Source organism: Triticum aestivum, chromosome 2B (assembly GCF_018294505.1).
Source record: "Triticum aestivum cultivar Chinese Spring chromosome 2B, IWGSC CS RefSeq v2.1, whole genome shotgun sequence".
In the NCBI taxonomy this organism is placed as follows: domain Eukaryota; kingdom Viridiplantae; phylum Streptophyta; class Magnoliopsida; order Poales; family Poaceae; genus Triticum; species Triticum aestivum.
Window position 1 is genome coordinate 193,201,196 of NC_057798.1, and position 72,089 is coordinate 193,273,284.

The 72,089-nt window shown below is 45.1% G+C and overlaps 1 protein-coding gene and 1 long non-coding RNA gene across 2 annotated transcripts; both read left to right on the plus strand.

Annotated features, from left to right (window-relative positions):
- Positions 1–41,297: 41,297 nt before the first annotated feature.
- Positions 41,298–47,390, plus strand: LOC123044300 (uncharacterized). The gene is made up of 12 exons (XM_044467009.1): positions 41,298–41,375; positions 41,974–42,065; positions 42,150–42,314; positions 42,411–42,628; positions 42,879–43,442; positions 43,526–44,724; positions 45,574–45,662; positions 45,767–45,823; positions 45,947–46,014; positions 46,127–46,230; positions 46,316–46,386; positions 47,064–47,390. Exons 3-12 carry the CDS (start codon positions 42,201–42,203, stop codon positions 47,169–47,171), a joined length of 2,592 nt encoding a protein of 863 aa, XP_044322944.1. The 5' UTR covers positions 41,298–41,375; positions 41,974–42,065; positions 42,150–42,200; the 3' UTR covers positions 47,172–47,390.
- A 689-nt stretch (positions 47,391–48,079) lies between these two features.
- Positions 48,080–55,986, plus strand: LOC123044301 (uncharacterized). Its single transcript, XR_006419964.1, has 3 exons — positions 48,080–52,646; positions 53,008–53,472; positions 53,626–55,986. It is a non-coding gene; the product is annotated as an uncharacterized lncRNA (long non-coding RNA).
- The last annotated feature ends 16,103 nt before the right edge of the window (positions 55,987–72,089 follow it).

Genomic DNA, 72,089 nt, shown 5'->3' on the forward strand with positions numbered 1-72,089 from the left:
GACTAGATAATCTCATAATTATTCGCTTTTCTATCAATTGCTTGACAGTAATTTGTTCACCCACCGTAATACTTATGCTATCTTGAGAGAAGCCACTAGTGAAACCTATGGCCCCTGGGTCTATCTTTTATCATATAAGCTTTCAATCTACTTTTATTTGCATCTTTACTTTTTGCATCTATATTATAAAATACCAAAAATATATTTATCTTATCATACTATCTCTATCAGATCTCACTTTCGCAAGTGGCCGTGAAGCGATTGACAACCCCTTTATTGCGTTGGTTGCGAGTTCTTTGTTTGTTTGTGTAGGTGCATGGGACTTTTGTGGAGCCTCCTACTGGATTGATACCTTGGTTCTCAAAAACTGAGGGAAATACTTACGCTACTATTGCTGCATCACCCTTTCCTCTTCAAGGAAAACCAATGCAAGATCAAGACGTAGCAAGAAGGATTTCTAGCGCCCTTGCCGGGAGGTCTTCGCTCAAGTCAAGACATACCAAGTACCCATCACAAACTCATCTCCCTCGCATTTACATTATTTGCCATTTGCCTCTCGTTTTCCTCTCCCCCACTTCACCCTTGCCATTTTATTTGCCCTCTCTTTCCCAATCTCTCTCTCTGTTTTTCGCTTGCCCTTTTTCTGTTTGCTTGTGTGTTGGATTACTTGTTGCCATGGCGCAAGATAATACCAAATTGTGTGATTTCTCCAATACCAATAATAATGATTTCCTTAGTACTCCGATTGCTCCTCTTAATGATGTTGAGTCTTGTGAAATCAATACTGCTTTGCTGAATCTTGTTATGAAAGATCAATTCGCCGGCCTTCCTAGTGAAGATGTCGCTACTCATCTAAGCAACTTTGTTGATTTGTGTGATATGCAAAAGAAGAAAGATACGGATAATGATATTGTTAAATTGAAGTTATTTCCGTTTTCACTTAGAGATCGTGCTAAAGTTTGGTTTTCGTCTTTGCCTAAAAATAGTATTGATTCTTGGAACAAGTGCAAAGATGCTTTTATCTGTAAGTATTTTCCTCCCGCTAAGATTATCACTCTTAGGAACGATATTATGAATTTTAAACAACTTGATCATGAGCATGTTGCCCAATCTTGGGAAAGAATGAAATTGATGATTCGCAATTGCCCTACTCATGGTTTGAATTTATGGATGATCATACAAAATTTTTATGCCGGTTTGAACTTTGCTTCTAGAAATATTTTAGATTCGGCTGCGGGAGGCACTTTTATGGAAATCACGTTAGGAGATGCTACAAAACTTCTTGATAATATTATGGCTAATTATTCTCAATGGCACACCGAAAGATCTTCTAGTAAAAAAGTGCATGCTATAGAAGAAATAAATGTTTTGAGTGGAAAGATGGATGGACTTATGAAGTTGTTTTCTACTAAAAATACTCCTCTTGATCCCAATGATATTCCTTTGTCTACTTTGATTGAGAGTAATAATGAATCTATGGATGTGAATTTTGTTGGTAGGAATAGTTTTGGAAACAATGTTATAGAGGAAACTTTAATTCTAGACCGTTCCCTAGCAATTCCTCTAATAATTATGGAAATTCCTACAATAATTCATATGGTAATTTAATAGGATGCCCTCTGATTTTGAGAATAGTGTGAAAGAATTTATGATTGCTCAAAAGAATTTTAATGCTTTGCTTGAAGAAAAATTGCTCAAAGTTGATGATTTGGCTAGGAACGTTGATAGACTTTCGCTTGATGTTGATTCTCTTAAACTTAGATCTTGTCCTCCTAAGCATGATATCAATGAGTCTCTCAAAGCAATTATAATTTCCATTGATGAGTGCAAGGAAAGAACCGCTAGATTGCGTGCTAAGAAAGATTGCTTTATAAAGGCGTGTTCTTCTAGTTTCCATGAAAATAATGATGAAGATCTTAAAGTTATTGATGTGTCTCCTATTAGATCTTTGTTTTGCAATATGAATCTTGATAATAATGGGACTGGAGATGAGTCAGCTTTAGTTAGAAGGCGTCCCAAGAATTCGGAGTTTTTAGATCTTGATGCTAAATTTGGTAAAAGTGGGATTGGAGAGGTATTGACTTTAAATAGCATTGAACCCACTATCTCGGATTTCAAGGAATTTGATTATGATAATTGTTCTTTAGAAGGTTGTATTTCCTTGTTGCAATCAATTGTTAATTTTCCTCATGATTATAGTCAAAATAAAGCTTTTACCAAACATATCGTTGATGCCTTGATGCGATCTTATGAAGAAAAACTTAATTTGGAAGTTTCTATACCTAGAAAACTTAATGATGAGTGGCAACCTACTATAAAGATTAAAATTAAAGATCGTGAGTGTTTTGCTTTATGTGATTTGGGTGCTAGTGTTTCCACGATTCCGAAAACTTTATGTGATATTCTAGGTTTCCATGATCTTGATGATTACTCTTTAAATTTGCACCTTGTGGATTCCACCATTAGAAAGCTAATGGGAAGGATCAATGATGTTTTCATTGTTGCAAATAGAAATTTGGTGCCCTTAGATTTTATCGTTCTTGATATAGATTGCAATCTTTCTTGCCCTATTATTCTTGGTAGACCTTTCCTTAGAACTATTGGCGCGATTATTAATATGAAGGAAGGGAATATTAGATTCCAATTTCCATTAAAGAAAGGCATGGAGCACTATCCAAGAAAGAAAGTCAAATTACTTTATGAATCTATCATGCGGGCTACTTATAAATTTAGTGCCAAAGATGGCACTACTTAGATCTATCTTCAGTTTTATGCCTAGCTAGGGGCGTTAAACAATAGCGCTAGTTGGGAGGCAACCCAATTTTATTTGTGTTTTTTGTTTTTGTTTCTGTTTAGTAATAATTTTTGCATCTACTTTCTGTTTAGATGTGTTTTTATGTTTTAATTAGTGTTTGTGCCAAGTAGAACCTATAGGGTAACCTATGATGATAGTTGATTTGATTCTGGTGAAAAACAGAAACTTTGCACGCACGAAATTAGTTTTGTTAAATCACAGAAACGTTATTTTGTTGATTATTTTTGCTGCTGATCAATAGATAAATTTTACAGGACTTCCTATTTTGGTAGGATTTTTAAACTTCCAGAAGTTTGCGTTAGTTACACATTGCTACAGACTGTTCTGTTTTTGACAAATTCTGTTTTTCGTGTGTTGTTTGCTTATTTTGATGCATCTATGGCTGGTATTAAGTGGTATGAACCATAGAGAACTTGGAGTACAGTAGGTTTAACACCAAAACAAATAAAGAATGATATCATTACAGTACCTTATGTGGTGGTTTTGTTTTCTTTCACTAACGGAGCTTATGAGATTTCCTGTTGAGTTTTGTGTTGTGAAGTTTTCAAGTTTTGGGTAAAGCTTTGATGGACTATGGAATAAGGAGTGGCAAAAGCCTAAGCTTGGGGATGCCCATGGCACCCCAAGATATTCAAGAATAGCCAAAAGCTAAGCTTGGGGATGCCCCGGGAAGGCATCCCCTCTTTCATCTTCATTCATTGGTAACTTTACTTGGAGCTATGTTTTTATTCGCCACATGATATGTGTTTTGCTTGGAGTGTCGTGTATTATATTTGTCTTTGCTTTTTAGTTTACCACAATCATCCTTGCTGTACACACCTTTTGGGAGAAGCCCACTTGAATGAAATTTGCTAGAATACTCTATGTGCTTCACTTATATCTTTTGAGCTTGATAGTTTTTGCTCTAGTGCTTCACTTATATCTTTTAGAGCACGACGGTGGCTTAATTTTGTAGAAATTGCTAGTCTCTCATGCTTCACTTATATTATTTTCAGAGTCTTTTAGAATAGCATGGTATTTGCTATGGTTATAAAATTGGTCCTAGAATGGTAGGCATCCAAGTTGGGTATAATAAAAACTTTCATAGGAAGTGAATTGGATGCTATGATCAATTTGATACTTGATAATTGTTTTGAGATATGGAGGTAGTGTGATATTAAAGTCATGCTAGTTGGGTGATTATGAATTTAAAGAATGCTTGTGTTGAAGTTAGCAAGTCCCGTAGCATGCACGTATGGTTAAAGTTATGTAACAAATTTGAAACATGAAGTGTACCTGGCTTGTGCATCCTTATGAGTGGCGGTCGGGGACGAGCGATGGTCTTTTACTACCAATCTATACCTCTAGGAGCATGCGCGTAGTGCTTGATTTTTGACGACTTCTAAATTTTTCCAATAAGTATATGATTTCTTTTGACTAATGTTGAGTCCATGGATCATACGCACTTTTACCTTTCCATCATTGATAGCCTCTTCGGTACCATGCATTGCCCTTTCTCACCTTGAGAGTTGGTGCAAACTTCGCCGGTGCATCCAAACCTCGTGATACGATATGCTCTATCACACATAAACCTCCTTATATCTTCCTCAAAACAGCCACCATACCTACCTATTATGGCATTTCCATAGCCACTCCGCGATATATTGCCATGCAACTTTCCACCGTTCCGTTCATCATCATCATGACATACATTACTTTTGTCATATTGCCATTGCATGATCATGCAGTTGACATCGTATTTGTGGCAAAGCCACCATGCATAATTTTTCATACATGTCACTCTTGATTCATTGCACCATCCCGGTACACCGTCGGAGGCATTCATATAGATTCATATCTTGTTCTAGTTTCGAGTTGTAATTCTTATGTTGTAATCAATAAAAGTGTGATGATCATCATTATTAGAGCATTGCCCAAAAAGAAAAAAAAAGAAGAAAGCAAAAGAAAAAGGCCCAAAAAAAGAAAGCAAAGAAAAACAGAAAAAAAAGAAAATAAATAAAAAGGGCAATGTTACTATCTCTTTTTCCACACTTGTGCTTCAAAGTAGCACCTTGTTCTTCATGTAGTGAGTATCATATCTTGTGCTTCAAAGTAGCACCATGTTTTTCATATAGTGAGTCTCATATGTTGTCACTTTCATATACTAGTGGGAATTTTTCATTATAGAACTTGGCTTGTATATTCCTACGATGGGCTTCCTCAAATGCCTTGGGTCTTCATGAGCAAGCAAGTTGGATGCACACCCACTAGTTTTCTTTTGTTGAGCATTCATGTATAGCTCTAGTGCATCTGTTGCATGGCAATCTCTACTCCTCATGTTGACATCAATTGATGGGCATCTCCATAGCCCGTTGATTATCCTCATCAATGTGAGACTTTCCCTTTCTTTTGTCTTCTCCACACAATCCCCATCATTATATTCTATTCCACCCATAGTGCTATATCCATGGCTCACGCTCATGTATTGCGTGAAGGTTGAAAAGGTTTGAGATTATTTAAGCACGAAACAATTGCTTGGCTTGTCATCGGGGGTGTAGAATTTTGGAACATCTTTGTGTGACGAAAATGAAGCATAGCTAACTATATGATTTTGTAGGGATGAACTTTCTTTAGCCATGTTATTTTGAGAAGACATGATTGCTTTGATTAGTATGCTTGAAGGAAAACCAACGCATGCTCAAGATGTAGCACATCACCCTTGAGGTGAATATTGTTGGAGGCGAAACTATTGGCCCCTATCTTTCTATGTGTCTGGTTGAAAGTTTTTGCTCAAGTGTATGCGGTGAGTGTTAGAAATCATAGAAGACTATATGATGGTTGAGTATGTGGAATTGCCAAAAGGCTCCGATACGTGCCCCTGATAACCCACAAGTATAGGGGATCGCAACAGTTTTCAAGGGTAGAGTATTCAACCCAAATTTATTGATTCGGCACAAGGGGAGCCAAAGAATATTCTCAAGTATTAGCAGTTGAGTTGTCAATTCAACCACACCTGAAAGACTTAATATATGCAACAAAGAATTTAGTAGCAAAGTAGCATGGAAGTAACGGTAACGGTGGCAAAAGTAGCATTAGCAATTTCGTAGCAATCTTAACAGTGGCAACGGAGAAGTAACTTAGCAAAGATCAATATGAAATGAGCTCATAGGCAATGGATCAATGATGGATAATTATGTTAGATGTAATTCATCATGCAACAGTTATAACATAGGGTGGCACAGAACTAGCTCCAGTTCATCAATGTAATGTAGGCATGTATTCCGAATATAGTCATACGTGCTTATGGAAAAGAACTTGCATGACATCTTTTGTCCTACCCTCCCGTGGCAGTGGGGTCCTATTGGAAACTAAGTGATATTAAGGCCTCCTTTTAATAGAGTACCAGACCAAAGCATTAGCACTTAGTGAATACATGAACTCCTCAGACTACGGTCATCACCGAGAAGTGTCCCGACTATTGTCACTCTGGGGTTTGCCGGATCATAACACGTAGTAGGTGACTATAACTTGCAAGATAGGATCAAGAACACTCATATATTCATGAAAACATAATATGTTCAAACCTGAAATCATGGCACTCGGGCCCTAGTGACAATCATTAAGCATGGCAAAGTCATATATAGCAACATCAATCTTAGAACATAATGGATACTAGGGAACAAAACTATCTTGATTACAAGGTATATCTCATCCAACCCATCACCGTCCAGCAAGCCTATGATGGGATTACTCACGCACAATGGTGAGCATCATGAAATTGGTGATGGAGGATGGTTGATGATTATGATGGCGATGGATTCCCCTCTCCGGAGCCCCGAACGGACTCCAGATCAGCCCTCCCGAGGAAGAACAGGGCTTGGCAGCGGCTCCGTATAGTAAAACACAATGAATCTGTCGTGGGAACGAACACCTATGGGGCAGGGCCCCTTTCGGTCCGGCAGGGGGCGGAGGCCGCACGAAGAGCGGATTGGGGCGAAGCACACGAGCGGTTTACCCAGCTTCGGAGCTCTCCGGAGAGATAATACTCCTACTGCTGCTTTGTGGTTTGTATTGTGTTCTTGCTCGGGAGCGCTGAGTGCTACAGTACACTTCGGCTGCTAACGAGACCGAGCGTGAGTGCTTTCTGGTTTCGAACCCCCCTCTACGTTGCGCATGGGCCTCCTTTTATATGCTCAAGGGGTCACCGACAGGTGGCAACGCATGCAAGGGTAAAAATGGAAAAGAGCTGCGGTTGGTACACCTACTTGTACAGTGCATCATACCTAACCCTGACGGCAGGGGACAAAGGCATTAAATGCCCGTCTGCGGCGCCCAAACAGTGCAGAAAAGTGACCGTTAGGGGCGCCACCGCTTGCCACAATGGCCATCTTGTCATCTCCGCTTGCCACCTCGCACCGCTGGCTGCACAGCCTCTTGCCACGCGCCTGGAAGGTCCCAGGGCGACACGTTGGTGGATGCGCTGGAGCGCGGGTACAGGTTGGTAGCCTGCCGCGGCAAGCGCCTTGCCGCGGTTGTTGTCTTGTCGCGTCCAGAAGCTTGTCGCTCACCGGGCCTTGCCGGGACGCGAGGCGCGTCGCGGCAAGTTCCTTGAAATGCCTTGGTTGGCCTTCCCGGCAAGCTCCTCTGGCCGGGGCGTTGGCCTTCCCGGCAAGCTCCTCTTGTCGGGGCCTTGTCTTTGGCTTGAACACTTTGTTCTTGAATGGCTCCAAAGGAACCACGGAGGACCTTGGAGGTCACCCGGCAAGCCTTGCCGCGGGGTCTGCGACCGCCCATGCACAAGTTCGGGATACTAGGGTACCCCTACTCTAGTACACCGACAGGAGCCCCCGGGCCTGGGCCACACACGGTGCCGAGCGCTGTTGGGCCAGGCCCAAAACAGGGCACAGGCACGCGCGGCCTGGGTTACACTGTATCTTACCCCGTATCCATCGCGCCCTCCCTTAACGGCACGCGTCGAATGCGGCGTCGTGGGAGAGATCGTGGGTGGTTCTTTATTCGGAAAAAGCGTAACGTTCGCCTCCTCCCTCTTTATAAGCAGGGGAAACAGGGGCAGTTCCCCCATCTCGCCAGTTGCTGTCCCGATCTCAGAAATCTCTGCCGCTCCCCCCTTCTTCCAAAGCCGAAAGAGAGCAGCGCTCCTCCCCCCATCGCCACCGTCGCCACCAATGCCGTCGATCTCCCCCACCACCTCCACCATGGCTCCGAAAGCCGGGAAGGGCATGAAGTCGGCCGAGGCGCTGCGGCTCGAGGCGCTGCGAAAGGAGCGGGCAACTTCCCCCCCCCCCCCGAGCTCGCCGCGAAGGAGCTGAGGGAGTGGTACTACCTCTTCTGGTCGACGGAGACGCGAGCGCATCCGCGCATGAAGGTACTCTCCGCCGCCGCTTCGAAACGGGCTCCAAACGGATACCCCTTCTTTGCACTGTTCTTCTACTGCGGGCTCTGCCCGCCTTTCTCTGAGTTCTTCTGCGATATCATGAATACCTACGGGTTCCACCTCCTTGACTTCACCCCCAATGTTGTTCTGACCATGGCAGTTTTCGCACATCTCTGTGAAAACTTTGTCGGGGTCCACCCAAACGTAGCTCTTTTCCGCCACTTCTTCATGCCCAGAGTTGAGAGAGGAGAGCCTCTATCCGGCGGGATCGCCTGGATCTCGAGGGCCGACAAGAAGGAAGCTTATCTGGAGGGGGAGCTCCGCAGCAAATGGGAGGAGTGGAGAGCTGATTGGTGCTGGGTCGTCGAAGAGAACCCGCAGCCATTCACCGCCCAGCGCCAAGCCCCAGTGGTGCGCGGCAGCGATTGGAGCAGTATGGCCCTGGAAGACGAGAGACTGAAGATCGCCGTCACCCGGATTCTGCGCCTAAGGCTTGCCGGGCTCACTGTAGGCGCCATAGGCGCAGATTTTCTTCGCCGCCGCATCGCCCCCCTGCAAGAGAGGAGGAGACCCGCCTAGGAATTCGGGGGTCCGGCGGACATCATGAGGCTGCGCCCGGGCCTCAACTTTAACTTCACCGTCCTAGAGCTGGAAGCGATGCTCAAGGAGCTGTTCAAACACGACCCTCAACACCCCGAATGGTCCAGGTTGCCGACGGGTGTCGTTTGCAACAATTCCTCGCTCGACCGCATCCGTGCAATGATGCCGTTGTGCGACTCGCATGGAATTGTCCCCACTTGGCAGGAGCCTGCAGACGACGTCGTGCAGGCATTCTTTGACGGCTTGGTGGAGGTGGCGGTCCGCGCCGATGAACAGAAGAGCCTCACCCGCGACACCACTGATGAGGAGATGCAGCGCATCGCCACCAGGGCAGAAAAGGCGGCGGCAGCCGCTGCCGTGGGTGAGTTTGGGTTCACCGTGGAGGAGGTAGAGGCAGCAGAGGCGGCAAGCCTTGCCGAGCGGGAGTGGCTTGACGGCGAGGAAGAGCTTGCCGGGCCTGACGCCGAGTCGAGCGAACCCACCGAGGGTGCGAGCGGCCCGCCATCTCCAGGCAGCTTGCCGCAAATGGAGCCCCCAGCGCAGCCCCAAGCTCCACCAAGAAGGTGTCTCCGCAAGGCCGGGGATGCAGCAGGGCGGCAGACGAGTCAGCAGCCATCGCGCCGCGCAACACGCTCCACCGCGACAAGCACTGTTGCCGCGGGAGCGCCTCATGCCGCTGCGGCAACTTGAGCGGGGTCGTCTCGGACCACCGCCGCTGCCCCCGCCAAGCGGCCAAGGGAACCTACTCCTCCGCCTCGTCGCGCCGAAGGTGGGCCGGACTTCGACCTCTCCGCACTCAGCTCCGACGAGGAGGAAGAAGAGTAAGATTCTTTGTTGTACTTGTATCTGATCTGCTTTACTCTGAACTTATTCCTTTTCAGGACCCTGGCCCAGAGAGCGGCAAAGAGAGCCAAGGCTCCGGTGATTGTCATCGAGGAAGAGCCCACCGCGACAACAGGGGGAGCGCCCGAGACCATCTTGCCGGACCCGGCAACTACTCCCCGAAGCAGCCCCCAGCGCAGCCCCCAGCGTAAGTATATAGTTTACTTCCCGCTGTTAGGCGCGCATGGGTGTTCTTTCCATTGCTGGTATCTGACTGTTGGTTTGTGTAGGAGCAGAGCAGCCTCGCCAGGAGCACCTGGAAGCCGCCCCCAACGTGTCATCTGCTTCGACTACGGCGCCAAGGGAGGATTCCCCGGCAAGGGAGCGTTCTCCGGCAAGGGAGAAGTCCCCGACAAGGGAGGAGTCTCCGGCAAGGGAGGAGTCTCCGGCAAGGGGCAGCACCAGCGACCCCCCGTTGGCGGAGCCCATGACTATAGATCCCAGTACAGGTAATCCCCTTGCTTGAAACTTCCCTTGGGTTCTTCTTCTGATTTTCTTTTTTGGATATTTGCTTGACTTTTCTTTCTTCTCCGGTCGTCAGATCCATCTGCCACGGAGCTGATGGAGACCAAGGTCGGCGGCGAGGAGAATGCGCGCGGCGACACCGACGACGTCGCCGCCACCGAAGAAGAAGCCGGCGCTGATGATCCCGCCGGTGAAGAGGCCGCCAAAGCCGCTGGCGCAGAAGCTGGCGAGGGGTCCGGCGATCGCACTGACGACCCTGAGGCCACAGGAGCGCAAGGTGCTATGCCGACCGCCGATCCCTCCGCCGCTGACGCAGCGCCAGGCTCCGAAGAGCCCCAGCCCGACGCCTATTTGAAGGCCGGTGATGGTGTCTTCATCAAGCTCCCCTAGGCTTCAAGCTCCAGGGCGCCGATCGAAGGAGAAACTTTTGACGGGGAGGTGCTCGCCTCCGCTGGGCTGACGCTAGTTGACGCGCCGAGTAGCAGCAGCGGCGAGTCTGAGGAGGAGGAGCTGCTGCGGAAGCTAGTGTCGCTCTATCGCGCCCGACAAGCCAAGGTGGAATCCTGGGAAGCGCTTGTCGCACAGGCGGGAGCGGACATCGAGAAGCGCGCGGAGGAGCTCCGGAGTCGCAACCAGGAAGCTCTCCGGTCCTTGGCAGAGGAGCGGAATCAACTCGCCGAGGAGCGGAAAGCTTTCCTCCTCGAGAAGGCCGAAGCCGAAGAGCAACAGCAGCTTGCCGCCGAGGAGCTGTTTGCGCGGGAAGGCGAGTTGGCGCAGCGGAAGGTTAATCTTGACAGCCACGAGGAGGAGCTCACCGCGCGCGAGCAAACATTTGGCGGGGCTCTCAAGGAAGCAAAGGACGCGGCCGCAGCTGCCGAGGCCGCCAAGAAGGAGCTGGAGACGAAGGTGGCGCAGCTGGAGGCCGATCTCAAGACGAGCGGCGAGGAGCTTGTCGCGCTCAAGCGTGAGCGCGAGAAGGATGCCTATGCTCATGGCGAGCTGCAGGGTCGTCTCATCGAGAAGGGCAAGGAGCTTAGCACCGCCAAGGACTCCAACGTAGATCTTGAGCTGAAGCTGGCTACATTGACCCAGACGCTGGACAGCGCCAAGGAGCGGGAGGTGGCCTTGAAGGAGGAGATCAAGGCCAACGAAGCGCTGCTGACGAGGGCCGCCGAAACCCAGAACACCTTTAGGGAGACGGTGGAGCTCTAGACAGAGGGCCTCGTGAACATTGATGCAGTCATTGACGAGGAGCTGGCGCAGCTGGGGATGGAGGACTTTGGGTATCCTTCCGACGAGAACCTCCAACCCAGCGCCAAGCTCACTTTGTTCTTCAAGGGCGTGGCGACGGCCCTCCATCGACTCTGGGAAAGGATCCCAAAGCAGCTGGCCGACGAGTCGCGCACGATCTGCGCGAGGGTTCTGCAAAAGGTGTTGGTGAAGGTGGCCTTCCGCAGCCCAGGCCTCAACTTCACCAACGTCCTCAAGAAGATGCCTCCGGATGCTGATCTGGAAGCGCTCAAGGCCCTTGTCGCACCCATTGTGGACAAGGTGAATGAGGTTAAGAGGGTTGATGGCGATCGCGTAGATTAGGCCGCCCGTTTCCTCCTTTTCTTGTCGCTGTTGGTCATGTTACGAGAACAATTTATTAGAGCTGCGACAAGTTATCTTGTAATATAACTTTATTTTGGGTATCGACTGCTATGTTATTTCCTTTACTTGATTCCTTCCTTTGTATGTTTTTGCCCTACGCTTTTAGGGAACTTGCCGGCATAGGCACCTTAGCCGCGAGCGCTGAGTGCGGAATGTCAGCAGCCTGCTGGAGGTGCCGCTACCGACAAGAAACCTTGTCGCAACTAGTCGCAGCTCACTTAAGTTGTCGAGCGGACTTGAAACAAAGTAAGGGCGCAACTAGCTACGAGTTGGTTCCTCCGCACACAGGTTTTCCATACAAAGCATGGTCGTTCAAGGAAGATAACTTTAAAATTTTTAAAACTGATTGCTCAAACTTTGGCAACTTAGCTTTTCTGTCGTTTGCTTCCCGGTAAGGCAAAACTTTCTTGAATGACGCCTGGTCCACACCATTATCTTCATCTTCCCCCCCGACAAACTTGTGGGCGAGGGAACCTTTCTTTGAGAAAAAGAAAGAAGAGAAAATAAAGATATGGAGCCATATGGCTCGTTATTGCTTACCGGGGGTAGGTGCTGCACAAAGTGTCAGATAATACGTGCAAAAAATAGAAAGCATGAAATTGACAAGATGTGCGGGGCACATGAGCTTTATTTATGCACGGGGTCTGCGCCCGGCTCTGTACAAAGGGTTACATGCAACAGCGGCAAGACTTGTACAAAAGGTGGTTGCCGGAACAGGTTCCGGCAACCGCACCTTGCGGGTAAAACTTACAAAGATGCTCAATGTTCCAGGAGTTGCTCACCGGAAAGCCATCTTCGGTCTCAAGGCGGACAGCGCCAGGCCTAGTGACTCGTTTCACCCGGTAAGGGCCTTCCCACTTCGGCGTCAACTTGTTGGAATTCTTGGCGGACTGAACGCGCCGAAGAACAAGGTCGCCTTCCTCGAGACTTCTGGCATTAACTTTGCGGCTATGGTAGCGGCGCAAAGCTTGCTGGTAGCGAGCAGCTCGTACAGCAGCCTGAAGACGGTCTTCTTCAAGGAGCAGCGCGTCATCTTGTCACAGCTGCTCTTGCTCAAGCTCATCGTAAGCGAGCACTCGAGGCGACCCGTATACGAGTTCCGTGGGGAGAACTGCCTCTGCTCCATAGACTAGAGCGAAAGGTGTCTGGCCAGTGGCTCGATTTGGCGTCGTCCTGATCGACCAAAGAACCACCGGCAGCTCCTCGATCCAGTTCTTTCCGCACTTGTGCAGCCTGTCGAAAGTCCTGGTCTTGAGCCCGCGCAGCACTTCAGCATTTGCCCTCTCCGCTTGACCGTTGCTTCTCGGGTGAGCAACAGAAGCGAAGCAGACCTTGGCGCCAAGATCTTGGACGTACTGCATGAAGGTGCGGCTCGTGAATTGCGTGCCGTTGTCGGTGATGATCCTGTTAGGGACCCCGAAACGGCAAACAATCGACCTGAAGAACTTGACTGCTGACTGTGCTGTCACCTTCCTCACTGCTTCCACTTCCGGCCACTTTGTGAACTTGTCGATTGCAACGTACAAGTACTCAAAGCCCCCGACAGCTCGGGGAAAGGGGCCAAGGATGTCGAGCCCCCAGACCGAAAATGGCCAGGATAAAGGGATCGTCTGGAGAGCTTGAGCTGGCTGGTGTATCTGCTTGGAATGGAACTGGCACGCTTCACACTTGGTTACTTGTGCAGTTGCATCCTGGAGGGCTGTCGGCCAAAAGAAACCTTGCCGGAATGCTTTGCCGGCAAGTGCTCTTGCGCCAATGTGGTGACCACATATGCCTCCATGTATCTCCGCCAACAGCTCTTGTCCGTCTTCCCGGGGAATACACTTCAATTTCACACCGTTGAGTCTTCTTATGTACAGTGTGTCGTCGACAAACTGGTACATACTTGACTGCCAGGCTACTCTTTCCGCTTCTTCTTGCTCTTCGGGAAGTTCTCCTGTCTGAAGGAAATGGACAACCTGCTGTGCCCATGCTGGAGCTTGTGGCTCGACAACAAGGACTAATGGCACATATGCTGCTGTGGGAACATCCGCTTCTACGGCAAGAACCTGCGGCTCAGCCGGAGCTTGACGTTCCCCGGCAAGCTTGCCGGAGCAAAACTTGTCGGGAGCGTCTGCTTCAACGGAACAAACTCTAGGGCTTGTCGGAGCAGACTGCTCCTCAGCACCCTTGGTGTTGATCTTGGGGGCCTTCTTGGCGGCGGCTTCGAGAAGCTCTGCCGGAAAATAGTCACCAGAAATCAACTTCCTCTTCTTGCTCTGTCCAGTTGATGGTGTTACGGATGGTTGAGTCAGCTTGAGCACAAAGATCCCTGGTTCCACAGGTAACTTAAGTGCGGCGCACTTTGACAGGCCATCGGCAATGTCGTTCTGAGCTCTCGGAACATGTTCCATCTGTAGGCCGTCAAAGTGCTCTTCTAACTTTCTCACTTCGTCAACGTAATCCTCCATCAATGAACTCTGATAATTCTTGTTCACTTGGCGGACGACAAGCTGCGAGTCACCCCTGACAATGAGCTTCTTGATCCTAAGGTCTGTCGCGATCCTGAGACCGGCAAGCAAACCTTCATACTCCGCGGTATTGTTTGTTGCTTGCTCCTTGGGAAAGTGCATCTGGACTACGTACTTGAGGTGCTCTCCGGTGGGTGCGACAAGCAGCACGCCCGCACCGGCGCCTTGCAGCGAGAAGGCACCATCAAAGTACATCAGCCACTCTTTGCTTGCTTCCTTGACGGGGATGCTCGTTTCTGGAATTTCTTCATCTGGTGTTGGCGTCCACTCTGCTATGAATTCTGCCAATGCTCTGCTTTGGATAGTTGAAGTGCTCTCAAACTTGAGGCCAAAGCTTGACAGTTCCAGTGCCCACTCGACAATCCTGCCTGTTGCTTCTGGATTCTGCAGTATCCTCTTCAGCGGAAACGAGTGACAACTGTGATCTCATGTGCTTGGAAGTAATGGCGCAGCTTTCTCGAGGCCATGAGAAGGCCGAAAAGCAATTTCTGCACACCAGAGTACCTCGACCTAGCCCCCTGCAGAAGGGAACTGACAAAGTAAACTGGGCGCTGCACCATTTTCTTCTGCACCTCCTCATGCGCCTGCGCAGATCCACCCTTGTCGGGACCAGAGCTTGTCGGCGAAGCCCCCTGCTTGTCGCTGGATGCATCTGCCATGGTTGCTGGCTCATCATCCGCCTCCCTCTCCGCTACTAACGCAGCACTAACCACTTGATTGGTTGCCGCTATATACAGCAGCAACTTCTCTTGTGGCTTAGGTGCGATAAGTGTTGGAGTGGAGGACAGGTATCTCTTCAAGTCCTGCAGCGCAGCCTCCGCTTCCGAAGTCCATTTCATTGGACCTGCCTTTTTCAATATTTTGAAAAATGGCAGGGCGCGCTCAGCAGACTTAGAGATAAACCTGCTGAGAGCAGCCACGCAACCGGCAAGTCTTCGTACATCCTTGACGCGCTTTGGTGCTTCAATCTGCTCAATGGCCTTGATCTTGTCGGGATTGGCTTCAATTCCCCGCTGAGACACGAAGAACCCGAGAAGCTTGCCGGAGGGGACTCCAAACACACACTTCTCGGGGTTAAGCTTGAGGTTGATCTTGCGCAGATTTGTGAAGGTTTCATCTAAATCTTGAATCAGAGTTGCCTTGTCCTTGCTCTTGACCACTATGTCATCCATGTAGGCTTCTACATTTCTGTGTATTTGTGGCTCAAAAGCGTCATGGACTACTCTTGCAAATGTTGAACCAGCATTCTTTAATCCGAAAGGCATCCGTACAAAACAGTATGTGCCACATGGAGTGATGAATGCGGTCTTCTCCTCATCCTCTTCTGCCATGAAGATCTGATGGTATCCTGAGTATGCGTCAAGAAATGAAAGCAAGTCACATCCAGCCGTGGAGTCAACAATCTGGTCAATGCGCGGCAAGGGAAATGGGTCTTTGGGACAAGCTTTATTAACATCGGTAAAGTCGATACAAAGCCTCCATTTCCCGTTTGCCTTGCGCACGACTACAGGATTGGCCAACCACGTAGGATGGAGCACTCCTCTGACAAGGCCTGCTGCTTCCAACTTCTTGATTTCTTCTGCGATGAATTCTTGGCGCTCCACTGCTTGTTTCCTGACTTTCTGCTTGACGGGCCGCGCATGAGGACAAACGGCAAGATGGTGCTCGATTACTTTCCTGGGAACACCGGGGATGTCAGACGGTTGCCATGCAAACACGTCGACGTTCGCCCGCAGGAAAGCAACGAGCGCGCTTTCCTATTTAGGGTCGAGCGTGGCACTGATGGTGAAGGTACCACCAGTGCCGTCCTCCTTGGCGGACACCTTCTTGGTCTCTGGTGAAGCTGTCATCGTCTTCTTACACTTGCCGGTGGAGCTCGATGGTGCGTCCTCGACGGTAGCGCAGCACTCCGAAGAGGTGCGCTTGCCGGAGTGGGCATCAGAGCTCTTGCCGGACTTGGTCTTCTTCTTCCCCCCGGGAGCTTCAGCGGCAAGTGTCTTGCGATCTGCTGCGGCTGCTGCATCCCGGTAGATCTTGTCGGCGCAGATAAGAGCATCCTTCTTGTCGTCGGGGACAGAGATGACACTTATCGGGTCGGGCATCTTCAGCATGTTATATGCATAGTGAGAGGCTGCCATGAACTTGGCGAGTGCTGGACGGCCGAGTATGCCATTGTAGGGCAATGGAAAGTCGGCAACGTCAAAAGTGACCCTCTCAGTCCTGAAGTTCAACTCGCTGCCAAATGTTACCGGCAACGTGATCTTCCCTTTCGGCTTGCTCCTTCCCGGATTGATTCCTTGGAATGTGCCGGTCTCTTCGAGCTCGCTGTCAGGGATCTGGAGTTTCTAGAGTACCGCGGAGGAGATCAGGTTCAAGCCGGCCCCGCCATCAACTAGCATCTTAGTGACCTTGAGGTTGCGGATAGTTGGTGAAACCAACATCGGCAAGCACCCGACCGCAGTTATGCGATCAGGGTGATCCTCAATATCAAAGATGATAGGCGTGCTGGACCATGTCAGAGGCTTGCGTGACTCGACGAGTGGTTCTGCCGCATTGACTTCCCTCACCCATTGCTTGAGCTGGCGGTGTGAAGTATGCAGAGAAGCACCGTCGTCAACGCACAGGACCTCTGTGGTTTTCTGGAACTCCTGCTCATCGGCCTCGTCATCATCCATATCTTCATCTTTGTCGTCATCTTCATCCTTGTCGCGGCCGCGGGGAGGTCTATCTCCTTGCCGCTGCTTCGCCTTGCTGCGGCGTCCTCCTCGGCCGGGACGTTTCTTGCTGGATCCTCCAGTACCTTCTTAGGCCTTCTCCTTGTCGCATCGCTCGTACTCAGCCTTTTGCTGCTCGACAAGCTGCTCGACCTTCTTGCAGCTCTGGAGATCATGGCCCTTAGTGCGGTGGATCTTGCAGTACTGCTTGCCGGAGCCGTCCTGCTTGTCGGCGGCCGCCACAGCTTCAGCTTCCTTGGCGCCGCCTCCGTTGCCGGACTGCTCAACGACTAGCACATCTTTACCTTTTTTCTTCCTGTTGTTCCGCCGCCGGTTTTTCCTTGCCGGGGCGGCATCTTCACTGTCAGATCCTCCTGCTCCTGCATTCTCTCCAGGGAGTTTCCTCCCTTCCTCAGCACGCGCACACTTGTCGGCCAGGGCATATAGCTCACTGACGTCCCTGATCTTGCACATCGCCATCTCCTCCCACATCCTGCGGTTTCGCACGTTCTGATGGAACGCGCTGATGACCGCGGCAGGGTGGACATCTGGGATGTTGCGCTGTACTTGGCTGAATCTCTGGATGTACTTGCGCAGGGGCTCTCCTTCCTTTTGGGCGAGCAGATGAAGATCGCTCTCTTGGCCATGAGGCTTGTGGCCGCCTGTAAAGGCGCCGACAAACTGATGGCATAGATCTGCCCAGGAGGATATGGAGTTGTCCGGCAAGTGCATGAGCCAGGACCTGACATTGGGCTTGAGCACCAGCGGGAAGTAGTTGGCAAGGATCTTGTGGTCACGCCCCCCGGCAGCTTGCACCGCGATGGTGTAGATGCTGAGGAACTCCGACGGATGCAACTTGCCGTCATACTTCTCTGGTACGTCTGGCTTGAAATTCTTCGTACTCGGCCACTGGACTTGCCGCAGCTCACGAGTGAACGCAGGGCAACCTACCGTGTACGGCAAGTCGCCTGGTTCCCCTGGCGCATGCATGTCGACGGTGGGCCCAGCGCGCTGGTCTGATTGACGCCGCACTTCTCTTCGGCACTCGATGCGAGTATGAGCGTCTTCTTGCTATCGTTCGTGAAGAACTTGGCGCTGATCGCGACGAGCTCGCGGATCCGACGATGCGGTGGAGTCGCTGTCGGGGTTGACCCGGCGAGTCGGCGATCTTGGCCTTCGGGGTGGAGAGTGCACGGTGGTTGCACCCCCACCGGTCTTGTCGCCACCGGCTTGTGCCTGGCAATCTTGCCGCGGCTGCGATGTACCCGGCTTCCGTGGAGTGTCGCCGTTGGCGAAGCCGATGAGACTCTGAATGGTGGCCCTCCAATCGTCGATCTTGTCTGCCATTGGAGGGTAATCCAGGAGCAGTTGAGCTCGTGCCAAAGCTTCTGCTGGAGTTTTGGGTGGCGGTGGCGAACGGTGCGAGGAGCGGGATATGCTCGAACTTCTAACTGTGTTAGAAGGAGCAGCATCTTGTCCAGGCGACCGTGCTGCGCTCGTGCCAGCATTTTGGCGTGCATGCTGGTCTTGAGCACCCCGAGATCCACCATCTTGGCCTTGGCCCAACGAATGTATGGTACCGCGAGTACCATGATGCTGTCGGTCCCGCGCCTCCTGAGATGGGCGCGGTGCATGTACGGACGCCAAGGTTTGTGCGGCCTTGTCCTTGGACCTGGCAGCACCATGAGCTCCCTCGTCGATGCCCATTCCTCCGCCGGCGTCTACCCCACCACCTGCTTGCTTCGGTGGTGGTGGGTTCGACGCGGACGGAGCAGCCACCTCCGAAGCCTTCTTCTTCGGTGGCATGTCGATGAAGATGACGAAGATCTAGCTCGCGTGAACGCCGGATCAGGTTCACACAACCTCGACGCCCCCTACCTGGCGCGCCAAAGATGTCGTGGGAACGAACACCTATGGGGCAGGGCCCCTTTCGGTCCGGCGGGGGGCGGAGGCCGCACGAAGAGCGGATCGGGGCGAAGCACACGAGCGGTTTACCCAGCTTCGGAGCTCTCCGGAGAGATAATACTCCTACTGCTGCTTTGTGGTTTGTATTGTGTTCTTGCTCGGGAGCGCTGAGTGCTACAGTACACTTCGGCTGCTAAAGAGACCGAGCGTGAGTGCTTTCTGGTTGCGAACCCCCCTCTACGTTGCGCATGGGCCTCCTTTTATATGCTCAAGGGGTCACCGACAGGTGGCAATGCATGCAAGGGTAAAAATGGAAAAGAGGTGCGGTTGGTACACCTACTTGTACAGTGCATCATACCTAACCCTGACGGCAGGGGATAAAGGCATTAAATGCCCGTCTGCGTCACCCAAACGATGCAGAAAAGTGACCGTTAGGGGCGCCACCGCTTGCCACGATGGCCATCTTGTCATCTCCGCTTGCCACCTCGCACCGCTGGCTGCACAGCTTCTTGCCACACGCGCCTGGGAAGGTCCCAGGGCGACACGTTGGTGGATGCGCTGGAGCACGGGTACAGGGTGGTAGCCTGCCGCGGCAAGCGCCTTGCCGCGGTCGTTGTCTTGTCGCGTCCGGAAGCTTGTCGCTCACCGGGCCTTGTCGGGACGCGAGGTGCATCGCGGCAAGTTCCTTGAAATGCCTTGGTTGGCCTTCCCGGCAAGCTCCTCTTGCCGGGGCGTTGGCCTTCCCGGCAAGCTCCTCTTGCCGGGGCCTTGTCTTTGGCTTGAACACTTTGTTCTTGAATGGCTCCAAAGGAACCACGGAGGACCTTGGCGGTCACCCGGCAAGCCTTGCCGCGGGGTGCTGCGACCGCCCGTGCACAAGTTCGGGATACTAGGGTACCCCTACTCTAGTACACCGACAGAATCCTTCTCTTTGATTTTTCTCTCTCTGAACGTGAATATGTAGAATTGGAGTTGAGGTCGGTGGAGGTCCAGGGGACCCACGAGGCAGGGGGCGCGCCCTAGGGGGGGCGCCCTGCACCCTCGTGGACAGGGTGTGGGCCCCCTTCTGTTGATTATTTTGCTAATATTTTTATTAGTTCCAAAATGTGACTCCGTGGAGTTTCAGGTCATTTCGAGAACTTTTATTTCTGCACAAAAATAACACCATGGCAATTCTGCTGAAAACAGCGTCAGTCCGGGTTAGTTCCATTCAAATCATGCAAGTTAGAGTTCAAAACAAGGGCAAAAGTGTTTGGAAAATTAGATATGTTGGAGACGTATCAACTCCCCCAATCTTAAACCTTTGCTTGTCCTCAAGCAATTCAGTTGACAAACTGAAAGTGATAAAGAAAAACTTTTACAAACTCTGTTTGATCTCGTTGTTGCAAATATGTAAAGCCGGCATTCAAGTTTTCAGCAAAGATTATGAACTAACCACATTCACAATAACATTTAGGTCTCACATTTACTCATATCAATGGCATAATCAACTAGCGAGCAATAGTAATAAATCTCGGATGACAACACTTGCCCAAAACAATCATAATATGATATAACAAGATGGTATCTCGCTAGCCCTTTCTGAGACCATAAAACATAAATGCAGAGCACCCCTAAAGATCAAGGACTGGCTAGACACTGTAATTCATGGCAAAAGAGATCCAGTCACAGTCATACTCAATGTGAATTAATAGCAATGCATGCAAATGACGACGGTGCTCTCCAACTGGTGCCTTTTAATAAGAGGATGATGACTCAACATAAAAGTAAATAGATAAGCCCTTCGCAGAGGGAAGCAGGGATTTGCAGAGGTGCTAGAGCTCGAGTTTTGAAACAGAGATAAATAATATTTTGAGCGGCATACTTTAATTATCAACATAACAACCAAGAGATCTCATATCTTGCATGCTACATACATTATAGGCGGTTCCCAAATAGAATGGTAAAGTTTATACTCCTCCACCACCAACGAGCACATTCCATGGCTGGTCCAAAACAATGGGTACAGTCTAACTAACAACAATCCTGGGGAGTTTTGTTTGCAACTAGTTTGATATGATTTGATCATGGGACTGGGCATCCCGGTTACCGGCCATTTTCTCGTGAATGATGAGTGGAGTCCACTCATCGTGAGAATAACCCACCTAGCATGGAAGATATAGACAGCCCTAGTTGATACATGAGCTATTCGAGCATACAAAACATAATTTCATTTGAAGGTTTAGAGTTTGGCACATGCAAATTTACTTGGAACGGCGGGTAAATACTGCATATAGGAAGGTATGGTGGACTCATATGGAATAACTTTGGGGTTTATGGAAGTGGATGCACAAACAGTATTCCCACTTAGTACAAGTGAAGGCTAGAAAGAGACTGGGAAGCGACCAACTAGAGAGCGACAACAGTTATGAACATGCATTAAGATTAACCAACAATGAGTGCAAGCATGAGTAGGATATAAATCACCATGAACATAAATATCGTGGAGGCTATGTTGATTTTGTTTCAACTACATGCGTGAACATGTGTCAAGTCAAGCCACTCAAATCATTCAAAGGAGGATACCACCCTATCATACCACATCACAACCATTTTAATAGCATGTTGGCATGCAAGGTAAACCATTATAAACTCCTAGCTAATTAAGCATGGCATGAATAACTATAATATCTAATTGTCATTGCAAACATGTTTCATTCATAATGAGCTGAATCAGGAACGATGAACTAATCATATTTAGAAAAACAAGATAGGTCGAGTTCATACCAGCTTTTCTCATCTCAATCATTCCATCATATATCGTCATTGTTGCCTTTCGCTTGCATGACCGAATGGTGTGGATAATAATAATAGTGCACATGCATTGGACTAAGATGGAATCTGCAAGCATTTAATTCAAAGGAGAAGACAAGGTAATATGGGCTCTTGGTTAGATCAACAATAATGCATATGAGAGCCACTCATCATTTTCATCGTGGTCTTCTCCTCTCGACCCCCAAAGAAAAGAAAAGAATTTCAAAGAAACAGAAAAACTATTTACACGAGAAAGCTCCCAACAAGCAAAAGAAGAACGAGAAATCTTTTTTTGGGTTTTCTTTTAATACTACCACTACAAGCATGGAAAGTAAACTAGCTAGAAGCTACAACTATTTTTTTGGTTTTTCTCAAAGTTTTTCAAACACACAAGAAGAAAGCAAGAAAAGAAAATAAACTAGCATGGATAGTACAATGAAAAAGTATGAACACTGACAACTAGAATGAGTGTGTGAACATGAATGTAATGTCTATGAGAAATATGTACTCCCCAAAGCTTAGGCTTTTGGCCTAAGTTGGTCTACGCCCATGGATCAAAGTGGTCCTCTCCGGTGTACTGAGGAGGGTCCTCGGGGTGCCACTGGTTAGCAAGCTCCTCCGGATCCCACTCATAAATAGACTCCCGATATGGATCAAGAGCTGGCTCAGGCTCTGGATCTAGGACTCGTGTCAGCTCCCTGTATGCATAAATGTTCTCGGGCGTGATGAGGTACATGCCTGAATGTATGTTAAACAAAGAGGGTGCAGGCAAGGTAATAGTCTCACAAGTAGTTTTACTAAATACCAAGTTATACTTAAGTCTCTTCTTCTTATCTTTAACAATAAAATCATGTGCTACCATACTCTTATAGTCTAAGAAAATAGTGGGCAGCACCTTTTCCTCTTTCTCGTAATGCCTAATAGGTATCTCAAAGTGTATAGAAAGGCGTGAAATAAAGATACCTCAAAAAATGGGGGCCTTTGAATGGTTCAGACTCAACCATTTAGCAGCCATAGCGCCTAAACTGAAGGCTGTATCACGAAGTAAAGCATGGCGCAAAATAGCAAGGTCAGGAGCACTAAGGCCCCCACTGTTCCCGCGACCAATTAAACATTTACTAGCAAATATTGCATAGTAACGTAGAACAGGAAAATGTACACTAGTAATCCTTTCATCTGAAACTTTTCTCGTTTCTCCTACAACAATTCTATCAATAAATTCATCCACATCACTAGGATGTGGTTCCTCGACGCTGCACTCAAAGGGCAACTTGCAAACCACACAAAAATCATAGAGTGACATCTCTTTAAACTCATCATATAAATAAAAATCCACCGAAGCTGGTGATCTTCTAGCATGGAAATGAAAGTTTTGCACAAAAATATTAGTGAGTAGGAGATACTGTTCACACTAGTTGGGGAGGAAGTCGGTGATGCCCGCATTCTCAGCCAAATAATAAAAGTCGTCGTAAATTCCAGCGGCCCTCAAGAATGCATCACAAGGCCATTCACACGACCGAACCTCCACAACGCGAGGAAGATTGTATTTGGGCTTTTTATTCTCCTCATTCTGCTTCATTCGAGCTTCGGCTCGAGGAGCCCCGCAGCAATCACTTCATCATTTTCGTTCTCTGAAAAAATTCTGAAATTTTTAGTGACTCAAAATAGAAGTGAATCAGACTCAACAAAATTGATAGCAACTACAACCACAAAACTAATTGGACCATTGGAGGAGTCACATACCGAAGAACAATCCCCCAAAGCAGTTTTGTGAATGGTGCTTTGAGCAAGGAGATCGAAAATGGCAGCAAACCGAGCTAGAACACGAGTTTGAGCTACAGGATGATTTTTTGGAGGAAGAGGAAGTGTGTGGGTGCTGGAATAAGTGGAGAGGGCCACGTGGGGCCCACGAGGCAGGGGGCGTGCCCAGGGGGGTAGGGGACACCCTCCACCCTCGTGACCAAATGGTGGGTCCCCCTGGTGTGTTCTAAGTGCCAGAAATTCTCAAATATTCCACAAAAATCATACTCAATTTTAGGGCATTTGGAGAACTTTTATTTTTGGGGTAATTTTTTGTTGCACGGATAATTCAGAAATAGACAGAAAATACTATTTTTCTTTATTTAATCTAAATATCAAAAAGTAAAAGGAGGGTACAGAGAGTTGTGCTTTCTAAATTCATCCATCTCATGCTCATCAAAAGGAATCCACTAACAAGGTTGATCAAGTCTTGTTAACAAACTTCTTTCGAATAACACGAAACCGGAGAATTTTCGAATAACACTAGGTTACCTCAATGGGGATATGCATGTCCCCAACAATAAGAATATCATATTTCTTTTTGACAGTAGGAAGACGGAATTCAAAACCTCCAATAGTAATAGTTGAAATTTTTCCAGTAGAATTTATACTATGAACTTGAGGTTGTTTCTTCGGGAAGTGTACCGTATGCTCATTACCATTAACATGAAAAGTTACATTGCCTTTGTTGCAATCAATAACAGCCCCTGCATTATTTAGGAAAGGTCTACCAAGGATGATCGACATACTGTCGTCCTCGGGAATATCAAGAATAACAAAGTCCGTTAAGATAGTAACGTTTGCAACCACAACAGGCACATCCTCACAAATACCGATGGGTATAGTAGTTGATGTATCAACCATTTGAAAAAGAGATTTTAGTATGTGTCAACTTATTCAAATCAAGTCTACGATATAAAGAGAAAGGCATAACACTAACACCGTCTCCAAGATCACATAAAGCAGTTTTAACATAGTTTCTTTTAATGGAGCATGATATAGTTGGTACTCCTGGATCCCCAAGTTTCTTTGGTATTCCACCCTTAAAAGTATAATTAGCAAGCATGGTGGAAATTTTAGCTCTCGGTATCTTTCTTTTATTTGTAATAATATCTTTCATATACTTAGCATAGGGATTCATTTTAAGCATATCAGTCAAACGCATACGCAAAAAGATATGTCTAATCATTTCAGCAAAGCGCTCAAAATCCTCATCATCCTTTTTCTTGGATGGCTTAGGAGGAAAAGGCATGGGTTTCCGAACGCATGGTTCTTTTTCTTTACTGTGCTTCCTAGCAACGAAGTCTCTCTTATCATAACATTGATTCTTTGATTGTGGGTTATCAAGATCAACAACAGGTTCAATCTCTACATCATTATTATTGCTAGGTTGAGCATCAACATGAACATCATTATTAACATTACCACTAGGTTCATGTTCATCACCAAATTGTGTTTCAGCATGAGAATAGAAATATCATTGAGATTCTCAGGTGTGTCTATAACAGGTTCACTAGAAGTATGCAAAGTCCTATCAGTATTCTTTTTCTTTTTCTTAGAAGGACTAGGGGCATCAATATTAGTTCTTTGAGACTCTTGCTCAACTCTCTTAGGATGGCCCTCGGGATACAAAGGTTCCTGAGTCATTTTACCACCTCTAGTCATAACTCTAACAACATGATCATTGTTCTTATTATTTAATTCCTTGAGCAAATCATCTTGTGCATTAAGTACTGTTCTACTTGAGTGGTAACCATGGATGCATGTTTACTAATAAGCTTAAGGTCACCTTTAACTCTAGACATATAATCACTCAAGTGTTCAACCATATAAGCATTACGTTTCAATTGTCTACCAACATAAGTATTGAAGTTCTCTTGTTTAATAATAAAATTATCAAACTCATCCAAGCACTGACTAGCAGACTTATTACGAGGAATATAACCTTCATCAAATCTATAGAGAGAATTTACCTTTACTACATGTGTCGGGTTGTCAAGACCATGTATTTCTTCAATAGGTGGTAAATTCTTAACATCTTCAGCTTTAATACATTTTTCTTTCATAGATTTATTTACCTCTTGCATATCTTCAGGACTGAGGAATAGAATACCACTTTTCTTCGGAGTTGGCTTAGGAGTTGGTTCAGGAAGTGTCCAATCATTATCATTACTCAATATATTATTCAATAGCAATTCAGCTTGCTCAACAGTTCTTTCCCTGAAAACACAACCATCACAACTATCCAGGTGGTCTCTGGAAGCATCGGTTAGTCCATTATAAAAGATATCAAGTATTTCATTTTTCTTGAGAGGATGATCAGGCAAAGAATTAAGTAATCGGAGAAGCCTCCCCCAAGGTTGTTAGAGACTCTCTTCTTCAATTTGCACAAACTTAAATATTTCCCTTAAGGCAGCTTGTTTCTTATGAGCGGGGAAATATTTTGCAGAGAAGTAATAAATCATGTCCTGGGGACTACGCACACAACCAGGAGCAACAGAATTAAACCATATTTTAGCGTCACCCTTTAATGAGAAAGGAAACAATTTAAGAATATAGTAATAGAGGATTTTTTCCTCATGACTGAATAGGGTGGCTATATCATTCAATTTAGTAAGATGTGCCACAACAGTTTCAGATTCATAGCCATGGAAAGGATCAGATTCAACCAAAGTAATTAACGCATGATCGACAGAGAATTCGTAATCCTTATTAGTAACATAGATAGGTGAAGTAGCAAAAGCAGGATCATATTGCAGTCTAGCTAGCATTCAAGGACATTTCTTTTAGCTTAGCTAACAGTTTCTTAAGATCATATCTATCATTGCAAGGAAGAAAGTCTCTAGCAGTTTCTTCATCCATAACATAACCCTAAGGTACAACAGGCAATTCATATCTAGGAGGAGAATCTTCATCATCACTTTCATTAATATCATCACTTTCAATAATTTCATTCTCTCTAACCCTAGCAAGTTGTTCATCCAGTTATTCACCTAATGGCACATTATTATCAAGCAGAGAAGTAGTATCATCATAAGCATCATTCATAGCAGAAGTGGCATTATTAATAACATGCGACATATCAGAACTAATAGCAGGTGTAGGTGTCGCAAGTTTACTCAAAACAGAAGGTGAATCAAGTGCGGAGCTAGATGGCAGTTCCTTACCTCCCCTCGTAGTTGAGGGTAATTTTTTGGTTCTTTCATCTTTCAAATTCCTCATAGTGATCAACAGATATAAATCCCAAGTGACTCAAAGAATAGAGCTATGCTACCAGGCAATGGCGCCAAAAAAAGGTCTTGATAACCCACAAGTATAGGGGATCGCAACTATTTTCGAGGGTAGAGTATTCAACCCAAATTTATTGATTCTACACAAGAGGAGCCAAAGAATATTATCAAGTATTAGCAGCTAAGTTGTCAATTCAACCACACCTGAAAGACTTAATATCTGCAGCAAAGTATTTAGTAGCAAAGTAGTATGGAAGTAACGGTAACGGTGGCAAAAGTAACAGTAGCAATTTCGTAGCAATCATAACAGTGGCAACGGAGAAGTAACTTAGCAAAGATCAAAATGAAACGAGCTCGTAGGCAATGGATCAATGATGGATAATTATGTCGGATGTAATTTATCATGCAATAGTTATAACATAGGGTGATAATTATGTCGGAAATATGCCCTAGAGGTAATAATAAAGTTATTATTTATTTCCTTAAATCATGATAAATGTTTATTATTCATGCTAGAATTGTATTAACCGGAAACATAATACATGTGTGAATACATAGACAAACAGAGTGTCACTAGTATGCCTCTACTTGACTAGCTCATTAATTAAAGATGGTTATGTTTCCTAACCATAGACATGAGTTGTCATTTGATTAACGGGATCACATCATTAGGAGAATGATGTGATTGACTTGACCCATTCCGTTAGCTTAGCACTTGATCGTTTAGTATGTTGCTATTGCTTTCTTCATGACTTATACATGTTCCCATGACTATGAGATTATGCAACGCCCGTTTACCAGAGGAACAGTTTGTGTGCTACCAAATTTCACAACGTAACTGGGTGATTATAAAGGTGCTCTACAGGTGTCTCCGAAGGTACTTGTTGGGTTGGCGTATTTCGAGATTAGGATTTGTCACTCCGATTGTCGGAGAGGTGTCTCTGGGCCCACTCGGTAATGCACATCACTATAAGCCTTGCAAGCATTGTAACTAATGAGTTAGTTGCAGGATGATGTATTACGGAACGAGTAAAGAGACTTGTCGGTAACGAGATTGAACTAGGTATTGAGATACCGACGATCGAATCTCGGGCAAGTAACATACCGATGACAAAGGGAACAACGTATGTTGTTATGCGGTCACACCGATAAAGATCTTCGTAGAATATGTGGGAGCCAATATGAGCATCCAGGTTCCGCTATTGGTTATTGACCGAAGACGTGTCTCGGTCATGTCTACATAGTTCTCGAACCCGTAGGGTCCGCACGCTTAACGTTACGATGACAGTTATATTATGAGTTTATATGTTTTGATGTACCGAAGGTTCTTCAGAGTCCTGGATGTGATCACGGACATGAAGAGGAGTCTCAAAATGGTCGAGACATGAAGATTGATATATTGGACGACTATATTCGGACACCGGAAGTGTTCCAGAGAAGTTTCGGATAAAACCGGAGTGCCGGAGGGTTATCGGAACCCCCGGGGGGAACTAATGGGCCTCGATGGGCCTGAGTGGAGAGAGAGAGGGGTGGCCTAGGGCAGGCCGCGCGCCCCTCCCCCTCTGGTCCGAATTGGACTAGGAGAGGGGGGTGGCGCCCCCCCTTTCCTTCTTCCTCTCCCTCTCCTTCCTTCCCCCTCTCCCCCTTTAGGTGGAAACCTACTAGGACTTGGAGTCCTAGTAGGATTCCCCTCTTGGGGGCGCGCCATAGAGGGCCGGCCGGCCTCCCCCTTGCTCCTTTATATACGGGGGCAGGGGGCACCCAAAGACACAACAATTGATCTGTTTGATCTTTTAGCCGTGTGCGGTGCCCCCCTCCACCATAGTCCACCTCGATAATACTATAGCAGTGCTTAGGCGAAGCCCTGCGTCGGTAGAACATCAACATTGTCACCACACCGTCGTGCTGAAGAAACTCTCCCTCAACACTCGGTTGGATCAGAGTTCGAGGGACGTCATCGGGCTGAACGTGTGCTGAACTCGGAGGTGCCGTACGTTCGGTACTTGATCGGTCGGATCGTGAAGACGTACGACTACATCAACTACGTTGTGCTAACTCTTCCGCTTTCGGTATATGAGGGTACGTGGACACACTCTCCCCTCTCGTTGCTATGCATCACCATGATCTTGCGTGTGCGTAGGATTTTTTTTGAAATTACTACGTTCCCCAACAGTGGCATTCGAGCCAGGTTTTATGCGTAGATGTCATATGCACGAGTAGAACACAAGTGAGTTGTGGGCGATATAAGTCATACTGCTTACCAGCATGTCATACTTTGGTTCGGCGGTATTGTTGGATGAAGCGTCCCGGACCGACATTACGTGTACCCTTACGCGAGACTGGTTCTACCGACGTGCTTTGCACACAGGTGGCTGGCGGGTGTCAGTTTCTCCAACTTTAGTTGAACCGAGTGTGGCTACACCCGGTCCTTGTGAAGGTTAAAACAGCACCAACTTGACAAACTATCGTTGTGGTTTTGATGTGTAGGTAAGAACGGTTCTTGCTAAGCCCGTAGCAGCCACGTAAAAATTTGCAACAACAAAGTAGAGGACGTCTAACTTGTTTTTGCAGGGCATGTTGTGATGTGATATGGTCAAGACATGATGAGATATAAGTTGTTGTATGACATGATCATGTTTTGTTGAAGTTATCAGCAACTGGCAGAAGCCTTATGGTTGTCTCTTTATTGCATAAGATGCAAGCGCCAAATAATTGCTTTACTTTATCGCTATGCGATAGCAATAGTTGCAAGAGCAATAGTTGGCGAAACGACCATGTGACGACACATTGATATAGATCAAGATGATGGAGATCATGGTGTCATGCCGGTGACGATGGAGATCATGACGATGCTTTGGAGATGGAGGTCAAAGGCACAAGATGATGATGGCCATATCATGTCACATATTTTTGATTGAATATGATGTTCATATTTTATACATCTTATTTTGTTTTGATTGACGGTAGCATTATAAGATGATCTCTCACTAAATTTCAAGATAAAAGTGTTCTCCCTGAGTATGCACCGTTGCCAAAGTTCGTCGTGCCCAGACACCATGTGATGATCGGGTGTGATAAGCTCTACGTCCATCTACAATGGGTGCAAGCCAGTTTTGCACACGCGGAATACTCAGGTTAAACTTGACGAGTCTAGCATATGCAGATATGGCCTAGGAACACTGGAGACTGAAAGGTCCAACGTGAATCATATAGTAGATATGATCAACATAGTGATGTTCACCATTGAAAACTACTCCATCTCACGTGATGATCGGTTATGGTTTAGTTGATTTGGATCACGTGATCACTTAGATGACTAGAGGGATGTCTATCTAAGTGGGAGTTCTTAAGTAATATGATTAATTGAACTTAAATTTATCATGAACTTAGTCCTGGTAGTATTTTGCAAATTATGTTGTAGATCAATAGCTCGCGTTGTTGTTTTCATATGTTAATTTTGATATGTTCTTAGAGAAAACTGTGTTAAAAGATGTTAGTAGCAATGATGCGGATTGGATCCGTGATCTGAGGATTTTCCTCATTGCTGCACAGAATAATTATGTCCCTGATGCACTGCTAGGTGACAGACCTATGGCAGGAGCAGATGTAGACATTATGAACGTTTGGCTAGCTCAATATGATGACTACTTGATAGTTTAGTGCACCATGCTTAACGGCTTAGAATCAGGACTTCAAAGACGTTTTGAACGTCATGGACCATATGAGATGTTCTAGGAGTTGAAGTTAATATTTCAAGAAAATACCCAAGTTGAGAGATATGAATTCTCCAACAAGTTCTATAGCTAAAAGATGGAGGAGAATTGCTCAACTAGTGAGCATGTGCTCAGATTGTCTGGGTACTACAATTGCTTGAATCAAGTGGGAGTTAATCTTCCAGATAAGATAGTGATTGACAAAGTTCTCTAGTCACCATCACCAAGTTAGTAGAACTTCATGATGAATTATAGTATGCAAAGGATGACGAAAACGATTCCCGAGCTCTTCGCAATGTTGAAATCAACGAAGGTAGAAATCAAAAAAAGAGCATCAAGTGTTGATGATTGACAAGACCACTAGTTTCAAGAAAAGGGCAAAGGGAAAGAAAGGGAACTTCAAGTAGAATGACAAGCAAGTTGTCACTCCCGCGAAGAAGCTCAAAGCTGGACCAAAGCCTGAAACTGAGTGCTTACACTGCAAAGGAAATCGTCATTGGAAGCGGAAGTGCCCTGAATATTTGGTGGATAAGAAGGATGGCAAAGTGAACAAGGGTATATTTTATATACAGGTTATTGATGTGTACCTTACTAGTGTTTATAGTAGCCCCTGAGTATTTGATACTTGTTCGGTTGCTAAAAATTAGTAACTCGAAACAGGAGTTACAAAATAAACAGAGACTAGTTGAGGGTGAAGTGACGATGTGTGTTGGAAGTGGTTCCAAGATTGACATGATGATCATCGCACACTCCATATACTTTCCGGATTAGTGTTAAACCTAAATAAATGTTATTTGGCATTTGCGTTGAGCATGAATATGATTTGATCATGTTTATTGCAAAATGGTTATTCATTTAAAGTCAGAGAATAATTGTTGTTCTGTTTACATGAATAAAACCTTCAATGGTCATACACCCAATCAAAATAGTTTATTGGATCTCGATTGTAGTGATACACATATTCATAATATTGATGCCAAAAGATGCAAAGTTGATAATGATAGTGCAACATATTTGTGGCACTACCGTTTGGGTCATATCGGTGTAAAACGCATGAAGAAACTCCATAAAAATGGACTTTTGGAATCACTTGATTATGAATCATTTGATGCTTGCGAATCGTGCCTTATGGGCAAGATGACTAAAACTCCGTTCTCCGGAACAATGGAACGAGCTACTGACTTATTGGAAATAATACATACCGATGTATGCGATCCAATGAGTGTTGATGCTCGTGGCAAGTATCGTTATTTTCTAACCTTCACAGATGATTTGAGCAGATATGGGTATATCTACTTAATGAAACACAAGTCTGAAACATTTGAAAAGTTCAAAGCATTTCAGAGTGAAGTGGAGAATCATCGTAACAAGAAAATAAAGTTTCTACGATCTGATCGTGGAGGAGAATATTTGAGTTACGAGTTTGGCCTTCATATAAAACAATGTGGAATAGTTTCACATCTCACGCCACATGGAACACCATAGCGTAATGGTGTGTCCGAACGTCATAACCGCACTTTATTGGATATGGTGCGATCTATGATGTATCTTACCGATTTACCACTATTGTTTTGGGGTTATGCATTAGAGACAGTTGCATTCACTTTAAATAGGGCACCATCAAAATCCGTTTGAGATGACGCCGTATGAACTGTGGTTTGGCAAGAAACCAAAGTTGTCGTTTCTTAAAGTTTGGGGTTGCGATGCTTATATGAAAAAGTTTCATCCTGGTAAGCTCAAACCCAAATCGGAGAAATGTGTCTTCATAGAATACCCAAAGGAGACAGTTGGGTGCACCTTCTATCACAGATCCGAAGGCAAGATATTCGTTGCTTAGAATGGATCCTTTCTAGAGAAGGAGTTTCTCTCGAAAGAAGTGAGTGGGAGGAAAGTAGAACTTGATGAGGTAAATGTACATGCTCCCTTATTAGTAGTTCATCACAGAAATCTGTTCCTGTGACTACTACACCAATTAGTGAGGAAGTTAATGATGATGATCATGAAACTTCAGATCAAGTTATTACTAAACCTCGTAGATCAACCAGGGTAAGATCCGCACCAGAGTGGTATGGTAATCATGTTCTCGAAGTTATGTTACTGGACCATGACGAACCTACGAACTATGAAGAAGCGATAGTGAGCCCAGCTTCCGCGAAACGGCTTGAGGCCATGAAATCTGAGATAAGATCCATGTATGAGAACAAAGTATGGACTTTGATTGACTTGCCCAATGATCAGCGAGCCATTGAGATTAAATGGATCTTCAAGAGGAAGACGGACGCTGATAGTAGTGTTACTATCTACAAAGCTAGAATTGTCACAAAAAGGTTTTCGACAAGTTCAAGGTGTTGACTACGATGAGAGTTTCTCACTCATATCTATGCTTAAGTCTATCCGAATCATGTTAGGAATTGCCGCATTTTATGAAATCTGGCAAATGGATAAACAAAACTGCATTCCTTAATGGATTTATTAAATAATAGTTGTATATGATGCAACCAGAAGGTTTTGTCAATCCTAAAGGTGCTAACAAAATATGCAAGCTCCAGCGATCCATCTATGGACTGGTGCAAGCATCTCGGAGTTGGAATATACGCTTTGATAAGTTGATCAAAGGATATAGTTTTATACATACTTGCGGTGAAGCCTGCATTTACAAGAAAGTGAGTGGGAGCACTACAGCATTTCTGATAAGTATATGTGAATGACATATTGTTGATCGGAAATAATGTAGAATTATTCTGCAAAGCATAAAGGAGTGTTTGAAAGGATTTTTTCAAAGAAAGACCTCGGTGAAGCTGCTTACATATTGAGCATCAAGATCTATGGAGATAGATCAATACGCTTGATAAGTTTTTCAATGAGTACATACTTTGACAAGATTTTGAAGTAGTTCAAAATGGAACAGTCAAAGAAAGAGTTCTTGCCTGTGTTACAAGGTGTGAAATTGAGTAAGATTCAAAGCCCGACCAACGCAGAAGATAGAAAGAGAATGAAAGTCATTCCCTATGCCTTGGCCATAGGTTCTATAAAGTATGCCATGCTGTGTACCAGATCTATTGTATACCCTACACTGATTTTGGCAAGGAGTGCAATAGTGATCTAGGGTAGATCACTGGACAGCGGTCAAAATTATCCTTAGTGGAATAAGGATATGTTTCTCGATTATGGAGGTGACAAAAAGGTTCGTCATAAAGGGTTACGTCGATGCAAATTTTGACACTGATCTAGATGACTCTAAATCTCAATCTGGATACATATTGAAAGTGGGAGCAATTAGCTAGAGTAGCTCCGTGCAGAGCATTGTCGACATAGAAATTTGCAAAATACATACGGATCTGAATGTGGCAGACCCATTGACTAAACTTCTCTCACAAGCAAAACATGATCACACCTTAGTACTCTTTGGGTGTTAATCACATAGCAAGGTGAACTAGATTATTGACTCTAGTAAACCCTTTGGGTGTTGGTCACATGACGATGTGAACTATGGGTGTTAATCACATGGTGATGTGAGCTATTGGTATTAATTCACATGGTGGTGTGAACTAGATTATTGACTCTAGTGCAAGTGGGAGACTGAAGGAAATATGCCCTAGAGGCAATAATAAAGTTATTATTTATTTCCTTAAATCATGATAAATGTTTATTATTCATGCTAGAATTGTATTAACCGGAAGCATAATACATGTGTGAATACATAGACAAATAGAGTGTCACTAGTATGCCTCTACTTGACTAGCTCGCTAATTAAAGATGGTTATGTTTCCTAACCATAGACATGAGTTGTCATTTCATTAACGGGGTCACATCATTAGGAGAATGATGTGATTGACTTGACCCATTCCGTTAGCTTAGCACTTGATCGTTTAGTATGTTGCTATTGCTTTCTTCATGACTTATACATGTTCCCATGACTATGAGATTATGCAACTCCCGTTTACGGAGGAACACTTTGTGTGCTACCAAACGTCACAACATAACTGGGTGATTATAAAGGTGCTCTACATGTGTCTCCGAAGGTACTTGTTGGGTTGGCGTATTTCGAGATTAGGATTTGTCACTCCGATTGTCGGAGAGGTGTCTCTGGGCCCACTCGGTAATGCACATCACTATAAGCCTTGCAAGCATTGTAACTAATGAGTTAGTTGCAGGATGATGTATTACGAAACGAGTAAAGAGACTTGCCGGTAACGAGATTGAACTAGGTATTGAGATACCGACGATCGAATCTCGGGCAAGTAACATACCGATGACAAAGGGAACAACGTATGTTGTTACGCGGTCTGACCGATAAAGATCTTTGTAGAATATGTGGGAGCCAATATGAGCATCCAGGTTTCGCTATTGGTTATTGACCGAAGACGTGTCTCGGTCATGTCTACATAGTTCTCGAACCCGTAGGGTCCGCACGCTTAACGTTACGATGACAGTTATATTATGAGTTTATATGTTTTGATGTACCGAAGGTTGTTCGGAGTCCTGGATGTGATCACGGACATGACGAGGAGTCTCTAAATGTTCGAGACATGAAGATTGATATATTGGACGACTATATTCGAACACCAGAAGTGTTCTAGAGAAGTTTCGGATAAAACCGGAGTGCCAGAGGGTTATCGGAACCCCCGGGGGGAACTAATGGGCCTCGATGGGCCTTAGTGGAGAGAGAGAGGGGCGGCCTAGCGCAGGCCGCGCGCCCCTCCCCCTCTGGTCCGAATTGGACTAGGAGAGGGGGGCGGCGCCCCCCTTTCCTTCTCCCTCTCCCTCTCCTTCCTTCACCCTCTCCCACTTTAGGTGGAAACCTACTAGGACTTGGAGGTCTAGTAGGATTCCCCTCTTGGGGGCGCGCCATAGAGGGCCAGCCGGCCTCCCCCTTGCTCCTTTATATACGGGGGCGGGGGGCACCCCAAAGACACAACAATTGATCCGTTTGATCTTTTAGCCGTGTGCGGTGCCCCCCTCCACCATAGTCCACCTCGATAATACTGTAGCAGTGCTTAGGCGAAGCCCTGCATCGGTAGAACATCAACATTGTCACCACGCTGTCGTGCTGACGAAACTCTCCCTCAACACTCGGCTGGATCGGAGTTTGAGGGACGTCATCAGGCTGAACGTGTGCTAAACTCGGAGGTGCCGTACGTTCGGTACTTGATCGGTCAGATCGTGAAGACGTACGACTACATCAACTGCGTTGTGCTAACGCTGCCGCTTTCGGTCTACGAGGGTACGTGGACACACTCTCCCCTCTCGTTGCTATGCATCACCATGATCTTGCGTGTGCGTAGGAATATTTTTGAAATTACTACGTTCGCTAACAGGTGGAGCCCTGGGGGACCCACGAGGCAGGGGGCGCGCCCTAGGGGGGGCGCCCTGCACCCTCGTGGATAGGGTGTGGTCCCCCTTCTGTTGATTCTTTCACCAATATTTTTTATTAGTTCCAAAATGTGAGTCCGTGGAGTTTCAGGTCATTCTGAGAACTTTTATTTCTGCCCAAAAATAACACCATGGCAATTCTACTGAAAACGGCGTTAGTACGGGTTAGTTCCATTCAAATCATGCAAGTTAGAGTCGAAAACAAGGGCAAAAGTGTTTGGAAAAGTAGATACATTGGAGACTTATCAGCCCCTTACTAAAAGATGATTAATTGTAGTTGCAAAGTTGACTGAGAACATAGCTTGTTGGTTTTCAATAGAGTTCATGCTTTATATTTCAATGATGTGATGAATTGTTACTTATTAATGAGAAGTTTATGATAAAATTTATGTGATACAAGTTTATAAAAAAGTTTGTTGCTGTTATAATAATATATATGATGCTTCTATGTTCGTATTTTGTTTTATCGACACCTCTCTCTCTAAGCATGTGGACATGTTTTTCGATTTTGGTTTTCGCTTGAGGACAAGTGAGGTCTAAGCTTGGGGTAGTTGATACGTCCATTTTGCATCATATTTTCCTACTGTTATTTATGATGATTTTATGCATAATAATGCTTTATGGAGTAATTCTAATGCCTTTTCTCTCATAATATGCAAGGTTCACCCAAAGAGGGAGAATACCGGCAGCTGGAATTCTGGGCCTGAAAAAGCTACGCCAGGCCACCTATTCTGCACAACTCCAAATGAACTGAAACTTCATGGAGAATTTTTATGGAATATTTAAGAAATATTGGAGCAAATAACTACCAGAGGAACCCACCTGGGCGCGCCAGGGTCCCCAGGCGCGCCCTGGTGGGTTGTGCCCTCCTTGGCCCACCTTCGGTGCGCCTCTTCTGGTATATAAGTCATTTTTACCTATAATCAAAATAAGAGGAGGACTTTCGGGATGAAGCGCCACCGTCTCGAGGCAGAACTTGAGCAGGAGCACTTTTGCCCTCCAGCGGAGCGATTCCGCCAGGGGAACTGCCCTCCCGGAGGGGGAAATCATCATCATCATCATCACCAACAACTCTCCCATCTTGGGGAGGGCAATCTCCATCAACATCTTCAACAACATCATCTCCTCTCAAACCCTAGTTCATTTTTTGTATTCAATATTTGTACCGGAACCTTAGATTGGTGCTTGTGGGTGACTAGTAGTGTTAATTACATCTTGTAGTTTATTACTATATGGTTTATTTGGTGGAAAATTATATGTTTAGATCCATTATGCTATTTAATACCCCTCTGATGTTGAGCATCATTATCATTTGTGAGTTGTTACTTTTTATCTTGAGGTCACGGGAGAAATCTTATTGCAAGTAATCATGTGAATTTGGTATGTGTTCGATATTTTGATGGTATGTATGCTGTGATCCCCTTAGTGGTGTCATGTGAATGTCGACTACATGGCACTTCACCTTATTAGGGCCTAAGGGAATGCATTATGGAGTGGTTATTAGATGATGGGTTGCGAGAGTGACAGAAGCTTAAACCCTAGTTTATGCGCTACTTCGTAAGGGACTGATTTGGATCCAAAAGTTTAATGCTATGGTTATATTTTATCTTAATACTTTTCTCGTAGTTGCGGATCCTTGCGAGGGGGTTAATCATAAGTAGGAAGTTTGTTCAAGTAAGAACATCACCTAAGCACCAGTACACCCACATATCAAATTATCAAAGTAGCGAACATGAATCAAACCAACATGATGAAAGTGACTAGATGAAATTCCTGTGTACCCTCAAGAACGCTTTGCTTATCATAAGAGACCATTTTGGCCTGTACTTTGCCAGAAAAGGATTGGGCTACCTTGCTGCATATTATTTGTCGTTACCATTACTTACTCGTTACAAAATATCTTGCTACCAAACTACTCATTTCTTATAATTTCAGTGCTTGCAGAGAATACCTTGCTGAAAACCACTTGTCATTTCCTTCTACTCCTCGTTGCGTTCGACACTCTTACTTATCGAAAGGACTATGATTGACCCTCTATACTTGTGGGTCATCATCGTCTCACCAACTATTGCTTCTACAACTATTGGTAACGCACAACGATAACGTCGGGATCATTCGAGGGGAGTTCGTGGGATCGTTCGTCGATGGTTCAAGGGACTCCGAGTACGATCAACACCGACTCATCTGCTTCCGCTACATACTCGGAGTTGGCAATGATCTTGATCCAATCCTCTATTGTACCTACATTTTGTTCCTGGGTGTTCGTAGGGCAATTTTTTTTGTTTTCTACTACGTTTCCCAACAACTGCCGCTACCCGATCTCGCTCCCGAGCAGCTAAAACCATAGCTCCTACTTCCTCCCAAGTCTCTCCCTCCACTCCTCCACCCATACTCCTCCACATTGTTGGGCCTCCCTCCCATATCTGCCTTCAGCCATATCCCGAACTGAGCCATTTCTCCGTTCTTGAGTTTGGTTGCACAATCCTTATCTCCATGACCTATACGTATCACATGTGTAACAGAAGTCTGGGAGGAACTCATATTCAAATCGGCACCATCTGCTATCCTCTTCCTCCTCACTACCCTCCTTCCCTTTCTCCCTCTTCGGGTTACCCTCCACGTCTTCATCCTCCAAAGTAAAGCCCCTCATGATGGTTTTATGTTTTATCAATCCTCATTCTAACTTTAATCCTCATGCATTTTCCTATTGCATTCCCGTCTGCTCCCATTGTTGGGGAACGTTGCATGGAAAACAAAAAATTTCTACTCACATACAAGATCTATCCATGGAGATGCATAGCTATGTGAGGGGGAGAGCATATACATACCCTTGTACATCACTAAGCGGAAGCGTTTATCAACGCGGTTGACGTAGTTGTACTCTTCGCGATCCGATCACGATCCAACCGATCTAGTGCTGAATGGACGGCACCTCCTAGTTTAGCACACGTGCGGCTCGATGACGTGTCCTCCTTCTTGATCCAGCAAGCGGGAGAGGAGAAGTAGATGGGATCACAACCAACACGATGGCGTGTGGTGATGGTGGTGGTGGAGCACCGACAATGCTTCACTAAGTGTCGCTGGGACAAGGCGGTGGAACTACGGAGTAACGGGAGAGAGAGGGGTGCCAGGGTCTTGGTGTATGCTCTTGGGGCGCCCCTCCCCTCATATATAGGTGGAGGGGCGTGGGAAACAGACCCTCCAAGCCCTAGGGTGCAACTAATGGGGAGAGGACTTGGACTTCAAGTCCAATCCTATTCCTACTAGGACTCTTTCCTTTTTTGCCTTCCCTAGCCACATGGGCTTTTGAGGACTTGGTGCGCCTAGCCCAATAAGGCCAGGGCACCTCCCCGCAGCCCATGCTAGCCCTTGGGTCGTGTTGGACCCACTTGTGGACTTCCGGACCCCTCCAGAATCCTCCGGGACCTTTTGGAAGCTTCCCGGTACAATATCGAAAAAACTGCACCTTTTTTCGGAACCCAAAATATGACTTCCCATATATAAATCTTTACCTCTCAACCATTCCGAGACTCCTTGTGATGTCCGGGATCTCATTCGGGACTCCGAACAACATTTGGTTACCACTCATCAAATATCCCAATACTACTCTAGCGTCAACGAACGTTAAGCGTGCGACCTGCGGGTTTGGGAATTATGTAGTCATGACTGAGACACCTCTCCGGACAATAACCAATAGCGGGACCTGGATGCCCATATTGATTCCTACATATTCCTTGAGGATATTTTATCGGTTGAACCTTTATGACAACATACGTAATTTCCTTTGTTTGTGGTATGTTACTTGCCCGAGATTCAATCGTGTGTATCTTTATACCTAGTTCAATCTCGTTATTGGCAAGAGCTTCTTGTGATGCTGTATTACCGAGAGGTACCAAAGATACCTCTCCGATACAAGGAGTGACAAATCCCAATCTCGATCCATGCCAACTCAACATACACCTTCAGAGATACCTGTAGAGCATCTTTATGATCACTCAGTTACGTTGTGACGTTTGATAGCACACAAGGTATTCCTCCGGAGTCCGGGAGTTGCATGATCTCATGGTTGAAGAAACATGTATTTGACAATAAGAAAGTAGTAGCAATAAACTGAACGATCATATGCTATGATAATGATTGGATCTTGTCCATCACATCATTCTCCTAATGATGTGATCCCGTTATCAAGTGACAACACATGTTTATGGTTAGGAAACCTTAACCATCTTTTGATCAACGAGCTAGTATTAGAGGCTCACTAGGGACACGGTATTTGTTTATGTATTCACACATGTATTTAAGTTTTTGGTCAATACAATTCTAGCATGAATAATAAACCTTTATCATGATTAAGGAAATATAATAATAATTATTTTATTATTGCCTTTAGGCATATTTCCGTCACCCATATCCGCCTCCACAAATTGCCCAACGATATTGCCAATCTCCTTAGCTGAATCTTCGTTCATCATGACCAAAGGGAGGTTCAAAACCCCGACCCAGATTGGGATATTGCTGAACTCATAATCCTCCAACCTTCTGCTTGGGACATACTCCTCCACGACGACCAGATCCTTGTCGAACATCCATGGCCCATTGTCAATAGCTTTCCACTTCCCCGACTCTTGATAGAAGGTGAACATGAACATATTTTCTCCCACCTCTTTGCAGTCAACCCCTTTGACCGAACACCACACACGCCCAAGCAAAAGACATATCGCATCCGGATGTGCCAACTTATCCGACAAGATCTTCCCCACCACCTGCATCTCCACACTGTCGCCCTTATCCTTCGTCGAGATCCCGATCTTGACACTCTTCTTCTCCTATTCCGACAACTTCAAACCGTTCATCACCCCGGCCACCTTCTCCATCTCCTCCAACCTTTGTACGCCTGGCTACCCCTAGGGTTGGTGTTTTACGACCGTGCGCCCTAGAACACACGGAAGGCCTATGGTGGATGGGATTGGGAACACTACCAGGGAATCGAGACTTCGAATTTGACATGGGTTAGTCGGGCAACAGATGGGATCACGTGGGCGAGAGACCAGGGACCGAAGGAACCCAGGATCGCCTACGCAATCGTCGGACCAGACGCGAACCATCACCTAGCGGGACAAACTTTTTATGAAAAATAATCTTGAACAAGAAAAAAAGAAACAAAAAATAAAAAAATAAAAAATGAAAGAAGAAACAAAAAATGAAAAATAATTAAATAAAAGAAACAGAAAAAAAGGAAAATCGATAAAAGAAAAAAAACAGTTCAAGGAACCTTCTAGAAGGTTCTCAAAACTGGCTGGCTAGCTACTACGGTAAAGTGGGCTCGCCCATTTCTCGCGCTGCGTCGAATGGGTTTTTCCGGTTAGGTTGCCGAGGAATAATGGGCCTCAGTGCTCATAAGCCCACACCACGCTCCTCCCCACGCCTCCGCTAACAAAGAAACCAGCTTGAAGCCAGCCTTCCCCGATCACCGGCTACAGTTCCCTCGTCCTCGCTCGTCCTCGCTCTTCACTCCGCCGCCCGAGCTCTTCCGGCCTGCCGCACTCAGGTATCGCTCCGCCTCCCCCTCCGATTCTCCTCCGCGCGAGGCTGTCCCACCCCGCCCCCTCCTCAGCGGCCCCGTCGCGCACCTGCATTCCTGTCGCTGCATCCGCTTATGCTTCACCCAGCTCGCCCCCCTCCCGGATGACGAGCAGCAGCGCGGAATCGAGGGAGAGAGGTCATAGAAGTTTCGTGTCTCCGCCCTCCTGATGTGGTCGATTCTAGGGTTCTGTACGTTAGCAGGAGAACGTAGGGTTTTGCAGATGATGGATTATGAACGGAGTCGATTGTCCTGGATTGTCTCCTGAACACTAGAAATCTAGAATTATCACGTAACTGATCATAAAAAATTAGTACCACTAGTCTGTAGATAGTTCAGTTTACCTGTTGAAAACCTGAATGGATACTAGAGTTGCCACCTCTGTAGTTCCACTGAAAGTTAATGTGATTGCTTTTATGTCCTTCTTTTCAGAATATCATCGGCAGTTTATTTGTTTGGCAAAATATGAACAAACCTGGGGCATTTTATCAATTAGCCCAAATTTATCTTTTAGTTGTTTGATTCTCAACAAATACTCTGTACCTATGATTTATTGGTTTTTCAGAATGGTGAAATATTACGATAAGCTTGTGTGATGCCAATAATAAAGCTAAGGAGCTAGCAATTGCCGATGCAAGACGGAGGCGAAAGTATTCGGTATGTATCAGTAATCAATTGAAAAGATTTCAGTGACCATTTGAAAACAAATCTCAGTAACCAATACACGGTATATCTTAATAGGACTTGGAGATTTTCGAGCCTGTCTCTGTTCAGAGGCCTGTACCTGGGCTGATGAAGATGTACCGCGCGGTCCATGAACGGATGAGGATATTGCAATCAATGTCTGCAAATGGCATAGCATTTGGCCTGCGAGGCATTCCGGTCACTTCCCCATACAATTCAGTGGTTTGTACAGCTTAACTGCGTCTTCTTATTTAGATGAAGTTGCATGCCTGACTGAACTCCTATAGCTAAATTGTTCCTCACCTTATATTCTGTCAGCATACATATCACGTGATCCAGTTTGTGGACGAGAAGACTGGCACTCTACTGCAGCTCCCTGCCCGGGAAGTGGATGGTTATATAGGGGGTTGGCGCATTTTGTTGCAACCATATGACAGCGACCAAGAGCCGTGGTTTGAGTTCAAGAATTTCAAGCTCCCCAGGGATTTGTTTGTAAATGTGGTGCCCACAGAGTATTTGTTCTCCTACAAATCATTGTGAGTAATCCGAAGCTTTTTTAGCCATGGTACTTTATATGATTCTGTAGATTTGTCCCTTTGTTGTAACCATCCCTCTGATGTCAGTTTCGTTGTATTTGTTCATGTGGGTTCTGTAGTTCTAGTGCATTTTAAACACTTTATGTTAAAATGACAGACCTGGTAGATACTTTGTCTTTGCATTTTCTTTACATAACTTAAGTTTTGGTATCTACATATGTTATTAATATTGCTACTGTTCTGTTTACAGTCAGTCAATCAAACTTCGAAAGGGAATTTTACGACCAATTCTTGATTTTCTAGTTGATACTCGGAATAACTATATGGCTCAAAACAGTAACCCACGCAAGAGAAAGCCACCGCCCACAACAGATGATGGCGAGATATATGTAGATACACTTATCTTCATTGGCGGGGAAGGGCAGCGGTATTATATTCTGCAAATGTTTACTGTGCACGGTTTGCGAAGTATTAAACCTGTGAGTCCGACCCAAGGTATGGACAACTTAACTCATTCATGGGGTAACGGTTCAGAATACATCCTCGAACTGTTGCTTGTAGAGCTTGAGGAAGGTATGGGATTGCTGGAAGATCCACGTGACGTGGCACGTCACGGGAACAGAAGAAAACGAGCTGAGAACAATCTGAAGAAACTGTTCAAGAAGTGTCAGGGCCTGTTTAGATCCTTTGGTCCAAATGGACAAATCAACTTGGAGTACCTCTGTGGAGGTGATATAATGTTACTGAAGCACCACCCCGTGAATGTTCGTAAAATCTTAATGCGGTTGGCTGGCTTCACTGGAGTCTTTCCAGAGTTAGTATTCTCCATTAAGTGTCAACTTTCAACTAAATCAACTAACCTTCATCAGAACTTATCTAAATGCTGTTTTTGTGCAGGGATGTGAAAATTTGTGAAACAAACACATCTGACAAAGAAGATGTCGAAGAGATGGCAGAATGTACTGTCCTCGTTGAGGGCTTACGGATAAGTCAAGATATCGCTGAGAGTATCAAAGATATGGTTGAGGTGGCTGAATCCTCTCAACCGAATCGAGATGAAGATTCTGGGACTGAACTTAGACTTGATGAAAAACTTGATGAAGATGTGTTCAGCCAGTTCAATCATCCTTGTTCATTTATTTCAACCAGCGACAGTGTGACGAGTGAACTGAAAACATTGGTTGATGCCTTCAGCGGTGCCTTTTCAGTTGAAGATATAAGCAGTGCATTCCATAGGGCAAATTGCGATGTCAACAAAGCTGGGGATATGTTGACTGATCTTCAATCTTCGATGCCCCAGGGTAATGAAGATTTCTCAAGTGATGAGACCAGTGTTCCCCTGTTTGATGATAAACCGTATGAAGATAACTTCTGCCTAATGGATCAACCAAGTTCATCAACATCAACCAGTGACTATGGAAAAAAAGAACTGAAAACGTTGGTTGATGCTTTCAGCTGCGCCTTTCAACTTGAAGATATAGCCAAGGCATACAACTATGCAAATGGTGATATCAATAAAGCTGCAGATTTCTTGACTGATCTCCTGTCTCCAAGTACCGAGGCCAATCTTCCCCAGTTTGGTAAGGCAGCAGAAAATCCACACCGAACAAGAGCACTATCTTGTGTCGAGGAAGCAGTTGAAACATCATCTAGCGATCTGTCCAGTCTACTGACTTCAAAAACCAGTGATCCTCAGAAATATGGGCTAAAAGAATTTGTCACCAATGCTTTAAGCTCTGGCTTTTCACTTGATGAGGTAGTCAATGCATACGGCAGATCTCATGGTGATGTCAATAAGGCTGGGGATTTCCTGTCTGACCTCATGATGCCCCAGGGTAATGAAGACAAAGAAGCTGAAAAAAGCTATATGGAGACTCACATATCACATAACCCAAGACCACAGATTACTCCAGGAGAGTTGCTAGAATCAATGTTCACTGCACCTAAAGGATCTGCAGAAGAACCAAAAGGAAGGCGGTATGAATTGGGTGCAAATCGGAGGAGAGCTCCAGATCAGAAACCAGTCGTAAAACCTCTTGAGGACATTTCACCATCCTCTATGGATCTTCCGGTGAAAATCATCGCAGGCAGCAAAGGTATATTGTTTATGCTTGGACTTCCTTTTTTTGTTGTAAATTTTGGTTAAATTATGCACTTTTTGAGGAAAAGAGTTGGCAGAAAGTTGCATCTACATTGTTAGTTAATCATGTAACAGAATTTACTGTTGACGCAAAGTTCTAGATCTCTAAAGCTGACAAATAAACCAACTATCATGGATTAAAAGTTAATTTCACTCTGATAAAGAGCTCTGTTCGGCGATGCAAAAGTAGTAGCATATTATGCTCTCTGTACCCTATGCATAAATTAAAGCCGTCATTAATGTTGAGCTCTTGACCATAATGCTACTTACATTCACATCTTTGTACTGAATGTATCTGTTAGAATTTTGTTCGTACGCACTTCCTTTGGCAATGCATGATAGAAAAGCTATAATTAACTCCTTGCTACCTGTTGCATCTTGAAATAGTTGATATATTCTTGGACTTCAGAATGACATGTGCATGCATATGAAAAATATGATTATTCTATACTTCAATAACATATTGCAATGATATTTCCCGAAAACCAGTTACTGTTAGGTTACAAAACCTTTGCAGCTTGATACTGATGTTACCAGCTAAATTCAATTTTGACATAATTAAAGGACAACTTCAAAGTTGTCATATGGGTTGTTTTTTCGGCAGAAATATGGTCAGAATTACATAATCAGCAAATTATTTTATTATGCTGTATGCTTCATGAATATCATTTTGGAAGTAGGAGTAATAATTGTTAAAAACTGTGAACATGAAGCCTCTCTAAGTCAGCTGGTCTCATTCTTCTTTGATGCCATGCACCATTTATGATGTTCATCACTATCATTTATTTGCTTTGAGTACATGTAGAACCAGTTGTGCGTGATGAGGATGATTACCAGAACTATCGTAAGGCTGCAAAGCAGCACTGGGTTATGATGAATCAGTACTATGAGAAGGTCAGGGGTGCTTCATGATGATGATTTACTTTTTTATTTATTTTGTGCATATAGTTGTTGTTGGTTTTTCATCTATACTGAAGATATTATGCTGAAATTTACAGGCTGTTGATGGTTTTAGGGAGGGTAACAAGAAAGAAGCCGAGTATCTTCTTACGGAAGTAAGTGTTACTACTCTTTTTGGGGGAGGGATAATTATTGCCGAGCTACTGGAGGGATGAACAAAATTTGATGAAAGTGTTTCAAGTTTTAAGTACTAAATCAATTTTCTGTGGACTTTCAAGGGAAAGAACTATTATAGGATGGCTCAGTTATCTGATGAAAAATCTGCTGGTGAGGTCACCAAGTGCAAGTAAGTACGCTTCTTTTTTCGTATGGGCTGAAAGTTATTGGATTATATGAATTTGAGATGATGAAATATGCGAGTCTGAATTGATGGAATCAACCTTTTGGTCTTGCTGCAGACAAGAGTCCAAACATGAGTTATGTCTTGATCTTCGCTCACAAGATGCAGCAAACGTAGCAAATCTTCTGAGACTTCATCTTAGGCAGTTGGCTGACAACCCATGTAACGAAATTAGTGCATGATTCTTTGGGTTTCCAACTTATTTTGATAGGCATGATTTGATCTAACAGTTTCTTTTTGGGTGCAGCTTTTGAGAATTTGAGAGTTATTATTGGTGTTGATGATGGTACTCTCCCGATGCAGCAAAGAAGAAGGAAGGTGTGGTTTTCAAAATAACTGGCTAACTGATTTTTTAATTCTGAATTTATACTATAGCTCCTGATTAGCTGCATGTATGATTAAGAAAAAAAATCCCTGGCATGCAGTACTTCTGCTTTATCCTGAATACCAACAGTCTCAAAGTTTAACTAACACCTAGCTGTTTTACCATAATATACAATGCTTCAGATGATTGATTAATTTTATTTTGCTCATTGGGCCATATTTTTTCAAGCTTGTCCAATTATGTGTTAAACTTACTAATCAAGCTAATGAGAAGATTCAACAAATCTTTTGCTTATAGTTTCAGTTAATGTACAGATGTTGGTACGAGTTTGGCCAGTATTTATGAATATAAGTAGTACTCCCCTGTCCCATAATGTAAGACGTTTTTTGACACTACACTAGTGTCGAAAAACGTCTTACATTATGGGACGGAGGGAGTATATTAGTATTCATTTCAGTTAAACGTGAGCTTTTTTAGGCCTGGTAGAATAACCCATTCTGGTGGTGAGTTGGTTCAAACATAATTCCTATTTCCATTGTTTAAACATATATAGAGGCAGCAGGGTCGGATTGGGCTAGAGTTATCACAAAATGAGGACTTTGCATACATTTGAATAGGTGATGTTGCATGTATATTATGTTTTGATTTGATAAATTTTGAATGATCGTAGGTCAAGCAGGTTTTGAGGAAGAGCTCAGTTAGACTTAGTTGGGCTGAAGACGGGTACAATCGTGGGAACATCCTCATTGGCATCCAGCAGAAAGACCAGGGAGTATAGTTGCTTAACTGTTTTTACAACAAGCAAATGCCTCGTTAGCACTGTGCTGCACGTTACAGAGTAGTTTGCGACGCGGATCATGTTTTTCATGCGACTGAAAGGCACGTTGTGCTTGTGTGACGAGGGGCGAAACCGCTGCTGGAACCAACCTGCGTGTCTTTGGCGTCCGGGTTGGTTGGTGACAGCCACAGCTGCACGCTCTAATCCGAAGGTCTCTTTACCGGCTATATGTGATATATTCATATATGTATATACGTATATGCCAGTGGCTGCGGGCGATCTTAGTGTTTTTATTTTGGATGCGCTGGTGACTTGTGTTTTTTTTAACCTGGTGACTTGGTGTTAGTATTAGCAGACCACGACGCGATCCATTGCCAGCCAAATCACCAGATTTAGAGGTCTGCTAATACCTTACTCCACGGCATGTCCGGGTTGGTTGGTGGTATGTTGTTTTCGTCACTATTTTTTTTTTCTTCCGTAGACTGTTATGCGCCTGCTGCTGCGGGGCTTGCTGATGGGAGGTGGAATTGCCGAAGATCACGCTCAATTTGCATCGAGTCGGAACGACTCTCTCCAGCCTCGTTCTCTCCGCCTCTCCCTTCTCTCCCGAGTCACCTTCCCAGATCTCGCCGGCCCCTGCCCTCTCCCCCCGGCCTCTGCCGGCGGCGAGTAGGGCGAGGAATCCTCCCCTAGCGTAGCTTAGCAGTGTAGGATTTCCTAGTTTCGTCCTTGATGGCAGGTCTTGGGAGCAACTCGAGGATCTGTAGGCTTCTTCGAGTTCTGTCAATAGTGGTTCTGCCGTCGGCGCCGCCTCCGGTGATCGTCTTGTCTCAGTTCGCCTAGTACCCTGCTAAATAACTACTACTCCCTCCGTTCGGAATTACTTGTCTCGAAAATGGATGTATCTAGAACTAAAATACGTCTAGATACATCCACTACTGCGACAAGTAATTCCGAATGGAGGGAGTACCTCCTTAGTCTTGTGTCCGCTGGTTTGCCCTCCTCCTCTTCTTGGGCTAGCTTTCTGGGGATTGGATTGTGCATCCGATTCCAAACCAGCATCCTTTTCTTGCTCTTGGTGTCCAATAAAATCCAGCTTTCTTCTTCTTCCCTCGTCGGATTTGTTCCTCAAAATCCGCCCCCACCGACCGAGGTTACTCTCTGCTGGTTCTTCATCTCCCTCTCTTAGCCGCTTCGAGCGGGATGGAGCAGAGACGATGCATTCTTTCTCCTCCATCTCATGGCATCGTCTCTTATTTCCTTCGGTGATGTTCTTCGTTTCATTTTCATGCGCTTGTCAATGCGGTTCTTGATTGTCTGATTTCCCCCCTCTTCAACCTCCATTACGGAGGCCCACCATGCTGTTTCGGGGGGAGGCAGCCGGTCAGCCCCGGCGGAGGCAGTTTTCTCTCAATGCTGTTGAAGCACATGCATACCCTGGATATTTGGCTTCTTCAGCTCCAACCTCCAGATCTCCGGCTGCAAGACCACATGGAGGCCCCAATCCCGTTGATCTTTTGATTTGGCGACCGACGACTTCAACAGACCTGTCCCTGGTCAGCTACGAAGAAGCACGATGTCTTTTCTCCTCTGCTTTCTTTCCTCACCCCATCTGAAGGTCCGCCTGAGAGGCGATTCCGGGCAAGGTGTTCGCAGTCAGCGGAGATTCAAGCACTGTTCGCCGCCGGCACTTTCCTTTGACTCAACCGCACGGGCGCTTTCCACCGGTGAGGTGTTCGCAGTCGACGGAGATTCAAGCGATGTCCGCCACCCGCACTTTCCTGTGCCTCCGCCACACCGGCGCTTTCCGCCTGCAAGGTGTTCGCCGTCGGCACGACAGAGATTCAAACGGTCGACGAGCTACGTGTTCGTAGTCGGCAGAGATTCAAGGGCTTTCAATCGGTGAGGTGTTCGCAATCAGCGTGTCGGCAGAGATTCAAACGGTCGACGGGCTAGGTGTTCATAGTCGGCAGAAATTCAAGTGCTTTCCATCGGTGAGGTGTTCGCACTCAGCGTGTATTCAAGCGCTCGACGGGCGAGGCGGAGATTCAAGCGCTTTTCACCGACGAGGTGTTCGCAGTCGGCGGAGATTCAAGCACTTTTTGCGACGAGGTGTTCGCAGTCGGTGGAGATTCAAGCGCTTTCCGCCGGCGAGGTGTTCGCAGTCGGCAGAGATTCGAGCGCTCGACGGGCGAGGTGTTCGCAGTTGGGGGAGATTCAAGCGCTTTCCGCCCGCGAGGAGTTCGCAGCCGGCGAAGATTCAAGCGCTTTCCACCGGTGAGGTGTTCGCAATTGGCGGAGATTCAAGCGCTCGACGGGCAAGGTGTTCGAAGTCGGTGGATATTCAAGCGCTTTCCGCCGGCGAGGTGTTCCCAGTCTGCAGAGATTCAAGTGCTTGACGGGCGAGGTGTTCGTAGTCGGTGGAGATTCAAGTGCTTTCCGCAGGCGAGGTGTTTGCAGTCGGCATGCGAGGTGTTCACAATCAGTGGAGATTCAAGCGCTTTTCGCAGGCGAGGTGTTTGCACTCGGTGGAGATTCAAGCATCGACGAGCGAGGTTTTCGTAGTCGGCAGAGATTCAAGCGCTTTCCGCCGATGAGGTGTACATAGTCGGCGGAGATTCAAGCACTCATAGGTGAGGTGTTTGCAGTCGGCGGTGATTTAAGCGCTCGACGAGCAAGGTGTTCGCAGTTGGTGGAGATTCAAACGCTTTCTGCTGGCGAGGTGTTCGCAGTCGGTGGAGATTCAAGCGATCGACGGGCAAGGTGTTCGATGTCGGCGGAGATTCAAGCGCTCGACGGGCAAGGTGTTTGATGTCGGCGGAGATTCAAGCGCTCGACGGGCAAGGTGTTCGCAGTCGGCGGAGGTTCAACCGGTTGACGGGTGAGGTGTTCGCAGCCGGTGGAAATTCAAGTGCTTTTCGTCGGCGAGGTGTTTGCAGTCGGCGGACGAGGTGCTCATAATCAGTGGAGATTCAATCGCTTTTCGCTGGCGAGGTGTTTGCACTCGATGGAGATTCAAGCATCGATGGGCGAGGTTTTCACAGTCGGCGGAGATTCAAGCTCTCTCCGCCGACGAGGTGTACGCAGTCGGCGGAGATTCAAGCACTCAAGGGCGAGGTGTTCGCAGTCGGCAGAGATTTAAGCACTCGACGAGCAAGGTGTTCGCAGTTGGCGGAGATTCACATGCTTTCTGCTGGCGAGGTGTTCGCAGTCGGCGGAGATTCAAGCGATCGATGAGCAAGGTGTTTGAAGTCGGCGGAGATTCAAGCGCTCTACGGGCAAGGTGTTCGCAGTCAGTGGAGATTCAAGCGCTCGACGGGCGAGGTGTTCGTAGTTAGCAGAGATTCAAGCGCTGCACAGTCGAGGTGTTCGCACTCGGTGGAGATTCTAGCGCTTCTCGCCGGCGAGGTGTTTGCAATGGACAAAGATTCAAGCGCTTTCCGCCGGCGAGGTGTTCGCAGTCGATGGAGATTCAAGCGCTTTCCGCCGGTGAGGTGTTCGTAGTCGGCGGAGATTTGAGTGCTTTCCGCTGCCGAGGTGTTCGCAGTTGACGGAGATTCAAGCGCTCTCTGCGAGCGAGGTGTTTGCAGTCGGCGGAGATTCAAGCATTGTCTTCCATCGGAGCTTCCCTGCGGCTCCACCACACAAGCGATTTTCATGAGCGAGGTGTTCGCAATCGATGGAGATTCAAGCGCTGTCCTCCACCAGTGCTTTCGTGCGGCTCCACCACACCGGTGCTCTTCCCCGACGGGGTGTTCGCAGTTGGCGGAGATTCAAGCGCTTCGCCGGCAAGGTGTTCGCAGTTGGCGGAGATTCAAGCGTTGTCCGCCACAGGAAAGCGCCACCGGTGCTTTCCTATGGCTCCACCACATCGGCGCTTTCTGCCGATGAGGTGTTTGCAGTCTACGGAGATTCAGGCGTTGTCCGCTGCCCCGGTGCTTTCTTGCGGCTCCACCACATTGGCACTTTTTCCTGGCGAGGTGTTCGCAGTCGGCGGAGATTCAAACGTTGTCCGTCGTCGCCGCTTTCCTGCGGCTCCACCACACCGGCGCTTTCCGACGGTGAGTTGTTCTCAGTTGGCGGAGATTCAAGTGCTCCGGCGGCGAGGTGTTCGCAGTGGTGGAGATTCAAGCGCTGTCCGCCACTGGCGCTTTCTTGCGGCTGCACCACAGCGGCGCTTTCCGCCGGCGAGGTGTTCCCAGTCGGCAAAGACTCACGTGTTGTCCGCCGCCGACACTTTCCTTCGGCTCCACCGCATCAGCTTTGCGCGAGAACTCGAGGTATGCTGTGCGCACACCCTATTCCCATGTGCTAGTTCGCTTTCTCTATCGCGCGTGTCCGACGCGTTTTCCGACAGGTCGAGCGATGCTAATGGCCAAGACGGTTGCTTAACAGCAGTTGCATTGCGGTGCTTGGATTGCGGCAGTTTTGTGGTTTGGTCTCGCTGACACATGGGCAACGACACGGGGAACATTCGCTGGTGCGAGGAACAACAGTTGCAAGGCGTTAGGTTTTTTTCCGGTGATGCGGCGGCGAGCATCGTCGCGCAAACCAAAGATCATCAATCAGGCCATTTTGGTGGCCACGGCAATTTTTTTGTTTACTGAGGCAGTTCCCCTCATCTTTTGCCGTGCTGACCCGTCTCAGGGCATTTGCGGGCAATTCACCTCATCTCTTGCCGTGCTGCCTGTTCTGCATGTAGATTATTCTTCTTGGTATGCCCCCCTTAGGCAGATTGGTTACTTTTGCCATGTTTAGTTGTGCATGGTATACACCTATGTTGCTATGCTCATGTGCCCTATTTGTGTTCATTGCCGCAGTTGCTATGTTCATTTGTGTTATATATTAGTTCTCCGCATTTCCATATTTTTGCCATGTGATCCTGTTTTACATGTGTGATGTGTGTACTTTGTTGCCATGCTCTTATTGTATGCAGAAAATTTGTTCTCTATAAATTTTGCCATGTGTTCATGTTTAGATTTGTGATTTTGTATAACTTTTTTTCCATGCTCTTATGTATGTAGAAGATTGTTATCTTCATAATTTGCCATGGCAACACGTTTCTGTGATTGCTTCACATTTTTGCCATGTTCTCCTATATGTACTACCTTTTTCAGTGCAAATTTTCATGTCATTTCACATTGTATGCACTAATTGGTTAAATACAAATTTGCCATGCCATCGTGTATGTCATTTGCTTACTACTTGCCATCCTACCATTTGCCATAGTAATTTTCGGCATTTTTGCCATATATGATGTGGTTTATTACATTAGTGCCATTTCCATCCTTTTTGTTTTATTTTTCATGAGTGGAAGGAGGGGTTGGTAGGTCCAGAATGCAATTTTCTTTTTCCTTTTTCTCTTTCATAGATTTCTTGTCTTTCACTCACTCTCCCTCTTTGTCATGTGCAGATCCTTTTGCATCATGGCTCGGAATGGCCAAAGCTGGTAAACAGATTCAGAAGGATGTATTGGTACTTTTTTTTTCATATGTTTAATCTTGGGGTAAATTAACCATGAAGGATGCTAGTTCTTACTTGTTCGTATGTTTCGTGTGAATTTTTTCCTCAAGTTCTGTTTTTTGTGTGCACCATGGCAATTTTTCTACCACCCATTGGGTTAGGTTTTGCACACTGTTTTTTTTCTTCCTTTCTTTAAGTATTCAATAACATGTTATCAAAAATACGATCTCTTTATCTTCATCTACATACTTATACCATGGCATTCTGAAGTGCACTAAAACTTGGCAAGTTTCTTTGACCACCTATGGCAACTTAAGCTACATATACATACTCATATATCATGACATTTTATGCTTTGCTAATTCTCATGCAGGCTAGCCAGCGCAACAAGGGCTCACATGAACGTCTCACTGAGCTCAACAAGAATTTTAGTGATGATCAGAAAAATATTGCCCGGAAATATGGGGATGCTTTCATTGATGAACTATCACACAAACCTAAACAACCCCGTGTGCGTCTGGCTTGGGAAGATTTATGACATTGGGACCAGAGTTTCGTCATCCCTGGGCGTGGCCGAATTTCATTGGACAAGGAATCTGTCTTCAACACGCTTGGTGCGCCCTGTTGTGGCATCGACGTGCCTTACAAAGTGAATCGCGAAGTTGAACCGCGACTATTTGCTGAGATGTTTCTGGGCAGGGAAACCATGCCGCTAACAACTGCTCTTGTGTCATGCGTGGGGGGATGGCAACTAGTGACCTTGACTTCAAGAGGAAGAGGAAATTCCTCATTTTCTTGATTTCGTCTGTCTTTGCTCCGACTACTTCGATGCAACCGAGTAACAAATGCTTCCCAATCTTGGCATGTTCTTTGATGTCCTTCATTTTCTGAGTTGATGCATGGTCAATGGCCTTTCCTTTTCAGTAGCACGTCTCGTTTGGCAATTTGCATTGCCATTAGCGTAACCAGTTTGTTCTCTGATTTCTCGCAGGACAAGATAGGTGACACAAAAAACATGAATTGGTGCAAATTTATTGTCAGATTCCTTCACGCTATCTTTGTGAAAATGATTTACAACAAAGGCCACCGTCTCCATCGATGACAACTTTCTCTTTTTTATTTTCTATTTTTTCATTGTATGCTTTTTTCCCCATCAATCTAACGTGCCTCTTTTTTCTTGGTTGCTATCTTCACAGCTTATATGTCAACAAACTCGGTATTAGCATTGTCAATCTCATTGAGTTTGGAGGTCTGCCGCCACCTCATCAGTTTGATGTAGCTGCTTGCAATGATGGTGCTATCAAAGTTGTTCTTGCGACAAGCAAGAAGGCTGACAAGTTTTTTGGCAAGCTTTGGGTTAGTTTACCGTCTTCAGACCATTCTTTTTGTTTGTTACTCCCCCTATAAAGAAACATAAGAGCGTTTAGTGCGTTTAGACCACTGAACGCTCTTATATTTCTTTACAGAGGGAGTACATAGTAGATACATTACTGGCTGGCAATTCCATCCTGGTCAGGTTGCAACTACTCGCTCTGTTTCTAAATGTAAATGTTTGTAGAGATTCCACTATGGACTACATACGGAGCAAAATGAGTGAATCTACACTCTAAAATGCATATATATACATCTGTATGTGGTCCACAGTGGAATCTCTATAAAGAGTTATATTTAGGAACCGAGGGAGTATAATACAACTTGGTTGGCATGCTCACACTTATCAACATGGCAAATTTCATACTCCCTTCGTCCCAGAACAAGTGTCATGATTTTAGTTCAAACTGGGTGAACATCATGGTCTTCGGCACTAAAACCATGACACTTATTTTGAGACGGAGGGAGTACATTTATGCTCTTTGGCATGTTGATACTAATTAGAGATGGCAACTTCAATATAATTTGGTTGGGAATTTTAAACTAATCAGTAGGAAATTTTAATATATATGTTATTAGTAACAATACATTGATCAACATGATTTTTTCTTTTGTTCTACCACTAATTGGCATTTGCATTGTTCTACCATTGATTTATTTAATTTCTTATTAGACTCACAATTTTAATATAATCTGGTTGGCAATTTCATGTAGATCAAAATAGCAAATTCATACATTTTCTGCTTTTTTGCCATTTGCATTCTGACTAGGATGGGAATATCTATGTAATCTGGTTGGCAATTTCATGCAGATCAGCATGACAACTTTCATACATCATCCTAGGGCATGCTCCCAATAATTATGATGTAGGGTGAAACCCTAGGTGATGATCTTTTTCACACTCGGAGGAAAAAATTGAGGGCAAACAATAGTTCAAGAGGGGAACACTCAAACAAACCCAAATCACATATCCACTAGAATAGCATACATGAGATCTACAAGTATTACATGAACAATCAAGGGAAATAGCACAAAGGTAAAGGTTCTTCTCAAATCCAAAGAGATGAGGTCTTGATGATCTAGGTAGATCCTTCTCCCTTAGGAGGTCTTGATGATCTTATGATGGGGATCCCTCTCCCTTAAGAGGTTTTGATCCTCAAGATGAAGGCACAAGGAGCAAAGCTCTCAATGATCTCAAATAATTTGCTAACCCTAATCCAAATCTAGGAGGTGACTATTTATAGACCAAGGAAGGTTTGGGGGGGGGGGGGGAACGGGGGTACAAGGGTCAATTCTCCTTAATGCTCGCAGGCATGGTCGGAGGGGTCTAGGTTCGTAAAGGGCTAGGAACCCCGGGGTGGTCGCCTAGGAGGAGGGCTAGGAACCCTGGGTGGTCGCCTGGGAGGAGGGCTGGGCACCCGGGGGTGGAGGTCCGGGTACCCGGGGTGGCCGTCCTGGTGGAGGGGCCGGGCACCCAAGGGTGGGGAGGCCAGACACTTGGGGTGTCTAATGGCTTCGCCCACCCTGTGGCCGCATGTCCGGGCGCCCGGGGTGTCCAGAAGGCCTCTGGTTTCCCGCATCTTGGGCTTCTCTTTCTCCTCCTTCCTCTTGTGGCTCTGTGTGGACTTGATGATCCTTCCTTGCTTCTCCATGGCCTTTTCCTTGATACATAAGCATGCATAAAGTCTCCGCTTGATGTAGAATCCATTTCTCATGTGAATTCAAAGGAAGCTCGAAGAGGAGAGAGGTAACCTCTATTTCAATAGCACGTGCACGGGCTCTTGTCATTGGTCCACTTGGTGCTTGGGATGACGGTGGTAGGTCCATGGGGATGGCTGTAGGATGCTCTGCATCATCTCCCCCCTTGGGGAAGATCTGCTCTCGGATCAATAACCTCATCAGCATGGAAGGGAAAGAGGTCTTTGACATTGAAGATGTCACTCACGTTGTACCCGTCTCTTAGGATGTCAATCTTGTAGGCATTGTCGTTGTAGCTGTCACATCCCTGGTCCTGTTATGCACTAGGCTAGACCTCTTGTGAGCATCATGTTTTATTTCAAATGAAATTTGAATTGAGGAATTTTCAAAGCCTCAGAAACCTCTAAAAATAACCAACAATTAAATCTTCTCAAATGTGTCCAAGAAAATGTTCCTGTTATTCCATGGAAATATTGGTAAGAGGTAAAATTTAAACCAATATTTTTGGAGTCACAGAGATAATTATTTTGGTCATTTGAATTAATCCAATAACTATTTGCTTTGGATTTATATTTAAATATATATTAAATATGACTCCAATAATTCTGGAGGTTGGTGAGTGGCTTTGTATATATTTTAGCAAGCCACATAAAAATCTACAGAATTTATTTAAATGATTTAGTTGCTAAACTAAATCAAAACAAACTACAGAAAATAGAAAACAGTAAATAATAAAAGAGAGAAGGACTTACCTGTGAAGCCACCTGGTGGCCCAACAGGACCGGCCCAGCGCGGCCCAGCCCGCCACCGCTACTCCCCCCCTGTCGTCTTCCTCTTGCCAGTGGGAGCAGCTGCGTGCTCGCACGCGCGCGGCCGAGGAGGCCACCTCCTCCCTGCCTGGCTGCCTCCTCCTTCCCTGGTCCCTTCCGCGACGCCACGCAGCCCCGACCCCCTCTCACTTCCCCCTCGCTCTCTGGACCTCCCTCCCCCTCGCTCCTCTGTTTCCCCTCCCCCGACCGAACGGAGCCGCCGCCACCGACGAGAGCCACCGTGGCTACCGGCCACCCCACGGCTCACCGACGCCCCAGGAAGCTCCGTCGGTCCTCCCTCTACCTCCTCAACGAGCCACGAGGCCCCGGACGTGCCACAACACCGCCCTCGATGCCTTCTTCAACCTCGGGACCGCCGACCATCTTTGTCAAATTCGTCGGCTCCGGTGCTTCCCCGAGCACGCCGAAGCCACCCTTGCATCCGCCGTGAGCTCCTCTACCGACCCCCCCTTCTCCCATGTCCATTAGCTCGTCGTATCCGTCGTTTCCGTCGAGACCGAGACCTCACCGGCGCCGGACTTGTCGCCGTCGTCGTTTTGGTTCACCTCCGTCCAAACCGAGCACGCAGACGTACTCAGAGCACTCCCAGGAGCCCGTAGCGCCCACCAACCCCTCCTCCCATGCACCATAGCGCCGAACCCGCCGTTGCCCGAACTCCGGCCGCCGCCACGAGCTCGACTCCGGCGAGCCCGCTCCACCCCAGCTCCTCCCACTTGCACTACCAGACGCGCGCGACCCCCAGCTACGCGTAGGACCAATCCGCCGTCCAAATGGTCGCCTGTGGGCGAAACCCGACGCGCTCCGCCGCCACTGACCTCGCCGGCGACGAGCCGTCGGCCTAACCCCGGTCTAGTTAACCACTAATGACCCAGCTAACCCTCCCCAGAGCCACTGACGTATGGGCCCCACGCCTTAGTTAATCTTTATTATTTTCTGTTAAGTGTTAACCTAACCACCATGGGCCCACACGTCAGCTTTGACCGTGCTGACGTGTCTGTTGACCCGGCCCCACCTGTCATTGGCACTATCCAGCCCCAGTCACTGACCAGTGGACCCCACTGGTCAGGTTTGACCTGGACCCGCCTAGTTGACCTGCTGACATCAGCATGACCTAGTGCTGACGCAATAAATCATTTTCTGGATTTAAAAATAATCAGGAAATTCCAGAAAATGCCTAAAACTTCAATAAATCATAGAAATTCAACCGTAACTCTAAATTAAATAATTTATATATGAAAAATTATCAGAAAAATTCAAGGAATCCATCTGTATCATTTTCATGCATGTTAAAACAACTTATCACTACTGTTTAGGGCAAATGAAGTGAATGACATTTAAATAACCACATATGGAGTTTGAATTTGAATCTTGGATTCAAACCAACTTCATTTAATCTGGTTTTAGATGCATTAGCCCAAAACACATTCATTTTGCCATGTCATGATCATGCATCATATGGTGCATTGCATTGATTGTGTTCCCTTCTATGTTGCCGGTAATTGTCCCCTCGCGATAGACGTGATACCGATGATGTGATCGTTGACACTGATGAAGACTCAATGCTATCTTCAGAAGTGCCAGGCAAGCAAAACCCCCTTGTTCATTCCGATAAAATCCCACTCTCTCGCTCCTGTTCTCTTTTACTGCATTAGGACAACATCGATTCATCTGTTACTTGCTGCGGTAGCTGAACCCCTTTATCCTTTGCATGACCTGTCATTGCCACAGTAAATAGATGAAACCCACTAGCATGAGTAGGAGTTGTTTGAGCCCTGTTGTGCCTACTCATTCATGCTTGTTGTCATGCCTGCTACTGCTTAGAGTTGAGTCAGGTCTGATTCATCGGGGATGAATCAGAGGCGTGTGAACATGTCCTACTATGTGTGAGCTAAGTGTGTGAACACGATTTGGTAAATGTAGCGGTGAGAGGCCATGTAGGAGTACATGGTGGGTTGTCTCATTGCAGCCGTCCTCAGGAACTGAGTTCTGTGTTTGTGATCCATGATTCAGCTACTACCACGCATTGGGCCCGAAACCAATGGACCCTCTCGGCTTCTTGATCACCCTTGTCCTCTGTCCAGGAGTTGCAAATAGTTTCTGGTGTTTGTAGTATGCTGGAGGCCGTGCGCAGCGCTGACCGTAGGGGTGGGATGTGATGCGGTAGGCACGTGGCCGGGTAAATCGGGCGCCCGTTTGGTGTCACGGAACCCTGTTCACATCGTTTGGGGCTGTGAGCGAAACTCCGGCCGGATCTCCTCATGGATGGAACCCGAATAGGCGATAAACCTGGACTAGAGACTTGAGTGTTTAGGCAGGCCGTGGCCGACACCCACGTTGGGCTTCCGCTTGAAGGTTGCCGAGTACATGTCGTGTAAATGGCGGTAAGTGGTGAGAGCGTGTGTGAAGAAGTACACCCCTGCAGGGTTAACATCATCTATTCGAATAGCCGTGTCCGCGGAAAAGGACTTCTGGGTTGCTTATATCAGTTCATAGACAAGTGAAAGTGGATACTCTAAAATACGCAAGATAAGCGTGAGTGCTATGGATGGCGTTCTCGTAGGGAGATGGGAGCGGATCCATAGTGGTGTATTGGTTGGTGAATATGTGGACTCGTGTGCGCCACCTCAAAAGAGTCGCTTGCAGTCGTAGTTTAGGATAGCCACCGAGTCAAAGCTGGCTTGCTGCAGTCAAACTCCACCACCCCCTTTGTTGATAATGATGCATGTGTAGATAGATCTGATGTAAGTCTTGCTGGGTACATTTGTACTCACGTTTGCCTATTCTATGTTTTTGCAGAGAGACTTCAGTCTCACTAGTAGTTTCGCTTGGACTTCGACGTTTAGCTTGATACCTCAGCTATGATCTTGTGCCCTCGGCAGGATCTGATAGATAGTCAGGCTTCTCAGCCTTTTTCATTTATAGATGTCTGTACTCAGACATGATAGCTTCCTCTTGTGCTTTGACTTGTATGCTCTGATTGTTGGGTCATGAGACCCATGTTTGTAATGTCTCGCTCTTCGGAGCCTATTGAATAAACTACTGAGTCGTAGAGTCATTTTGTGATGCCATGTTGTATTGCACATATCGAGCATATTGTGTGTATGTTATTGAAATGCTTGGTATGTGTGGGATCTGACTATCTGGTTGTTTATCTTTAGTAGCCTCTCTTACCGGGAAATGTCTCCTAGTGTTTCCACCGAGCCATGGTAGCTTGCTACTGCTCCGGAATAGTTAGGCTGGCCGGCATGTGTCCTTCTTCGTTCCTGTGTCTGTCCCTTCGGGGAAATGTCACGCGATGAATACCGGAGTCCTGTTAGCCCGCTACAGCCCGGTTCACCGGAGTCCTGCTAGCCCAGTGCTACAGCCTGGATTCACTCGCTGATGACCGACACGTTCGATGCTGGGTCATGGATGCCTGTCCCTGTAAGTTTGTGCCACTTTGGGTTTACGACTAGCCATGTCAGCCCGGGCTCCTTATCATATGGATGCTAGCGACACTGTCATATACGTGTGCCAAAAGGTGCAAACGGTCCCGGGTAAAGGTAAGGCGACACCCGTGAGAATACCGTGCGTGAGGCCGCAAAGTGATATGAAGTGTTACATGCTAGATCTATGTGGCATTGAGTCAGGGTCCTGACAGTAGCGTGCCAACACTTTGAACGGTCCATTGCTAGAGGTAGTAACTTGGACTTGCGCTCGATGAGGACTTGTTCCTTGCCAAGGTGTGGGCATACAAGGTCGATGATGTTGAAAATCATGGGATGCTTGTTGGTATTTTTTTGAGGAAATGCCATCATGGCTAACTTTATTGATTTGGCAAAATCGTTACATGTTCACTAAGGAGTTTAGAAGAAAATATGTGGGTTCATCAACCCAATTACAAGAAAAGTCATTCTCATAAGAAAATTTAGCTAAATTGTGTGCAACTTCATTTGCTTGTTAATGTTGATCTTGGAGGCAAGGCGCGATTTACTTGGCGTTCTATCATGAGTTGTGTATCCTCATGCATCTTCTTGATGTGAGTTGTCCTTGCACTCACATCCATGCGTGTTCTCTCTTTGAGTGGTAGTTGGAGAATGTCCAATGGTGACAAAGGGTTGAAGTCGTAGACCACCTCGAATGGAGACTTGTCGGTTGGACAAAATCAGTGGTTTGCCAGGAACACGCTGGTGCACTCAGCTAGTGCTCGGGTGGACCGAGGTGAGTTGAAAGTGGTGGCGGCCGAGCGGAGGAGCTTCGACCAGAGGGGAACAAGGAGGGCTCGCTTGCTTTGCTCTCGGGCTCTAGGGGTCAATTAGGAGATGGAGTGGTCGATTGATGAAGAGAGAAGGGGCTTAGGCATGCTTATATAGTCAGAGAGAATTGCCATGGCCAGAATCTGCCATGGCCAGAATCTGCCATGGGTGTGCGGTTGAAGCTTTGGCGAGGGGCTGAGCATGCGTGGGCTTGGGAGAGCTTAGACGGTGGAGAGAGGAGAGGTAGTGGAGGGTTCAGTGATGCAGGGAGGTGCACAAGGAGAGGACGCAGGGAGGCAGCGGCTGCCAGCCACCGAGTGCATGGTGCACCCATGACCGCCGATGGCTGGGTCCGGCGAGTGCTCTGCAGGAGGGGGAGAAGGGTCCAGAGGGAGAGGTGGATGAAGGGGAGAGTGGGAGGCACTTGAGGACACGTAGGGATGTACGAAGGGAGCGAGCCCATGGCTAGACAACGCGCAGAGCATGCTACTGGCATGCCAGACCGCATGGTCACCATGTGTACCGACGCGTGCATGGTGACTCAGCATGGCCAACCATGTCCAGGGTGTAGTCCCTTCATCTTGGAGCACCTCCGATGTATTGCTTCGATTACAGTTGTTATGTTATCAAGTGTAGCATCAACTAAACTTTCTTGCATGAAACTTGGACCAGTTGTTCTGGTCAAATGGATAAGTGATCCGTCTGGAATAGTTGTCACAGGGTAATGTGGTAGGAAGTACTATGATCTGGATGAATTTGAAAGGGTTTTGACAAGATTTGAATAGGGTTGCTTCACTACTGCAAATCTGATCCAAAATCCAGGCTTCGATGCTGGGATCAAATGGTGCGATCGATTGAGCTGAAATTTGATATAGAGTGATGATTTAGGACCATGTAGGCACTGGTAAAATTTCATACTATTTCGATAAATATAAATGATACTTCCTTCACAATGATTCCCACTGGACAGAAACTTGAGAGAATTATTGAGAGAAATTGGCTAGACGATTGGATTTGAAATTTTGTGGATGGAAGTTATATAGGTGGGTGCATGATTTGGGAAAAATTTCAGCAATTATGAAGCAATATAAATATAGTTTCTTCACAAACTGAAAATGGGTCCAGAAATAAGAATTGGATGGTGTGCTCACCATGGGCGCGAAATCTTGAATATTTTTACATGTCCAAGGTTTAGATGAGTCAAAGGGTTTGTGAGAATTTGTTGGGAATTATTGGCAAGGCAGAAATATAGGTTGCTTCACAACCTAGGGCAAAAAGGACTATTCCTTTAATAGAAAAGAGAATATTTGCTGAAATGGAATTTATGGTTGGGCTAGGATAGAGATGACATGATCTTGGGAAAGAAATGAGAGTGTGGAACCCCTTGAGAGAAGAAGGAGAGATGATCTTCTCAAGTTTCAAGTCCATAGAGTTAATCCAAAAAAAATCCAAATTCATCCATGCAAAAATTCAAAAAAGCTCAAGAAAAGAAAAAGGCTAAAAACCAGGGTGTTACAATAAATTGTTCTGTGAGGGGCTATTTTGGATCCACATGTTTAATGATATGATTAGATTAATCTTAATTATTTCTCGTGTATTTGCGGATGCTTGCATGGAGAGTATAATCATAAGTGGGTGTTTGTTCAAGTAAGAAAAACACCTTAGCTCTGATCCACCCCAACTTATGAATTCAGTGAACGTAAGTCATGAATGGTGATGAAAGTAACTAGGCTAATTTCACGTGTGTCCTCAAGAGTGTTTAAATCACTATAAGAAGTTCACACACATAACAATTTATGAATGCAATGAACGTAAGTCGATGAATCATGATGAAAGTAACGTCGATGAATCATGATGAAAGTAACTAGACGAAATTCACGTGTGTCCTCAGTAGTGTTTAAATCACTATAAGAAGTTCACCTGGCTTGTCCTTCGAAATATTAAGGATTGGGCCACTTGCTGCACCTTGCTACTTTTGTTACTTGTTACTTGCTACCAATTATCTTCCTACCAAAACTATCTTACAACATTTGCAAAGAATACCTTACTGAAAACCGCTTATCGATTCTTTTTTCTCCTCATTGGGTTCGACACTCTTACTTATCGAAAGGACTATGATTGATCCCCTATACTTGTGGGTCATCAAGACTCTTTTCTGGCGTCGTTGCCATGGTGCGTAGAACTCTTGGTAAGTGCAATTTGGTAAGGAAATATTTATTATACGTGCTGAATTTTATCTACACATGTTACTATGGAGAACAATCCTTTGAGTGGTTTGTTCGGGGTATCTTCACCTCGAGCACAATTGGTAAGAGAGGAGCCTCCACCTACTAAAAATATTTACTATGAAATTCCTCTTGGTATTATGGAAATATTACAAGCTAATACCTATGTAAGAGATGGAATTGTTCATCCCGATGTGCATTTACTTTCTATGGATGAACTATATGGTTATTTAAGGTTGCAGGATTTTCGAGGGATGGAGTAAAAAAAGTTATTCCCTTTATCTTTGGAGGAAAAATCATTGGCATGCTATAGGCTATTGGATGATTCTAATTCACAGGACACGAACCGAACAAAGTTGGAATTCCATCGGAAAGTTTATCCTATGCATTTGGTTCATCATGCTCAAAATTATATCTATAATTTTTGGCCGCGTGAAGGAGAATTTATCGCTCAAGCTTGGGGGAGGCTTAAGGACTTAATCCTCAAATGCCCCAGCCATGCGCTATCGAGAGATTTATTGTTCATAGTTTTTATTCTAGGCTTTCTCTTCATGGTACTGCTGGTTCGTTCTCAAGTCGATAAATTGAATTCAGATGGGATCTTATTGAAAGAATTAAACACAGGTTTGAAGATTGGGAGGTCGACAAAGGTAAAGAGTCATGTATAAATCTTGATTATGATTGTGTTAAGTCTTTTATAGAAATAAATGTTTTTCACGAGCTTAGTGCAAAGTATGGACTTGATTCTAATATAGTAGTTAAACTCTATAAATCTTTTGTTGTTCATGTTTATCTTCATAAAGAGAAGTGGTTTAAATATCATGAACCCATTAAAGATACTTGTGAAGAATATATTATTGCTAAGACTAGAATACAAGCTTATTGTCCTAATCCTGGTGTGCCCACTTCTTATATTGAAAAGCCTCATTTTCTTGTCAGAATTAAGTGATATTCTAAGGCTACAACTGTGGTTTGTAAAAGTTATATTAAAACACCTAAACCCCCTGAAAAAATTAAAGTATAACTTTCTATTGCTATGGTTAAAGATCTCTTGGTTGATTATATTGATGGACATGTTATATATTTCTGTGAAGATGTTGCTAGAATTGCTAAACCCGCTAGAAATGAACAAGATAAGATAGATAAAAATAAAAGAGTTGTTGGCATGCCTGTTGTTTCTGTTAAGATTGGAGATAATTGCTATCATGACTTATGTGATATGGGTGCTAGTATAAGTGCTATTTTTTTCTCTCTACTAAGTAGTTATGCATGATATTTCTCTCTATTGAGATAGAGATGATTGATGTCACTATTCATCTTGCAAATGGGGATACCATTTCACCGCTTGGGATTGTAAGATATGTTAAAGTCTTATGTGTTAAGATCAAATACCCTACTGATTTCTTAGTTCTTGGATCTAAGCAAGACAATTTTTTCCCATTATATTTGGTAGACCCTTCTTAAATACTGTTAATGATGAAATTGATTGTGCTAAAGCGGAAGTTAAAGTTAAGTTTGGTGATGAATCTCATGAATTTAATTTTTCTAAGTTCACCAAGCAATATCATGCTAAAGAGTTACCAAATGAAGATATTATAATTGGTCTTGCTTCTATTGTTGGGCCTCCTACATACCCTTTAAAGCAACACTTATTAGATCATGCGAATGACATGCATATGAATGAAATGAATGAAATTGATAAAATATTTATAGGAAAGAACCTATTTTTAAGCATAATTTTCATGTTGAAAGTTTGGAAGATCATCCTCCACCTAAGGGTGATCCCATGTTTGAATTAAAGAAACCACTAAATACATTGAAATATGCTTATCTTGATGAAAAAAGATATATCATGTCATTATCAACTCTAATCTTTTAATGCACGAAAAAAGAGACTGTTGAAAACCTTAAGGAAACACGATGCTGCAATTGGATATACTTTGGATGATTTTAAAGGCGTTAGTCCTTCTATGTATCCACATAAAATTCATATGGAGCTAGATGCTAAACATGTTGTTGATCATCAACATTGCTTAAATCCTAAGATGAAGTGGTAAGAAACAAAATACTAAAGCTCTTGGAGGCAAATATCATTTATCTATAACTTATAGCAAGTGGGTAAGTCATGTTTATTGTGTCACTAAGAAAAGTGGAATTACTGTTGTTCCTAATGATAAAAATGAACTTATCCCGCAAAGAGTGTATGTGGGTATAGGATAGTTATTGATTTTAGAAAATTTAATGAAGCTACTATAAAAGAACATTATCTTTTGACTTTCACTCACCAAATGTTTGAAACGTTATTTAAGAATACACATTTTTGTTTCCTAGATGGATATTTTCTCAAATACCTGTATCCCCTGACGATCAGGAGAAAACTACTTTTACTTGTCCTTTTCGAACCTTTGCTTACAAATGTATGCCATTTGGTTTATGCAATGCGCTTGATACCTTTCAAAGATGCATGGCTGCTATATTTTTTAACTTCTGTGGGAAAATTGTTGAAGTCTTCATGGACGACTTCTCCGTCTATGGAACTCCTTTTGATGACTGCTTGAGCAATCTTGACAAAGTTTTGCAGAGATGTGAAGAAACTAGTCTTATCTTGAACTGAGAGAAGTCTCACTTCATGATAAACGAAGGTATAGTCCTCGGTCATAACATTTTTGAAATAGACATTGAGGTTTATAAAGCTAAAGTTCGTGCCATTGAGAAAATGTCATGTCCTAAAGATATCGAAGGTATAAAAGTTTTCTTGGTCATGGTGGTTTCTATAGAAGGTTCATTAAGGACTTCTCCAAAATTTCTAGGCCTCTCACTAATCTCTTGCAAAAAGATGTTTCATTTGTTTTTGATGATGTTTGTGTAGAAGCCTTTAAAATACTTAAGAAAAAGCTTTGATCATTGCTCCTATTGTTCAACCACCTGATTGGAATTTACCCTTTAAAATTATGTGTGATGCTAGTGACTATGCTATAGGTGTTGTTCTTGGTCAAAGGATCACTAAGAAATTAAATGTTATTCATTTTGCTATAAGACCTTAGACAAAGCCCAGAAAATTATTCTACTACTAAAAAAGAATTTTTAGCAGTAGTGTTTGTTTGTGATAAATGTTGACCTTATATTGTTGATTCTGAATTTTCTATTCACACTAATCATCTTGCTATTAAATATCTTATGGATAAGAAAGATACTAAGACTAGGCTAATTAGTTGGGTTCTTTTACTACGAGAGGCAAAGGAGTAGATGGTATCATTAGACTTTGAGTACCTGAGTATGAGCAGAAACATATCTTGAGAAAGTGCCACTCCGGTGCATACGGAGGACACCATGCTGGAGACAGTACTGCACATAAGGTATTGCAATCTGGTTTTATTGGCCTACTCTTTTCAAGGATGCTCTTAATTTTGTCCTATCTTGTGATGAATGTCAAAGAGTTGGAAATGTTGGTAGATGCCAGCAAATGACTATGAATTATTCACTTATTATTTAACAATTTAATGTTTGGGATTTTGATTATATGAAATAGTTTCCTTCCTCGCGTAGCTATACTCTTATTCTATTTGTTGTCGATTATTTCACTAAATGGGCAGAAGCTATTCCAACTCAAATTGTTGATCATAACACTTCTATTAAAATGCTTAATGATGTTATCTTTCTAAGGTTTGGAGTCTCTAGATATTTAATGACTAATGGTGGTTCACATTTTATTCATAGTGCTTTCAGGAGACTCTTAACTAAATACTCCCTCCGTTCCTTTATATAAGGTGTATTAGTTTTTTGATAAAATTCTACTCCCTCCGTCCCAAAATTCTTGTCTTAGATTTGTGTAGATACGGATGTACCTAATAATAAAACGTGACTTGATACATCCGTATTTGGACAAATCTAAGACAAGAATTTTGGGACGGAGGGAGTACAATATAAGGGGCATTTGTTCTAATTCCTCATAATTCCGATCTTGGCCCTCCAGAAAAAGGAAAGTATCTCTCCCCTGATTGCATGTATCTCTCCTTGTAGAAGAATAGGAAACTATCTATCTCCTGATTCCGTGTATCTCTTCCTTTCCTATCCTAAATGATTTACTTGCTGCTAATCTATGAATTGGACAAGGGTAATTTCATCCTAAATAGTCCATAATTTTGTGCCTTGGTTAACGTGCTGAAAATAATACACCTTATATAAAGGAATGGAGGGAGTATGATTTAAACCATAGAGTAGCATCACCTTATCATCCTCAGTCTATAGGGGAAATAGAATTGAGTAATAGGGAGATAAAATTGATCTTGCAAAATATTGTTAATAGATCTAGGGGACAATTGCATTTTTGCCCCTAGTTGGAACTTACCCACGGGGTTCGCCCTTACTTTTTGACTCTGCTTAGTTTTGCCCTTAGATTTTCCTCCGAGGGCGCCCGAATGCCCTTTGACCGTTTGACCAATATTTTGAACATTCATAACAAATTGATATGAACTCAAAAAATGCAAATAAGATATCAAAATGTTCAGATAAACATTACCTTTATGTGTATGTCATTTGCATTCGGGACAAAAGTACCGTTGAAAAAACATAAGGTCATTAATGCTATTAACATCACTATAAATAAAAGGTATAGAAAAATACTTTTTTCAGGAATAAAAATTACATGCAAATGTAGGTGACGTTTTCTAAACATCCTGATATCTTATTTGCATTTTTTTAAGGTCATATCAACTTGTGATGAAAGCTCAAACGACTTTGATCATTATTTCGAAACTTCATAACAAGTTGATATGAACTCCGGAAAATGCAAATAAGACATCGGGATGTTCAGAAAACATCACCTGCATTTGCGTGTAATTTTTATTCCTGAAAAAGTTATTGTTTGTACCTTTTTTATTTTTAATAATCTTAATAACATTAATAACCTTAGGTTGCTAAAATGGTACTTTTGTCCTGAATGCAAATGACATACCCATAAAGGTAATGTTTATCTGAACATTTTGATATCTTATTTGCATTTTCCTGAGTTCATATCAATTTGTTATCAATTTTCAAAGTATTGGTCAAACGGTCAAAGGGCATTCGAGTGACCTCGGAGGAAAAATCTACGGGCAAAACCGAGCAGATTCAAAAAGTAAGGGCAAAACCCGTGGGTAGTTTCCAACTAGGGGCAAAAAATGCATTTGTCACTTTCTTTAAATAACTTAGCACTTTCATAGGCCTCCGTCCTCCATTCATCTAGAGAACTCAAATCAAATAGCCTCTTTTCTCCAGCAAGTTTGAAATCATAGTTAGTTCCTTAGTAGCCCAATAAGCTTTATATTCTAGTTCAAGAGGTCAATGACAACCCTGACCGTAGACCATTTATATGGAGACATACCCATAGAGTTTTTATAAGCAATTATGTATGCCCAAAGTGCATCACTTAATTCTTAGACCAATTCTTTCTAGATCTGAAAAAGTAAAGATATATCATGATAAAAGAATTCAGAAACAAGAATTTAATATCGGTAATAAAGTTCTTTTATACATGTCTCATTTCAGACATTTTGCAGGCGAACTTCTCTCCAAATGGGAAGGGCCATATGTCATCAAAGAAGTTTGCAGTTTTGGAGCTATGAAGATAAATCACGCTGAAGGAAACAAACTGAAGGTTGTTAATGGGCAAAGACTTAAACACTATATTGCAGGTAATCCCGTTAACAATGATTCAGACGTTATTCAAGTAATTATCCACAAATACCACATAGAAGAAAACTTTCGAAGGACTCCAGAAACCTAAAAAAGGAATAAGTATGTGATACAGTAAGTAAACCGACTCCCAAATTCCATCAAAATATTTTTACTCGTTTTGGAAAATATAACAAATTAGGAAAACAATAAGCAGCCGAGGCGGTGCCCTAGGGCCCACAAGGGCTAATGGTGTGGCCTACCCCTAGGCTGCACCACCTGTCCATGAGGGGGCCTCGTGCACCTCCTTGTCTCCATCTTCTTCTCGCTTGCTTGTTTCACAAGATAAAAGTTCGTTATATGAATCGCGAGATGTTTTGACCTCTGTATCGCGAGTTTCCCTCTTGTTTTCATTTTGAGTTGTTTCCTCTCGGGATTTTGTGCTCTAGTTCGTCATGGCTCCTCGGAAACTTTGTGCTAAGCATCACATCATCTGGCCAGCTCCTGGTAAATGCCCTTACATCAAGGTTTACTATGATTGGTCGTTCGAGGAAGAGATCACTACCAACCTAAAGGAGCCTACAAAAGAAGTTTGTAGCAAAGATGAAGAAGATGAAGGAGATGAAGAAGATACCCCCTACCTCTTCTGGAGGACATGGAGGATATTGAGTTTAAGAAGTCAAACCTACCTGCCTTTGTGGGAGTTATTAATGTTCAGAATAACTCTTATGCCTTTGTGGGAATTATTAATGTTCAGAATAACTCTTATGATCGTGTGCAAGAAAACAAGTCTGCAGTTTCGCACGAGAATCTCCCACCTTTGGCTATGGGGCCCTAAAGGTCATCGTCGGTGCTAAAACCGGCAGATCTCAGGTAGGGGGTCCCAAGCTTGGTGATCTGAGCTTGATGGTAACAGGAGAAGTGGGGACACGATGTTTAACCAAGGTTCAGACCCTCTTGATGAGGCAAAACCCTATGTCCTACTTCTAATACACTCCTTCTGTTCCAGAATATAAGGTGTATTGATTTTTGTGCAAGTCAACCATTTGAATGTTTGACCAAGATTATAGAATAAAATAATAACATCTGCAATACCTAATAAATAAAACATGAAACTACTTTTCATAATGGATCTAATGAAATAAAAAAATTATTGTGGATATTAATATAATTTTCTAAAAACTCGGCCAAACATGCACTCATTTGACTTTTGGAAAAACAAATACACCTTATATAACGGAATGGAAGGAGTATTGATTGTGATGGGGTACAAAGTACAAGATGATCTGTCTTGAGATCATACGAAGATGTTCTACGCTCTAAACTGCGCATGCATGCCTCTACAAACTAAATCCCATGGCTTATATAGACGTCGGGGGTACCTAGGGTTTACACATGGTCGGTTATAATCTAGGGATAAGCATGTCGATCCTTTAGATACATCGTGAAGTGCATGCCAAGTCTTCAGAGATCTTCATTTGGATCACGGTGAGGGTATCATCCTAGCTAGGACCCATTCGACCACTGGTGGGTCCTCGTCCAGGCCCATGGGCGATGGGCCGTCATGTTGCGCACCCCTTAATCCGGGATACCGTCAGTAGCCCCCACACTACTGGAATCAGCTACTTTGCCATCTGTCAGATCTTTGTCGTCCGCTTGCGGATGGCAAAGAAGCTCTTTGCCATCAGCCGCCGAAAAGCCGACGGCAAAGAAACGGCGGACGACAAAGAAGCACTTTGCCATCTGCCAGATCTTTGCCATCCGCCAGCTGAGGGCAAAGAATCTTTGCCGTCCGCCAGCTGACAGCAAAGAATCTTTGCCGTCCGCCAGCTGACGGCAAAGAGGGATGTGGCCCCCACCCACCTGCCCATTTAAAACAACTTAACGCCCCACCTCTTTGCCGTCTGCTAGCGGACGACAAAGAGAGAAAACGGCGGACGGCAAAGAGCCGAGTAACTAACGGACGCCACCCCCGCCCGTTACTCTCTCTTCTCTTCCTCTCTTCCTCTCTCCTCCCCGACGCCCCGCCCTAGCTAGATCCGCCGCCGCCCCCGCCGCCTGGCGCCACCCCCGCCCCTGCCGCCCGGCGCCGCCCCCGCCCCCGCACCCTTGGCCCGTCGCCCCACCACCCCTCCGCCCCCACCACACCCGCCGACGCCCCGTCGCCCCACCACCCCTCCGCCTCCCGTCGCCCGCCGCCGCCCCCGCCCCGCCGCCCAGCGTCGCCCCTTCTGCCCGGCGCCGCCCCCGCACCCGCACCCTTGGCCCGTCGCCCCCGCACCCTTGATCTGCAAGTTAGAGAAGATCTTTCCATCGGGCTTCTTTAATCCAATGCAGCATTTGATTTTGCATCTCCCGACCGAGGCAAGATTGGGGGGGCCCGTGCAAAATCATTGGTGCTACCCAACTGAGAGGATGCAGAAGACGCTTCGAGAAAAATGTAAAAATAAAGGTAGAATTGAAGCGTCGATGGCTGAGGCATTCGTCATTGAGGAGGCAGCAAACTTCATGACAACACACTATGAAACCAAAAATCGTCATTTGCATAATCCGAAGCCTCAGTACAATGCTGACGAGCCTAAAAAGGGTGGGTCCAACCTCAGCCTATTCAAAGGGAATCTCACACCAGCCAGTGTTTCAAATCCAGTATCTTTGGATACTGAAGAATGGCGGACCATTTCGTTGTATATCTTCAACAACCTGATAGAAGTGCGGCCGTACATCGAGTAAGTTCTCGGTACATTGTTTCGCAACTTCTATTTCCTTTGAACTGCTCTTATTCCTGGATATTTCATACAGTCGATACGTCGCCCTATTCTCGTATGGAGCGGTGATCCAAAAGGATTCCATCGAAGATTATGAGCTTCTCGCAAAGCAAGGAGGCGGCTATCCCGGTTTCATCTCTTGGTTCAAACAAATGGTAAATTCTATTAGACAATTTCATTTCATTCGCTAATTTGTGCGTAATGCAACAATCCTTTCATATTAAACTTGTAGGCTAATTCAGAGTCTATGGATGCCGAATTGAGACAAGTCGCTAATGGTTTTGACTATAAGGTCCGTTCATTTGACAAATACGACATCAACGGGTATCGCTTTCGTACCTATGGCAAAGAGCTATCTATGGCCGGCCGAAAGTCTACAAATTGTTGTGTATCTGCTATCGGCGAAGGAGGTACCGAGTATTATGGGAGAGTTGAAGCAATTTATGATCTTCTATTCTATGGTGAAAACCCATCGAATGTCGTAGTCTTCAAATGTTATTGGTTTCAGCCGAAGGAGACTAGAAGGACTCATGAACATATAGGGCTAGTTGAAATCAACCAAAGCACCCATTTAGATGTTCCTGATGTCTATATTACGGCTCAACAGGCGACCCAAGTATTCTATCTACCATGGGCCTGCCAAACTAATCCAAATCTGAAAGGTTGGGATGTCGTTTAT

Coding starts and splice junctions, on each gene's coding strand:
- LOC123044300 (XM_044467009.1), top strand. CDS start 42,201: ATGAAGATGTACCGCGCGGTCCATGAACGGATGAGGATATTGCAATCA. Junction 42,629..42,878: donor TTGTTCTCCTACAAATCATT/GTGAGTAATCCG, acceptor TTCTGTTTACAG/TCAGTCAATCAAACTTCGAA. Junction 45,663..45,766: donor TGAATCAGTACTATGAGAAG/GTCAGGGGTGCT, acceptor TGAAATTTACAG/GCTGTTGATGGTTTTAGGGA.